This window comes from Prinia subflava, chromosome 7 (genome assembly GCF_021018805.1).
Source record: "Prinia subflava isolate CZ2003 ecotype Zambia chromosome 7, Cam_Psub_1.2, whole genome shotgun sequence".
NCBI lineage: Eukaryota > Metazoa > Chordata > Aves > Passeriformes > Cisticolidae > Prinia > Prinia subflava.
The window spans coordinates 5,079,097-5,149,417 of NC_086253.1; the positions used below are offsets into that span (position 1 = coordinate 5,079,097).

General features: G+C 48.5%; 2 protein-coding genes across 4 annotated transcripts; one reads left to right on the forward strand and one right to left on the reverse strand.

Annotated features, from left to right (window-relative positions):
- Positions 1-787: 787 nt before the first annotated feature.
- On the reverse strand, positions 788-25,832 carry LOC134552636 (uncharacterized). 3 transcript variants are annotated; one of them, XM_063401397.1, is made up of 10 exons: positions 25,693-25,832; positions 23,596-23,709; positions 22,819-22,904; positions 8,092-8,138; positions 7,190-7,282; positions 5,005-5,182; positions 3,606-3,734; positions 2,354-2,483; positions 1,388-1,549; positions 788-906 (listed from the first exon to the last, which is right to left on the reverse strand). In XM_063401397.1, exons 4-9 carry the CDS (start codon positions 8,122-8,124, stop codon positions 1,408-1,410), a joined length of 705 nt encoding a protein of 234 aa, XP_063257467.1. In that variant the 5' UTR covers positions 8,125-8,138; positions 22,819-22,904; positions 23,596-23,709; positions 25,693-25,832; the 3' UTR covers positions 788-906; positions 1,388-1,407. The 3 variants fall into 3 exon arrangements, 2 of the variants coding, with proteins under 2 accessions (XP_063257467.1, XP_063257466.1); XM_063401396.1 differs by lacking the exons at positions 22,819-22,904; positions 23,596-23,709; positions 25,693-25,832 and adding an exon at positions 8,832-9,087; XR_010080906.1 differs by lacking the exons at positions 788-906; positions 1,388-1,549; positions 2,354-2,483; ... (2 more) ...; positions 7,190-7,282; positions 8,092-8,138 and adding exons at positions 19,509-21,586; positions 24,501-24,608 and having other exon boundaries at positions 25,693-25,768.
- On the forward strand, positions 24,638-28,747 carry FOXI3 (forkhead box I3). Its single transcript, XM_063401395.1, has 2 exons — positions 24,638-26,083; positions 27,241-28,747. The coding sequence occupies exons 1-2, from the start codon at positions 25,384-25,386 to the stop codon at positions 27,828-27,830; spliced, it is 1,290 nt and encodes a 429-aa protein (XP_063257465.1). The 5' UTR covers positions 24,638-25,383; the 3' UTR covers positions 27,831-28,747.
- Positions 28,748-70,321: the final 41,574 nt, after the last annotated feature.

Sequence of the window (70,321 nt, forward strand, 5' to 3'; positions counted from 1 at the left end):
GCCAGACATCATTTTGTTAAATCTCACAGAGCTTAGAGGATAAACTCCTTGGGGCAGGGACCAGTGTGCTGCTCTGTCACCAACAGGCCTGGAGATAGCTGATATTACTGTAAAACAAGTTATTTGTTCTCATTATTTTTGACATTTGAGGTGTGTCTGTTAAAAAATGTCTTGCTTAACCCTCAATACTGCAAGGATGTCCTTTCAAAGGAATACCTTTTAGGAGTCGGGGAGAGGTTTCTCCACACCACCTATTCTGGGATAATTTTGGCATCAATTTAGAAGATCCGGTGAGATCCCTAAAACCACAGCAGAAGGGCTGTCAGCCCTTTCCAGGTCTGGATTTGGTGGCTCTCCATTGCCATCTTCAGGCTGGGAGCAGCCTTGATCCTTCCAGAAACCCAGAAATCCCAAACAGAACACGGCAAACTCAATTCCGGTTTACCCAGCTGAAACTGATGGCCAAAACCTGGGAAAAGTTGTTAAATGTAAGGGAGAGGAAGGGGGGTCTGCAAGGCTGGTACTCAGCTACCCTGGATAACAGGGGTATTTCCCTCCCTGTAAGTTCTCAAGGTTTTTGAGAGTAAATGAACACCAAAAATCCTGATTAACACACAGTGCTTCTTGCTGAGAGTCAAAGTTTTATCATCAAGTTTTCCTTAAAGTACATAAATTGAAACCACCCCAGTGATTTTAGCTCTGTAGCCTCATTGTCCCCCCCCCCAAAAAAAACCCTTCTCTGACAAAAACAGGTTCTTGGGAGATTTTAATTTGCACTTAAAGAGGTCTTTGCCAAACCTTTCACATCTGACAGACGTGGTGGTGAGTTTGGTAGAGATAAGGTTTCCAAGGCTTTCAGGGTCTCTGATGAGTAAAATTACACGGGCAGCTTGGAGGGCCAAAGAGCTGTAACCACAAAACAACATAGGTAACACATCTGAAAAGAAACCAGAAAAATGTGGAATGATGTAGGTGTCCTGCTCCAACAGGGCCAGCCCAGGTGAGGCTCCTCAGACCCAGCACTGTCACCCAGTGAGCATCTCCATACCACTCCCCCACCTCACCGATCTCCACAGAGTGCCTGGCCACCATCACGGTAAAAAATGTTCTCCTAATTAGATCTGGTTAGAAAATCACCTTCTAGGAGCTTGGAAAGTCATAGAATCATGGAATGGTTTTGGTTGGAAGGGACATTTGAAGGTCACCTTGTCCAACCCTCCTGCACTGAGCTGGGACAAAGGCTGCTACTGAGAAGAACATTCCAGCAGCCAAGCTGCCAGGTCTCATGGTGGTTTGTACAGGTCCCACTGATGTTTATATTTTTCCCCACTGCCTCAGTCCCTGAAATCCCAGCTCTCAGGGCCAAAATGATGATCCTGGTGCCTACCAGAGCCACCTTAGCACCACTCAGTGAGTGGGCTCCATCCACCGTGGTGTCCATCGGGCGCTCTTCCCAAAGGGCAGCCACTGTGCAGAGATGGGGGAGGACCAGTCCAGCCTCTTCAGGAAGATGTTGTAGCTGTCTCCATACTCAGTAACCCAGCGGCTCCTGCAGACAACGTGGAGAAGGGGGTAAGGAGAGGACCTGCACCCTGTGCTTCGTGCACCAGGACAAGGGGCCTGCCTCCCCTTCCAGAGCCTGTTACCACCCAGCCAGGAATCTGTGCAGGGCAAACAAAAACATTTCAGATGGGATGGAGCAGAGGGGGAACAGCCTGTCTCCATCAGGAACAGGGCAGATGCTGTACCACACATGGCTGCCATCGGGACCCATCTCCCACCTGGACCAGCCAGGCACAGCCTCCACCCCAGGTGTGACTCCAGATTAAAATCTGCAATGCAGAGCTGAAATGGATGTGTGTGAGGGGAAGGTGGGGGGCATGAGGCAGAGGGGAGGAATTGCCTTTCCATTGAGAAATGAGAGCTCAGGAGCAGTTTATGCCTGTTTGGTTCATAGTGTGGGGATGAGTCACGTTGCAAACAGCTCCTGCCCTGGTTGATTTTCGAAAGCCCTTTCCTAGGGGAAGCCTGGGCATGGAAATGATGAGACATGCCTCCTGCCCTAGCCCCATGGGGGTCTTCTTTCCACAGGGATGAGGCTGTCACAGAAGTTGTCTCCCCAGTCCTATCAACCCCACTGCAAAACTTTTCAATAAAAGGCTGATCAGGCTTTATCCTGATCCAGGGAGTGGATTTATCCCCGAGGGAATTTCTTTGGGCTCATTGCATAACATGGACAAGCAGAAATACGCTTGAGAAACACCTTCCAATTCCAAAACCTCCCAGAGTTACTCCTACTCTGTCCCCCACTGCCAGCAGCCACCTTCTCCTCCCTATCCCCCTTCTCCCTTACGTATTGAAGCAGCGATCTTCAGGGAAAATGGGAGCAGGCCTTAAGTCCCCTGTGTAAATTCCACTAAAGATTCCTCTCCGGCCCTTGTAGTCTTGCTGGTAGATAGTTTTCCAGTCAGGGTCAGAGTGGTCTAGTGAAGGAGAGTCCAAATAATTTAAAGAATTTTTTATATCTCTGTCTCCTACATTGCACAGACTGAGTGTTCCCACTTCCCCTGTGCTCCCTCTGCTGTTTGTGCTTCCAGCACTGCTGTTGGAGTTACCACGATGAAGGGATTAACCAAGGGGAAATGCAGGACTGGCTTCCCTGGTGTAGATAAGGTCATTTAGATGAGATTATTCAGCCCTTATTTTCTGGAAGGGAAGCCACACAAGGCAGACCTGGAAATGATATCTTGTGATCTTCCTGTCTGGAAGATACTGACTTTTCACCTGTATAAATTTTCCCATACTGTCTATTTCCTTTTCCATCATGCCACTCATCAGGGACTAAACCAAGGAAGAGATTCATGGCTCACTTAACCCCTAACTGGGGACCATCACATCTGCTGTGATATCATGTCATATCTTCCCCAAAAATCCCTGTGGGAGCTGGTTTGAAGAGGTTTCATCTCCCATTTGACTCTCCAGAGGTGTCTTATCTGTGTGTTAACAGCTTGGTGTGTGTCCTGATCAGGCAGATCTATCTGGGGATAAACACACAGGGAGAACACACAGAGGGGATAAACACACAGGGAGGACACACAGAGAAGAGCCACCCATTGTAGGCAGATTTTCAGGGTATTTTAAGAATGACACATTCCTACGATGAGTCAGTATAAAATACTCTACCATTCCTATAATGGTAGAGTATTTTTGTTGTTTTCACTGAGGCTGGGGTTACAGGTGTCTCACACGTGCATGGCCCTGTCAGGCTGTTAATACAACCCAGCAGCAGGTCTTGTCTTATGACATTATTTCCAGGGAGACCACATCTTGCAGGGCTGTGGCCCATGGGATGGGCTGGAAATTGGGGTGAAAGAAGCACCATTTACAACACTCCAACCTCTTCTAGAAGGTAACTGTTTTTCTCTGCCCTGCTTCTCCCCACCGATGGGCAAATGGTTACGCAGGCTCTGTGAACCCTTCCTGTGTCACTCACTTTCACTTCACCCTCCTCAGTCTCTTCTGGAATTATATTAAAAAACATAAAACCAGGCTGAAGGCCACCAGTCATTCTCACGGGGCAGCAGCCACAGCCTGCATCCACTGACCTCTGATTAAAACAGATGAGCTCTGGGCCTTGGCTTTGTTTTTATCAGCATCATTCAGCCCTTCCAGGTACAAATCCTGCGCCAGTTGCTGGTAGTTGACCAAGACGGATGGAGCTGGCACCAACTTTGCTGAGGCATGGGAGGAGAAGAAGGTGAATTAGCCAGGAATCACCATCGATTACTCACCCAAATCCTACCCTTTGGATAGGGTAAGTCTCAGCTGGCAAAAATCAGGGGAGACCCAGTCAAAGCAGAGCTTTGCTGAGGTGAATCAATTTTGGTTCATGACACAAGTAGGGGAAGGATTTATGTTGGTGCAAAGGACGTGGAAGGAGCCCTCTGTCTCCACATTGCCCTGGAGTGCCAACAGGAGACCTTCTGCAGCAGGTCTGTGTGTGAAAGGGAGAAAAATGTGCTGCTGGGACACACAGGGGCAGAGCAGGAGGGAAAAGCCCACAGGACTTTTGTCACTAGCATAAGGCAGCTTCAGATGGGCTTGGCAAGGTGATCTTTGAGGTGTGAGTGGAGTCCATATGGAGACACATCCATCTGAGCTGCTGGTGCAGACTCTCCTTCTATTGACTGGAGAGAGAAAACCCACCAGGGCTTACTGCACCTCATTGTCAGAGTGGCATTAAGCCACAGGAGATGGCTGTGTCTTTGCTCCTCTCTAATTATGAAAGGATCCAGACATCCCACACTGGGAGAGATCAGCTCAGGGAGCAGAGAGGACATCCCTGGCCATGTCTCCTGTTTGCCTCTGGAGCACTGCTGAGCCATGACCCTCTTCACTCTCAAGCAGGAGCTGAGAGAGAAATCCCCACTGCTTTAGGATGGTGGAGTGTGGCTGAGCGATATTTGGTGACCACTCCTTTTGTTTCCCTGATTTCCATGAGTGTTTTAATCCATGCAAGCAAGCTATTAAATGGTGTGGCCGAGGGCTGGCTACCAGCACCTCTGCTGACAGGTATCCTTAGCAGAAGGTATTTGAACCACCCAAACCCCTCACACCCAACCAGAGTCTTTTTCACTCCCTGTAATTCTGCAGCACGGGGCTGGCTGCATCTCCCTCTATCCCAACAGAGCTGTGAAGATAAAACCCTCAGAGACCCTTGCTGGAAGGGGCTCTTCATGCACTGAGACAACTCTAAACCTCCAGCTCCCTACACCCCTGCTTTGAGCTGCATATTGGTGGTGCCAGGGTGCTGCGCCCACGTGTGGACCCTCGCCAGGCTCAGCCCAGCGCCGAGGCATCCCCAGGATGCTGCCATCCGTGCGTGTCCAGCCAGCAGGAGCAGGGCTGGGGGCTGGCAGGGGCCCAGACAGACAGACAGACAGCCCCTGGGGCAGCTGGGCACAGCCAGCAGCCGCTCGGCAGCAGTGCCAGCACCAGGCTTACCCTCGGCTGCAGCCGGAGCAGCGGGAGCTGGAGGGGGCGGGTGACAACAGGATAGGTCATGCATGGGCTCGGCGAGAACCTCCAGCTTCCCTGCCCCCCATCTCGGTGACAGGTCAGAGGGGTGGCACCCCAGCAGGTAGCACTTGGGCAGGTCTCCAAAAGCAGGGTATGAAGGTTTCTGCAGGAAAAAAAGCCCCGTGTGAATGGAGAGGCAGCAATTGGGAAGGGCACTAAAGCATCGTCAAACGTGCTCACAGCAAAGGCCGGGCTTGGGGTCAGCATCCCTGGGGGTGCAGCGGCCACAGAGCAGCCCTGTGGCTCTCACTGGGGTCCAGAGCCATCACAGCTTCCTCTGTGTGCCCATTTGACAGCCTGGGACTCTGCTGGGCCCGGGGTGGGCAGTGGGAGAGGGAATGGCTCCAGGGCTCATGTCAAGGAAAGGCTAAAGAGGATCTGGTGTGGCTGCTGCCTTCAGCCTCTCCAGCTGCACGCTGCAGCTCCAGATGATTTTAGGGGCTCAGAAAGGGATTCTCCTGCTGTGGGCTCCTTCAGGCTGCTGGCCCAGCAAGGGCCATCCTCACAGGGTTTGTCTATTGCTGTTTTGGATCTCTGTGGGTTTCTGTGTGTCCCTCAGACTCCAGGGCAATCCCCTAATGTTTTTCCATTGCCAGGCTGACAGTAGGGCAGGTGGAGGCTGCAGAGCCACAGGAACTGCCTCTGTCTGGGGGCTTTCCCCACTGAGGACGGCCAGAGCTTCTCCTGAGGTGACTCCAGAGGGACAGGAACCTCCAGGAGACCCTGGTGGGGATGGCTCACCAGCCAGTGCTTCCTTCCTTAACCCAAGGAGTTCCTTTTCCTCCTGGGAGCAGGTTAGTGCCCAAAATTTCACAGATAAAAACATCACAGTTGGTTTACCCTCTTCAACAAGAACTAATCCTATCAGGGCCAAGAGGGAAACCTGAGCCTCCCGAGTACCTCATCATCACCACACTACCCAGTGGGACAGCTTTCTTTGGCAGGCCTTGGGAATTAACAAGGAGCCAAAGGGAACTGCAACCCAAGAGAATCAGGCACAGCTTCCTCCCTTCCTGCCTCCCAAGCTACACCAGCACCTCCAGAGGAACCGTGCAGCCTTCCAAAAATAAAATTTAAATGAAGTAAACAAAGGAAAAGGAGAAAAGAAAAAGAAACTGAGATGCACGGCTTGGAAAGTGCTCTCCAGCAGGCAGGGGTTAAACCTGCAGGGAGAGGAGAGGAGAGGAGAGGAGAGGAGAGGAGAGGAGAGGAGAGGAGAGGAGAGGAGAGGAGAGGAGAGGAGAGGAGAGGAGAGGAGAGGAGAGGAGAGGAGAGGAGAGGAGAGGAGAGGAGAGGAGAGGAGAGGAGAGGAGAGGAGAGGAGAGGAGAGGAGAGGAGAGGAGAGGAGAGGAGAGGAGAGGAGAGGAGAGGAGAGGAGAGGAGAGGAGAGGAGAGGAGAGGAGAGGAGAGGAGAGGAGAGGAGAGGAGAGGACTCCCGAGGCTGCTGCCCGGGCGGGGATGACAGTGGTGCCCCTCTGCCCCGGCGGGCACCCTCACACAATGATTTCTCTGTTGTTGCCCCCCACCACTTTTCCTCCCCAGCCTCAACTTTTTTTTCTTTCCCTCTCTCGTGAGTGTTCGAGCCTGAAGCGCCCCGGCAGCCGGGCGTGCCCCCCGCCACCTCTCCGCAGTGGCCCAGAGCAATCCGCAGCTGTCCCCACCGGGCTGCCACAAGCAATTAAACCAGGGCAGGCGGAGCGAGGCAAATCAGATTAAATAGCTCAGGGGGTCGCTCGCACTGCAAGGAGATTAGAAAAAAACAAGCCCTGCTAACTCATAGGAGTCTTCCCAAGCCCGTGTCAGGGCAAGGAGCCATCCCCGTCCCAAAAGCGATGGGGCTGATGCTGGCGCACCCACGGGGAGAAGCGGAGTCCAAGGCTCCGGCAGCGGTTCAGGCAGCACTCGTTAGTGCCCTGCCTTAATGAGCGTAATTAGCATCGCTCCCCACCGACAGCTTCACCAGAGGGTGCAAGGGGGATTTCCCGCAGCAGGGATGGGGCACAGGGTGATGGGCTGTGCCGGTGGGGAGCAGACAGCACCCACTGCCCGTGCCCCCCCGGCAGGGCTGGGAGCGGAGCTGGCAGTGCCAGGCAGGAGAAGAGCACGGTACCGGGACGTGTGCCTGCAGCGGGGAGTGGTAATCGTCGTGCCAGCAGTAATCCTTTCGGTACACGCTCTTGTACTTGTCCAGCGCGGGGGGCAGCTGCAAGGGAGAGAAGGCAAACGCCAGGAGCCGCTGAGCCTCGGGGGAAGCCTTCAAATGCAGTGACACAAACCCAAAAGGCTCTCTGATAGCTCAGGAGGGGATGAGCTGCTCCTCTGGGCCACCTGGGACCAGCCCAGGGCGATCCCTTGCTCAGCTCAGCCCCAAGCAGGGCGGCTGGGAAGGTCCTACACTCTTTCGGCAATGGTTTCTGGAGCTCTTCGTGTCCAAGGATTTCCCTTGCGATAAACTCGTTCCTCCTGCCTTCCTCAAACTTCCTCTGAGTGCCCAAATGGCCCCAGGCAGAGCACTGACACAGAGCTGCCGAAATACTTTGATCAGCTGCTGGGGTCCGGTGTCACTCAGGTTAAATCAGCACACGCTTCCATCTTCTATTTCAGTAACATTTGCTGTGTGCTTATCACATATTTACAGAGCTGGCTAATGCCAATGCTCATTCTGCAAAGCCATTGGAGAAACTGTGGGGAAAACTCTGCCAGGGGACATAAAGCCAGTGACACCTGCATGAACACCAGAAACCCTCACAGCACCTTAGGGAGGGCTTCATATCCTTGCCACCTTGAGCAAGGATATATTGTATGTTCTCAGTCCTTTTTTTCTTTATTGTATGTTCTCAGTCCTTTTTTTCTAACATTTCACTCTTTTCCCCCCTCTTGGCTTCCCAGACCAGTGTTTGCCCTTGGCCAGGATGCAGAATTCCATTGTCACCAGTTCCTATTATCTTCCCAGACCCAGCCAAACCCATTATTTAAACACCAGTGAGGATGAGAGTCCTGTGTGTACTTCACCTTCCATGGCTTTGCATCCCTCATCATCTCCATGGTGAACCAGGAACCTGGACCAGAAAAATCACTCAGTTAAAAACCAGCAGACCAGATCCTCTCCTCCATCCCACCTCAAGGGATGAGGGAGCTGGAGCTGGATACTGGCAGGAGGAAGGGGATTCAGATGGGGCTGAAATACTCAAATTGGCAGAGTCTGATTTCAAACAACTTCAGCAAAGTGGAATATACCCAAGCAGGATGGACAGAGATGAACACCTCAGGGGATGCAGCCTGTTGGAACCCAGAAGGGATGAGATGGAGGCATCCCAGCACCAGCACCCCCAAAGTCACCCAGAGGGTGAGCAGGTGTGACCCCTCCTGGGACACATCAGTGATGGGATCCAGCAGTGCCTGTGGGGTCACTGTGTTTCCAGGGCCAGGGGAAAACTCCATTGTGACGCCACTGAGCTTCAGAACCCTGGAGGCCTTGGTGGAGGGAGGGGAGCCTCAGGGGCTTGGTGTTGTTTCTTGGAGGCAAAGGCACCCAACAATCATGCTGGGGAGTGCCTACCCACTTTTTCAGCTGCAGCCAGCAATGCTGGGGACACATGGCCAGGAGAGGGACAAAGTCTGCCCTTTGTGAGCTCTTGAGGCACCATCCCCCACCCCAAATCCTGCTAAAGAGGTAAGCAAAAGGTGGGGAAATTGAGGAGAAAAGGACATACTTTGTGAGTGTGCTGAGCAGAAGGAAAGAGCATCATTACCTCCCTGCATGGAAGGATGGGGAACACTGCAAAATTAGGGCAGGCAGGAATCTCCACCAGGACTCAGGGGGTGGCTGAGGACACCTGAACTGTCCCCTTCAGATGCTGCCATTCTCTTCTTCTGATGGGGCAGCAGGGGATGCTCAAATGAAGCCCTCTGTCCCATGAATAAGAGATGAACACCACACCAGATACACAGAGCAGTCTTTAGTCTTTAAAAAACACCAAGCCTTGAGCAGGTTTGGATGCATTTCCTCAAAAGACTAACCTTGCCTAATTTGGGGTGTACACAAGGAGGACATCTCCCTCTGAGCTGATCCTTCCTGACTTCCTGGCTCACTTAGGACAATTCATGTGACCCATGCAGGTACATAGCTGGGGCTGAAATAAATCCAGAAACCTGGGTTTGGTGAGCTGAATCTCATCCAGGAGTCCAATTTCTGTTGCTGCACATGAGCCTAATGCAGCCATAGGTTCAGAAATGAGATTTTCTGCCACTACAGTGATGCAAATAGTAGTAAATGCTGGTGATGAGGCAGGAAGATGAGATCTCAGCTCCAGGAGGAGAACCAGTCACAGGTCTGTGTTCACAGGCACCGTCAGAATGAGCTGAATTCCACAAGTTGTTTCTCACTGCACACTGTTACCAGTGTGCAACTGGAGCCCAAGGATGCTCTTGCCAGGGCTGTGTGCTGCTGACAGCTCTGCACTGGTGTCAGAAAAGAGGAGAAGCCCTTTGTCCTCACTGCCTTTTATGCAAATTAATATTAGAATAAATAACGCAACAAGGAAAGAAACTATTTCCAGAAATGTGAAACTCTCATGTTCTCCTGTGCTTATATTAAAGGGATTACACTCCATTTCCTTCTTAATACAGCTAATGCTCTATGGGAAGCCCTCAGGCCAGGGATTAAAGCACTTATTCAATTAATTAGGAACAAACTTCTGCCTTAAAGTCAAACACACAAATATCAGTAAGCCCTTGAGAGTGTCTTCCTTCCAGGGCAGAGAAAATGGATCCGATTTCTGATGTAAATGAAACCAAGTCTGCAATCTAGAATTACCAGGAATAATAAAAAATAAGAAGAATCACTTTTAAAATATCATTATTCTGTAACACAGCAGAGTAAAGAAAGGATAGTCCCATCACCTTGAACTCAGCATTGGAACCCCCATAATGGGGAGTAAAATCAGGTCCTACAAGGATAATATAAATGAGATACAATTTTAGGATGTAACATTGGTAACCAGCTCCAAGCTGCAGGCACAGCAGTGTTTGGGAATATTTGAAGTTAGGGGTGAAATCTTGGCCCTGGCAAACACAAAAAAAGAAAGTGCTTATTCAGGAGGATCTGAATTTAACCTAAGGTGTCTGATTCATTACTGAGATAGGAGACAATTTCCAAAACCTGGCTCCAAATCCTAATCTTTCTTGATGATAGCTCGATCCTTCCGTCTTCTCGCAGGCAGAGTTCACATGAAATTAAAAGGCATTTTGCCAGAAGAGTTTATGCAGGAGCAGCCCACTATTGCTGTTCAGTTTCCCCTTTCTTCCTCCCAAATATCAAAAGATGGGGCTGATAGTTGCCAGCACAATCCCAATTAGAAGTGGATAGGAACAAAACTCGCAGTTCTCACTTTCCTCTGCCTCCAAGAGAATTTATTTGCCTCCTCTTTGCTAATGCACACATGGAGAAAGCTGTGCCCTGCATGGCTGCTCTCTGTGTAGCTGTCTGCACATCTCTGACACAGAAGATAATGCTGAAGACCAAACAAACACCTGCAGGAGGAAATTACTCTTAAATAACTGGTTTATTTTCACAATATTCCAGGGAGGTGATGGCTCAGATTCCCAGAGTCAGGAGCTTAAACCATTCCCCTGAATGGCAGTGCCCCTGTTTTCAGGGCAATGACAACTCCAAATATCCAGAAAGTTATTCAGAGGGTGCTGGGGCTTTTGGCCTCTCCACATTGTGCTAAATGCATTCACAAAAGCAAAGTACACATCAGCCACGGCCAGGAAGCCAAAGGCAGATATTTATGTGTTTGAGTAGCACCTTGGGAGAATTTGCCCGTGGGCCCAAATGTGATAGCTGAGCTCAGAGCCTTTAAAATCACATAGGAAGAGTTGGAGTCAAGGACTCCACCTATAATATAAAATAATGAGATTTGTGTACCTGACCTGTGCAGATCTTTCCTGGCATCCTGCTGGTCGTTCCCCCTGGGTTCAGAGGTACCTAGGTCCCCCTGGAAAGTCGATCTCAGTGAGACTGCAGTTGCATATAGGACATATGCAGAGATAATTTTCACCTCAGTTTGGCCCTAACTTGCCATTTTTGCTGCCTTTTTCCATCTGTGAAACACAAGAGTCCTCTCTAAGTCTGGACTGCCCTCATGCACGGTGCTGCTCTGGGCACTGGAAGGATTTGGGGGAACCATCTCAGCTATTAAAAATTCCATGCACAAAAACATGGCCAAGGAGGGCAAACCTCCCTGCCAACCCAGCCCTGACAAGTGCTCCTTGGGCCAGGAATAAGATTCATTGCCCCCACGGGGATGTTGAAAGAGGGAAGTGATGGGTAAGCAGGACCCCCAGCCCGTGGAAGAGGCAGGGTGTAATCTGGGAATCTCCATTCGGGTTATCACCACCAGGAGACAAAGTGCAAAGAGGGGACTCTTCCTCAAGGGACGAGTGTTGACAGCCCATTCTGTCAGCAGGAGGTCAGCCACCCATTTGGGTGTAAAAACGTGAACTTTTGTGGCAGTGCAGCAGTCCAGCATGGCACATTTCCCATGGGGTTATTTATTTCATCCTCTCTCCTGATTCTTGATAAATTGGTGGGGCATTTATGACTTCTTGTGAGCAGAAACAAGCAGAATCCTTCAGCCTAAATCTGAGGCCTCTGTTATTCTCTTACAGACACCTAAAGCACTTACAGGACTGAGCCCTCAAAGCCAAAGTCCTTGTTGCACAGACACTCCTCTGTGCAGAAGACAAGGGCAGCTGGTGAACTCAGTCCAGTGGTGTTCCAAATCCTTTGGGCAATTCTGCTGTAAGCTGCTAAAACAATCAATTGTTTGTCGCTGATAATCCCCCAAAAATCATCCATCAGCAGAGGATGGCTGAAATCTCATCAGTGCCTGTGTGATGTGTCCTGTGATATAAATGATGGCATATTTATGCACCTGTGTAAGGCAAATACATATAGGTATTGTCAGAGAGCCTAAATCTGCTCCCTAATGCCGTTGTTTAAACAGCCCTTTAACCACATCACTTTTCTCCTCGTTAGGTTAAGTTGCTGGAGGTGAAAAAGTCCTTCCAAAATGGTTTTCACTCACTCACTCAGTCCAAAGTAAACATGCCTCTGGGACCATTATGTGTATCAGGTATCCCAGGCTTTGTTAAGAGCTTGCCTGCTAGGTAAATTCTGCTTCTCTTTCTCCTTGGAAGAAGTAGGTTAAAACTAGAGACAGTCTCACACGAGTAAAGAAGAGCAGCGTTACTGAGAAATAGGAAAAAATTCAGAGCAGCTCACACAAGTCTGGAGAGTCTTTTGATCTAATATAACTGTGGTTGCAATATGACATTGGCTTGACTTATGCCTGTCACTTGTGATCACATTCATCACAGATCTCATGGTCTGCACTGAACATTTTCACCAGCAGCCAGCAGAGTTACGGAGCTGAGAGCCCAGAGTAACAAGCCTTTGCTAAAAAGAGGAAATGTGCATCTTTAGCACACCATGAAAAGCCTCCAGCTGTATGCCCACAGGCCTGGGGGAGTTCCTGGGCTTTCCTTCAGTGTCACCTTGCATTACAGCCACATCTGCTTCTTAAAGGCAAGCCTGGCAGGACAATGACCACTGGAATCTGCTCATCCAGACCCCATCCACACCTGACTGCAGTGAAGAGAAGCTTTCCCATTGACTGCTCCAAGGTTTAGGCTGGCTCTGCCACTGGGAGAGTCTCTCACTGCAGCCATTAGAGCCGTTCAGCTGATCTAAACCTGTCGGGGAGAATAAAGAAACCACCTGCTTCCAGTGACAGGAAAAGTAAAGTGAGATCAAACAGCAGCAGGAGGAGAGAATTTAAGCAATGCAAGAGGTGGCTGCATGTCATTTCAGAAGTCACCTTTTGGCTTTGATCTGTGCTTAGGAAGCGGGCACCTCCTGGATCAGATGGCCAGTGGAGAAGTGTGCCACCAGAGTCATCCCACCTTGAAGTCTCAAGTGTTTGCTTTCCCCAGGGATCCTCCTTCCACTTCCGTGGCTGTGTAAATCATCTGCCCTAAGATTTCCTTTAGAAAAGCTGAATAATACAGGTTAGGGAGCAGGGAGCAGGGAGCAGGACTTGTGTCCTCCCCTAATGCCAGGATCATTCCCTGTGATTAAGTTGAGCCCACTCTTTTAAAACTGTATTACACATGCACAGGTAGGTTCCCTAGGGATGAGGGACTTGTTATAAAAAGCTGCAATGCAAATAAAAAAGCCCTGTCCCTGAAAAGCTCACAGTCTAAACACATGAGGCACATCAAGACTGACTGGAAGGGTTTTAAAGACGGAGCACTTTGAGACAAAGCAAGTTACAGCTCACACAGAAAATCTGTGGCAAAACTGCAGATAAATCCCACTTTGCTGAATCCTCACTTCTGCTCTTAACAGCTCCTTGGAGCACTGCCTGGGTTTTGCTAACAAAGCATTTCTTTTAGCAGCACACTTTGGGGAAATAAAACGCTGTGCCATATTCATGTGGCAAGAACATGCAGCATCTTTCTGAAGGCCAAGATTCATATCAGGTGTGAATGCAGATATTCGCCAGCCCTGGGCATGCACCAAAATGAACCCTCTGCATTTAGTTTGTTGATGCCTTCAGTGAGTGTTAACAAGTGGAAAAATCACGGGGGAGAGAGAGCCTGGTCTCAGGTTACCCCATAAATTGGTTCAGGCTGCAGAGGGGATTACAGTCCCAGAGCCATCCTAAGCACGGGGATGTCATTACGGCAAAATCAAAGGTGACCGTGGGGCTTGGCAGGCAACTGTCAACAGCCAGGGAAAGAGCCGGCCTGGGAAGGAGCTCCACGTCAGGATGAAATTCAGTCACCTTTATTTTCATTTCAGGTGAGGGGTCAAGCAGAAAAGCTATCCCCAGCGGCCTTTATTTACAGTTTTCAAGGGAGCGGCTGATGAAGCATTTAGAGGAAGAAGGATGAACCTGCTCTCCCCTCACTCACAGAGACCAGCCTGATGACAGACAGGGGATGCTGTAATGGCCCAGGAGCTGGGAAGGAGCCTTTTATGAATGAAATGGCCGTGGTGTTAATGCTCACAAAACTCCCAGTGACTCAAACGGGGCCAGGACTTCAGCTGAAATATTTGCAGGGAGCCTGAGGAAATTATCTTCCCTCTCTGTAGCACAGGAGCTCACTCCCAGCATTGGTAACAACACACAGCCCCATAAGCAGATTTCAAAGCATTTTTTCAACTTTTTTTTTTTTACATTTCTTCTCTCCATCCTCCCTAGGCAACCCACCTGAATTTCTAGAAAACAATTATATTTTTTTTCCTTCTAGACATGTTGAAAATTTGCTATAAAAAGCTTGTGAGGTTTTTATATTTCTCTGGATCTCTTGCTGTTGAATGAATAGAAAAGCTGTAATTGGTTTTCTGTTGCCAAGTCCGAGTATTTACATCCATGTTTGAAAAAATACCAGGGACTGTTGAGTGTTCTGAGCTCACATCCACAGAGCCCAGCCAGCACTCCCAGTAACAGACTGGTCTCAAGGAAACCACCCACTGGAGAAGTTCATAGCCTCTGAGCCATGCCTGGGGATGGGAGAGCTCTGTAAATCCCAAAACATGCCTGGTCCCTGCTAATAACTGGGCAGCAGGGACTCCTGCAGGTCACTGCCTGGGCCCATGGCAGGGTCCTGCTCAGTGCAGAGGTGGAAATACAGCCCCTGAGTATGTCCTGGGCATCCAGTGTTCTCCTCTGCTGCTGTCAGGTACATGGAAGATGATTTGCAAGGGAATTTTAACTCCTCACAGCTTCCAGCTGACCAGCACAGGGAGGAGGGAGTGATGGCATCACACAAAAACCCCACAAGGCACAGCTCCAACTCCTCCATGAACTGTGGGCTGCAGCCAGGCCTCCTGCCGTTCCCAGAAATCCCACCCAGATAATGAAACAGGTAAAAAAGAGAGAAATTTCTCCTTTTCCACTCAGGCACTGGAAACCTTCCTTCACCCTCCCTCCTCTTTACAGACCTAAACCCAACCAGCAGCCAGTTTTGCAAGGGTTAACCAGCATGAAATGAATGTGGAGAGACAGTCCAGGACTGTAATCACTTATTATTTTCAGGTAATGTGCTTTATCTCCGACTAATCTCCTCATCTGGAGAAACACTCAGTGCAGACAAGAGTCACTGGGGTTATCTCTGATGATGGGGCTCCACGGGCTGCTGGCTGCCAGGGACCCAGGAGAGGCCAAGGAGAGGACTTCAATTATGGCCTGAACTATGCTCTGGTAGCTGAAAGGCCATTGTTTAATCTACTAGAAATCATCTATTTTAGCAGATAAAGGGATTACTTGGGTTTTCTTTTCCCCAAGAACAGCATGTTATTCCAACTACTAATGGAACATTTGGTATTTAATTAAAGAAAAAGCACGGGGAGAAGCAACACAGGCATCAACATCACTTCTGGGGAAATTCAAATTGATTGTCACCCTTTGATGCTGCTCAATCACCTCTATCTCACTCACCCTTCCTACAACCCAGATTAAATCATCTGGTTCTCTCCATCCTGAACATTTTTTTTTTTTCCTAAGGGATCCCATCCAAAACTTTGGGACCATGGGATGTGAATTCACCGCTCTGCAGGAATCTCCTGACTTGTAAAGAGCCAGATTATGCTCTCCCTGTCAAGAGGAGAGTGTGGAAATTTGATTTTGCCTCTTCCACATGCTTGGTGTTGGTTGCTGTCTGTCAGGGCTCTGCGTGCCTGGCCCATTAGAGTGACCTGGTGACACAGGTCCCACATTTGGAAACCCAAAGTGGCTTCACCCTCATGGAAGAACAGGAACTGCTGCATGAAAAAATCTTCTCTTTGTGCCTTTTCCCTCCCAGTTCCCTTGGCTTTGCCATCTCCATCTTCAGAGACGTTTGCCCTTTATTTTTTGTCACACAGTCTAATGATCACAAAGGGCAGTTACAAGTTATTCTCAAGTGCTCCTCTGTGCTCAGCAAGTACAGGTTCCCTTTTTTTTATGGCCTCCACCCCTTCCATCCACAGATTGTGCACCCAAAGGGTCTGTGGAGGAATATTTAGAGGCAGATGCAAATGCAGGGCATAAAGGTCCACAACTCTGATGAGAAAATTGTAAACTAACAACAAAAAATCCAAATGAAAAGCAATAAACTCATTTCTGTTAACATCTGAATCTTAATCCTCTTCCCTTTACCAGAATAAGGAGCAGGCTATGTTCAAAGAGATTATCCATCCATGCAGCACTCAGAGCTTCCTCACAGAGATGACTTTTTGCACACCCTCCTGCTGACTGTCCCAGTCCTGGCACACTCCCCTAATCGGTGACACTTCACTGCAAACACCAGCTGCCTTTTTTTGCTTCACCTTCCCAACCATTCATTCCTTTGCACACAAAGCAAGGACAGGGACCAACTGAGCAGCCTGAATTTTTGCTTCCATAATTTTTCTGTATCTTTTCATGGCTGTTTCAGTTGATCTACGCCCTCATGTGCCAGCTACATCCTTCCTCAGATCTCTGGGAGGGATCTGCTGCTGACCTGCGTGGTGAAATGTCTCAGACAAACGGGGCTGTCCATCTTGTCCACCCGGCTGCTGCCTGTCCCTGGAGTTCCATCCTCTCTCCCTTTGCTCCTGGTCGTTTCCTGGCTCATGGCAAGGTTTGATCTGCATCATTCATCACGGGACACAGCAGCCTGGCTCTGCACATCTGATGAGCAGGCACCACCACTGGAGATGGGATCATCTTCAGGTTTTTGATCTTCTGCCTTTGCCCAAAGTCTTTGGTGGCTGTAACTCCGTCCTTCCCTTTCTACAGGCAGCTCCAGAAGTTACTGTGAATTATCAAGCCATCCTGTCTGCTACCAGTTGTTGTGTTGAACCAGTTGTTCAGCTTGTTCTTGACCAGCACTGCTGACCTCACCTCTTCATAATGTTCTTCAGCAGCTCCTTACACATATCATGTAGCCCTAGGACACTCCACACACCTATTGCAACACACAGGGTCAGATGACTCTTTGAAATTGTGCAACTGAAGAGATGAAGTGCTTCTTGATATCTCTGAACTTGCCAGGGATCAGCCTCTTGCACTGGTTATGCTGTACTGTCCCTCTTGCTTTGTGGAAATTAATCTACCTTCTGACTCCTCCAGCAAGGAGCACAGAGAGGAATTTGCCTGGGAATGAGAAAGCACACATTTGGAAGGTCCTTTGTGGGAACTCACCTACTAGGAACCCTTTTCCTTGTTTAAGGGATCTTTTCTTTCCTGATAACATGCAGGTGCCTGGTTGGGCCAGTGACCACACCACAGCCACATCAATCCATTCTCAGCCCCTCAGAAGTCTTCAGTCTCCTGACCTTTAATAGAATTACAGAGTGGTTTGGGTTGGAAGAAACCCTAGAGATCATCCAGTTTCAACACCTCTAGCATGGGCAAGGACATTTTCTACCAGACCTGATTGTTCTCAGTTCCATCCAACCTGGACTTGAACACTTCCAGAGATGAGGCAGGATCTCCAATCAACCTCTGCCCAAGCCTCACCACCCTCACAAAGGATTTCTTCCTAATATCCAATCCAAACCTGCCTTCTGTCAGTCTAAAGCCGTTCCCTCTTGTCCTGTCATGACATGTCCCTGTGGAAAGTCCCTCTCCAGCTTTCTTGTAGGATCCTTCAGCTACTAAAGGCTGCAATAAGGATACCTCAGGGTCTTCTCCAGGCCACACAATTCCAGTTCTCTCATCTTCTTTGCACCTTTGCTAGCAAGATTTTCTTGTCAGCCTGCTTCTGAATCATTATAATCTCCCAAACACTGAGAATCTCCAAATCTCTTGATGGTTCATCTTTAAAATCTCTGGTAATATTCCCCCAATCTCTTCAGCCTGTCCTTCACAGAAAACAGGGAATCTCTTCAACATTAATGCAGAAGACACCAGGGGAAAACCCAGATCTTCATCTTATTTTCCTTGCTAATTTTGGTCTTCCTAAATGCCAATCAGAGCTTTCCAGCTCTTAGACTGTTTTGTTTTTGCACTTGCACTTCTTTTTGCTCATGTAGAGCCTGTAGAGCCCCATGAGAGCCTGCAGGCCCTTGCCACATGTGTCCTGGTCAGTATTGCCTCTGCCAGTTTTTGACATGTGCCAGTCAGTCACAAACGTGAGTCACTGGCACATGAGTGGTTCACTCCCAAGGTCAGGCTTGGGCACGCCTCGACTGGCAGCAAAATCACCTGAAATTCTTCAAAGAAGCCAGGGAGGTTCTTCCTCAGCATAGGTTGTAGGAGTCCACAGAGCTGTGAGCATCAGGGAACCTGCTCCACAGCCCTGAACAGAAAGGCTGACTTCTGTGAGGTGACAAATCTTGAGTTTACCAGGTTTGGGTTTTTTTAAGTGTGATTCCTGCTGATGCGTCTCTTGTGTTTTGCATCACTGCCTTAAAAAAAAAAGGCTTTTTCATGTGGTGTCACTCCCTTGTCTGTCCACCTGATTTTCAAAGGCACACAGGATTATGCTGGAACACCTTTGGCTCATTAGCAGTGAGATTTTACCCAAACTGATTTCAGAGTCCTTTTTCTGCTGGCCAAAGCTTCCATTAGCAGCAATCCTTTTGCTGGACCACTTCCCCTCATCAGACACTGATCAAGCTGGAGACACCAGACAGCCAAGAAGAGTGAACAAACTTCAAAATATTTTTTTACAATAGCCTTTATAGTGTCACTGTGGTCAGCTGTCTGTGTGTGACCAGCTGAATTGAGCCCCTTCTCTCTGTCCTGCCTCAGTTCTGGTTCCTGAATCCTGCTCTGCCTTTGTCCTTTATCCTCAAGCTCCAGCTCTTGCACAGATATTTACAGACTACAACAACCCATAATATTCCCCTCCTGTAAGTAATTAAAGAGAGTTCCTTGAGAAGCTTCAAGGCATAGCTGCACATTGTGTGGTGGTGTCTGCTCACAAACATGGACCCAATTTTAGTTTAAATCCTGTAGGGTATTTCTATTGTATTTAGATGGGTAATAAACAACTTCATCCTTGTTATTTTATCTTGCTACCCATAATTTTATAGGTGACATCACAATTTCATACAGCATCAATATGGAGTTATTATAATTTCTTATTTGTGTGCCTCATTCAGCTCAAAAGCACAAGAAACAACTGATTGTTCTCAGGAACCACAATAACCTTAAAAAAATATTAATTTTTGATACAGTCTCCATCATCTCTTCAATATCAGCTTTTTTTCCTAAATGTGTCCTTTTGCTTTTCCATATCAAAAGACACCCTGCCCATTTGCCCCCACATTCCCAGGCAGAGATAGTTTTGTGTCAGTGAACTGTTCTCTTCCTTATTTAACACTCCATAACCTCAATTTTAGACTCTTACACATTTGGTAGACAATGATCCTTTATTTTCCCCTTTAATTGATGACAGAAACAGAATAATGAACCTATTTCCACCAAATTTCCCTGAGAAGAGACTCAAGGATTCATTTTTCACTGTGAAATTCTGAGATCTTGGTGTAACCAATTGGATCCACTTAATTTGCACCATGGTGATTTTATACCAATTTGTAAAATCCACCTCCAAGATGGAACAAATCAAACACTTTCAGAAATCAGTTACATCACGGGTTACTCCCTCTTGCTTGAGAACAACAGCAAATTAATTTGACAAGGTCTATTTTTCATCTACACACACTCATTGGCATCAGTTTCATTGCCTTCCTTTAAGAAGGAAATTAAGCATTAATTAAGAGATGCACCTATACAGTTCTTGGCTTTAACAATGAAGGGCTGAAAGTCTGAGCATCACTAAATCATTTGCCCAAAGCTTTTAAATAATGAGCCAATATCAGCTTTCTTAGTGCTCTAAAACCCTCCCAGTGTCCCAAAATGAAAAGCCAGCATTAATGGCCCACACAATATGTTCCTGGTTCAGAGAGTTCTAAAACCCTTGGCTGTGAATTACCAGGAGTGGCTGATCATAAAATATTTCATTTATGTGGTTGCTATTTAATATAATCCCTAGTAATTAATGGAGCCCAAAATGCTCTTTCACCAGAACCTGAAACTAACACTCTATCTGATTTTTTTCTGCCCCGGACAAACATGGAAAAGAAATACTAATTTAATACTCCTCCATTTCCTTGTGGTGGTGGTGATGGCAGCCACTGCCTTTATCTACTAATAGTTTTGATTATTTTTACCTTAGCCGACCATAAATTTATGTTTTTCTGTTTCTATTGCTCATTCCAGAGTGGAGGTGGCTTATTCAGATGAATTAGGACCAAAAGATTTTGGCCTTTACCTTACCCTATAGGTGTGATCACTATGGAATAACCAGCCCAGAGCACCAAGCTCTGTTTCAAATATCCCATTACACACAAAAAACATTCTAAAAGCACAGAGATGCTTTATTCCAGCCCAGGCCAATTTCTTGCTTTAGGCAGGAGGGAAGAATCCCCTTGCTTAACATTCTTCCCAAAAAAGATACAACCCAATAGTATCAAGCCAGGCACATATCATTGCCAAGTGAACTTTTTTACTGTTGCAAAAATAAAATGAAGAAGGATTAAATTCATGTGGTCAGAGTGAGGATTTTAGAATACTTTTTACGAATCTTAAAATCTGCATTCCTCCAGGAGGGGCTGGAGGAATACAGGGTGCTGAGAACTTCTGCAAACATGTTTCCAAACCCCTGGAGCGTGTTCTTAATCCAGCCACTAACAGGTGACTTCCTTCTGTCTCCCACCAGGTTCCTTTTCCCCAAAAAAAACACAAAAGTCAGGCTTCTTTGCCAGTTTTGCTAAAATCACTTCTGATGCACAGAGTTACTGAAGCCTGGCCACATCCCTCCATCCCTCAAAACTCTGAAATTCCCACTTGCAACTGTCTCACTCCCAAGGTGTCTATTTAATCCCACTTTTATTAGGAGCACAGCTCCGGGTAGTTTACAGGGGTTACAAACAATGAAGCTTTTATCCAAACTTTGGCTAATCAGTCACTAACAAGCTCTCACTCAGGAAGGGGCTGGGCAGGCCCAGGCTAAAGCTAACCTGAGGGGATAAGAAAAAGGGGAGAAAAAAAAGGGATTGGGAAGAGGGTGTTCTTCTCCAGCCGGATTAGTGCCCCAGTCAGCCACAGAAACACTTGTGCCAGCACAGCAGCCATAAAAAAACAGTGAGAAGTGGACATAGAGCAGACACTGCTCCTTTCAGCCAGGGTGTTTGCTCCCAGCAGCCTAAAGAGCTGCAGCAACTATAGCTTGTGATGAACCATGATTTATTCCTTGCTTTGTGGCCAGGTCCAGGGGCTCCACTACACTCAGCAGCATAGAATTGCACTGAGAAAATATCAGTATAAATAATCCAAAATGTTAACCCTCAGTTTGCAGCCTGCAGAGTTTAGCAGAGACCATGAACTCAAAACCAAACCAAGCCTGTTGTTGGATGGCTGAACATCGTGGGGTGAGGACACCTCCCCAGGAAACATCACAGGGCCTGAAAAATCAAAAAAAAAAGGCTTGAAAACCTCTGATCTTATCATCAGGTAAGCTGGCAAAATTAGATACCCAGAACTTCAGTCCAGGAGATGACCAGATACAGAGAGGGAGGGATATGCATCATTCTCCTTGGGTAAGGGATAAAAATTACTTTAACCTGTGTACACGTACACAGAACACCCTTCCCAAATTCACAGCAGTGAAACATCTACTGCACACCATCAGATATTCTCTGCTAGCCATTTGCAGGACTAATCAGGGGTTGAGGGAAAATAAGAGATGTTCTTGTAGTAATAAGGAGGAATAGGGAGGAATATGCTTGGCTTTAAGGAGGAGAGGGACACTAGATCTTAAATTTAATTTGAGCTGCTCTTAGACAATTCCTTATTGTTCTTGAGGGTAGAGACACTGGAGTACTTTGAAAGACAAGATAATTTTTCCATCTTGCCTCTGAGGAGGAGGAAGTCATTCCCAATTTCACTGATCACTCTGGAGAAAGATATAAAAGAATTTTTACTGAGCAGGTTTTATGTGGACTGTGGAGTTACCACCTTGCCAGCTGTGGGGAAACAGCAGGACAGATTGTAAATGCAGCCCAACCAAAAAAAACCTGCAGAAATGTAAAGCCATTGAGGGGATCCTGGTTTCTCTATCCTCCTGGAAAAGCCAACAGAAGCCAATATTGTGTTCTGTCCCCCAAAACACACCCTGTGCCTAGAGCTCAGCATCCTTGGGAAATGGGGAGAGGCCTGGAGGGTGCAGGTCTCTGTTCCACTGCTGAGCACTCGGGTCTGAAGCATTTTCAGCTCTCTGTGTTCAGCTGCACACACACCTGAGGTCCACACCAGGGAAGTGGAGCCTGTACCTGCATGTTGAGAGGAGCAGGGCTTCAGAGGCACAGCAGTGTCTCCCTGCAGGGGTAGAGTGCTTGCTGTGAGCATGGCAAGGACAGGCACAGCACCTAAGCCAACAGTGGGGACAGCACCAGGCAGGGGTGGGGAGGATCTTGCACTCCTGCAGCACTTGGGAAGCCTTGAAACCCTTTCCAAGGTTTGGCTGGAGAGGTTTGCACTTCATCCCAGCTGGCTGGGGATACAGCTCAGCCCAGCTTGAGGTGCCACAGGCTCCTCTACCCAGCACACCCCACTGCCCACTTACAGAGCCAACAAAGCTGCTGAAACCCAGCCCCAAATGTGCTCCCAGTGATGGACAGTAGCCTCAGATTCTTACCTTGAAACTGATTCCAGGTTTGTGTTTCGTCATCTCTTGCCAGCTCCCCGGTGTGGTTCTGCAAGGCAAAGGTCTCCCCGAGCTCTCTGGAAAAAAGCAGCATTTAGAAAGCAGAGAGGCAGAGTGCTGGATCTCTTCATGCTCTCCTCGTGCCTTGGCAGAAGGGAGCAGCAACAGGTCTGTACTGAGAGCTGATGATGTTTCGAGGCAACACTGCATGCTACTTGCAGGATAAATGCATTAAGAAAATTAAATGTTTTTACAGCCGTCACACCATCAAAGCTTTATTCTCTCCACTCTTTAAATTAAGTGTTGGTTTGCATATCCATGCCATCCCAGCTGTGTAATAACCTCTCTAAAGCTATTTTTGTTTCACATTCCTTACTATTTGGTAAAGCAAGTTGAAGTTTTCTGAGGACACGCGTTTTTATTAGAGCTAATTCAGCATTATTTTCTAACCCGTTTCCTTTGTTGGGGGCAGAGAAATCAGCTAAGGGAAGTTCCAAGGCAGCACCCCATGCCTGTGAGGGAAACTGCCTCGCCATAGCCGGGCTGCTCCTCTAGATGGCTCTGCCTTTGCCCAAAAACATCAAATCCCCGGAGCAAAAACCTCAATTCCGAGCGGTACGGCGACACCACTGACTGCTCCTCTGCCTGCTGCAACCATCGCAGGGATTTCGGCCAAACGGGTGAACACAGATTTGTTGTAATTTTAGAGAATAGTATTTTCGGCTCAGCCCTTCAGACTCAGAGGGAAACTGTTTTTTAAAAGCCTACCTGTTTCTTGTCCTTTCAGTGCCCTTTCTAGCTGTGATTTCCCCGTAAACTGCTTGGTTTGGATGCTGTTGTCCCGTCAGGCTTCAAACCGGCATTTTCCAGCTCGACCCTGCTCTAAAAAAGATGAGGAGCTGTTATAAACCTTAAAGAGAAGGAAGCTGAGAAGAGAAAAAGCACCTTGTGAAAAGTAATGTAAACTTTTCTCCTGCTGTTCCGGGTATCCAAATACACACGGGAAGCTTTCCCCAAGGGATGCAAAATAAAATCAGCAACAGCAACAGGGCCGGCAACAAAATAACAACAAAAAAAGAAAAAAACACGCACGCACACACACAAAAACCCAAGGAAACAAAAAAAAAGCCAACAACCCCCCCAAACATATCTCTTTATGATTAAAGGAGAAAACCTCAAATCCTAATTCTTTAACCCAGTCACTTTTAAGTTATTCTCTGTCAAAAAAAAAAAAAAAAAGAAAAAGAAAAAGTTTTTTCGTTTGTTTTAAAACGAAATTCCAAGTTGAAAATCTTTCGGCTATTATATCCCTGCTGAAATCACACAGGGGAGGAAAATTTAGGAATGGAGTCAGCTCGGGAAAGCCTCACTGGTTTACGCTGCTCTTATAACTGTTTTATGGAAGATATAAAATGTAAAGACTTTTCCCAAACGCTCCTCTCTGCCCCAAATCTTGTCAGACCAAGCCACCCGGTGCTTGCGGAGAGTGCTTTGTGTATACACTAGGAAGGGAAAATTTTGGCATTTTTACCAGCAGAAAACTGAATAACAGCTCCATTTAAGAACGGGGGATGAAATGTACATCTCGTGTATCTGCTATTTAGACAAAGTCTCTAAATCCCCCCGCAGCATTGACAGTATTTTTGTTGTTACACGTGTGTTTTGCCCCATACCAGAAGATTTGCCGGAGCTGGCCCCTGTGTAGATTCCAGGGTCGTTCTGAACACCGAGAGCTTTTTCTCTGCGAATTGATGCGCTTTCAGTCAGGCTGCCCCGGAGCACTAAGGCGAAAATAACTTACTCACTAAATCTCGCCCCGCGCCCATTCCGCCCGCTGCACGAGTGAAAACTCCGATGGTGTTTGTTTGTTTAATTTCGGGCAATTCCTTATCCAAAGCAATTCCTTATCCAAAGCTAATGAACTGCCATCTCAGCCCCGGCTGTTGGGAGACGGGCGAGACAAAACTACACTTGAAGAACAGAGTTTAAGGGAATTCCTCCCTTGGCGTTCCCGTCGGGGAGCCGCAGGGATGCTCATCCCCCTCCGACCTCCGCGGCGGGGCCGAAGGGATCGGGCCCCATCGCATCCCCGAGCATCCCGACAGCTCCGGGGAGGGCGCGGCCGCTGCGGGGGCGCCCGGGCAGCGCCGGGAGAGACCCCCAGATCTGAGAAGGGGGGCACGGGCACAGCACGGGGGGTGGGTCCCGCTCGGGGATGCTGCCCCCGCGCTGCCGGGAGCCAAATCCCTGGCGCCTCCCGCAGCTCCCCCGCCGGTCCCTCCCCCAGGGCCGCTCTCGGGGCCCGGCCTTGCCCCCCTCCGCCTCCCCGGCCGCCGCCGAGCCGCGCTACTGGCTGCTCCGTGCCGCCGCCGCCCGCCCAGCCCCGGCCCCGGCCGCGGGCGGGGAGCCCGGGCGCAGGCAGCGCCTATAAGGGCGCCGCTCCGCAGCCCCCCGGGAGTTTTTGGTCCAGGGCCACCGGGGCCGCGGGGCGGGGGGTGTCGCCGGGAGAGGACGGCAGCGGGGGGGAGCGCCGGCCGCCCTGCATGGCCAGGGATTATGAGCGCCGGTGAGTTGCAGCAGGCGCAGCCCAGAGCCTCGGCGCCGGCGGCCGCCCCCGCGCCCCCGCAGCCCCGCAGCGCCCAGGAAGCCCCCGACATGGCCGTGTACTGCAGCGAGAACTTCAGCGTCTACCCCCAGCCCAGCCTTCACCCGCCCGGCGCCGCCGCCGCCGCCGCCGCGGCCGCCGCCGCCGCTGCCGCCGCCGCCGCCTCCTCGGGGCAGCGGGCGGGCGGGTACGCGCTGGGGGACTACGGAGCTCCGGCCAACGCCGGCTACCTGTGGGGCATGAACAGCCCCGCGCCCTACCTGCAGGGCCCGCCCGGCGCCGCCGCCGCCGCCGCCGCTCCCTTCCTGCCGCCCGCCTCGTACGGCTGCTCCCGGGGCGGGCAGCTGGTGGGCTCGCCCCCGGCGCCCGGCTCGCCGTCGGCGGGCGGCGCGGAGCTGAGCTGGCTGAGCCTGGCCAGCCAGGAGGAGCTGCTGAAGCTGGTGCGGCCGCCCTACTCGTACTCGGCGCTGATCGCCATGGCCATCCAGAGCGCGCCCGAGAGGAAGCTCACCCTCAGCCACATCTACCAGTACGTGGCCGAGAACTTCCCCTTCTACAAACGCAGCAAGGCCGGGTGGCAGAACAGCATCCGCCACAACCTCAGCCTCAACGACTGCTTCCGCAAGGTGCCCCGCGACGAGGACGACCCCGGTGAGGCGCCGCGCCGGGCGGGAGGGATGGCTGGGCGGGGGAGCGGGGGCTGCGGGCACCGGCACCGCCGGGAGAGAGGGGCGGCAGCGTCCCCGTGGCTGGCGGATCCCCTGTCCCCTTCCAGTCGGGCGCTGCCCTGACACCGCGCTCCCCGTCCCCTCGGGGCCAGCGCTATGATGAGACCGCGTTTCTGCATCCCTTATTGTCGGATGCTGTGATGAGATCGCTCTCCCCGTCCCCTCGGGGCCAGAGCAGAGAGGAGACCGCGCTGCCCCGTCCCCTGACCCGGTGTGACCGGGTGTGACCATCCCCTTTGGCCCCGGCCCGGCGCTGCCCTGCGGGAGGTGCAGGCGGGGGCCGGCCCCAGCCCTCTCCCCTTCTCCCCCTCTGCCCCGGGAGCGCCGGTTGTGCAAGGCCCGGCTCCTTCGGCCCGTGATTCACGGTCCCCTCCCTGGCCGCTCTGTCCGGGCCGGCCCGGGGCCCCGCCGGTGCCCGCAGTGGGCGGAGGCGCGCCCGGACAGCGCCGGTCCGGCCCGGCGGGCCCGGGACGTGCCGGGCTGGAGCCTCTCGGGACGTGCTGGGGTCACTGCGCCCGTCCCGGCCGTGGGCAGGAGGCGAGTGGGGACAGCTGGTACCACCTCAGCACTTTGCGCCAAGGCTTGTGCGAGAGGCAGCTTGTCTGCAGCCCCCGCAGCTCGGTGCTGCTGGCCTGCCGTCCCCTCGGTGCGCCGGAGTGTGCCAGCCCGCCTCTCCATCAGCTTTTCTATGAGCCATGGCCCGGGCACTGCCCTGTCACCCACTGCTGAGATGGCTGTAAGTGCCCCAGCTCCTGTGAGGCAGCCAGAGCAAGGGGAGCCCCTCTTCACGTTCTCTTTGGCCAAGCCTGAGGTAGAGGTGCAGATCTGTTTGTGCTTTGGGATGTGGAGGTTCTCCTCTTCTATGGCCTTATGTTCACTTGGGCATCGCAGGAAAGGAGGTGGAAATGTCCTGGAGACAGGTGTTGGATCCATGCACTGGACAACAGAGGGAGGAGGAACAGGTGCAGGAGAGATGTGCCTGTGCCAGCTGGACAAGGCATGGATGCTGCTATCTGTCAGCAGCAGGGCTCGCTGTCACAGAAGCTGACTTTCTTTCTTGTGTCTCCTGTTTTCCACCAGGGAAGGGAAACTACTGGACCTTAGACCCCAACTGTGAGAAGATGTTTGACAACGGGAACTTCCGTCGCAAACGCAAGCGGCGCTCCGAGCCCAGCGCCCCCGCCGCCGCTGCCACGGCCTCCTCTCTGGGGGGCCTGAAGGCTGAGGAAGAGCGACCCCTCCCAGCCACGGGCAAACCCTGTGGAAACAGCCCACCCCCAGAGCTGGACCCCTCGCCCTCTGCCAGGGACCACCCCAAGAGCTCCTCTCCCTCCAGTATCATTTCATCCACCCCCAGCTGCCTCAGCACCTTCTTCAGCGGCATGAGCTCCCTGAGCGGCGGAGGCAGCCGGCTGACGGGGGGTCTCAGCAGTGACCTGCACCACAGGAACTTCTCTGCTGGACAGCTGAGCAGTGGCACTTTCACCCCTTCCAGCAGCTCTTCTCAGGAGGTGCCTTCCCCAGAGCAGCTGCAGCGGGTGGCGGGACCTTCCCCCGCCTACTACAGCTCCTTCCACCCCAGCAGCGGCAGCCAGGGAGCCCAGTACAACCACTACTACAACTTCACAGTCAACAGCCTCATCTACACACGGGATGGGACAGAGGTGTAGGGTGCTGGGGCAGCCAGGCAGCGCTGCAAAGGGATCGGGAGTTGGACCGTGCGCTTTTGCAAACAGCATTTCAACGTGGGCGCTTCCCAGGAGCTCCTCCAGGAAGACTGATCTTCTCACCTTTCGAAATAAGAACACCCCTCGAGCACCAGCAAAAGGCAGATGCAAAGTTTTTTCCCATCCAGGAAAATGTTAGGTGGTGTAGATGGCTTGCCATCTTAAATTCTGCAGGCATGAACTGAATTAATGTTTTCAGAGGTTTTTAACCCTGAATGTAGAACAAGTTTAAAAACCATAGCCATAAAGTGCTATTGGCAAGAGCCAAGGGTAGACATCCAGAGAGTCTTAGAAGAGAACAGGAGAAAATAAATGAAGAGATTTCTTATGAAGTGCCTTGTACAATGTATTAAAAAACTCTTCTGCCAGCAGTTGCCTCTGTAAGCCCTTGCTTGTGCCCTGCTCCTGCAATATGCAATTCACAGGGAAATACCCTGTATGAACACCCACCCAAAACCTCCTCAAACCCACAGAGGGTCTTCCTGTGTCTGGCATATTGTACAGCAGGGCCATGTCTTGTAAAACAGTCTTCTTTCCCTGAGCTTAGTACCAAAGATAACTCTAGCCACGCAGCTTTAGCACAAGAATAAACACTGGGGTATTTTTATACATATTTGTACGTAATGTAACTCTTCTGTACATACATTTCTATGTGGTTTTATATTTGTAAATTATGCTCTGGAGCTGTACTTATTTATAATGTGTTTTAAACTTTGTTAAAGTTTATTTGACTTTGTTTCCCTCCCTCTTTGTTGTTTTATTTGTTTTGAATATTTTGTTGGTTTTGTTATTGTTTTTAGTGTATTACTGAAACTTTTCAGGCTGAACAGCTGTTGGGAATAAAATATTAACAATTGTTAGATATTGGCCTGGTTGTTCGTCAGTATATTTGAAGTATTTTAAAACTCTGTGGGAGACAGGTTTTTCTTTCACATTATTTGGGATAAAAGGTGTAAAAACTTAGGAAAAAATTCATCTGCACAGTAGGGTGGAAAGAAACCTGCTTTGCTCCCAAAGGGGACACATCTGAGTTGGTTTGCAGTTTCTTGGAGTCTTGTGCAGTGTGAGCACTTTTTGTTTGTTTTTCTCAATCTCTGAATCTCGACTGTCCTTTTTCAGCCCGGCTTAGTAAAAATTAAATAAATAAATAAATAGAAAACTTTACTTGCAAACAGTAAAAGAGGCGGGATGGTTCCAGCGGGGTGCCAGCTAGCAGGAGGCTCAGGCCCTTTTGCAAATCAGTTTCTCTAATGGGATTGCACCTGCTTACACTGCCGGCCAGTGGAGAGGTGGGACCAGTGAGCCAGAGGGCCAGGCAGTGCTTCTGGGAATCCTTCCCGATTTCCTGATGCTGGGAAAGGAGAATGCATCATGCAGTAATAAAAATTCAGATTACGCTGAACATCCCCCCATCCCTGCCGTTTCCAGAGCTGTTTCCCGGGGGCTGTGTGCACACAGAGCACAAATATAAGTGTCTTCATGAGGAATGTAGCATCCACAATGAAGTTAAGCATGAAATTGCAGCTGTTTAACACGCAGGCATCTGCCGGGATTTAAGGCCATCCCTGCGGGCTATTCAGAAAACAAAACAGTTGGCAGCGCCTCTGCTCTGGCTACCTGCAGAACATACAGGGCAGTGATGCAAGACAAACCGCTGGCCTGATCCAAAATATAATGGAGCAGTGACGAAACGTCAGATGACTTCCATGTGCTCGGGATCGGGACCAAGGGCTTGCCCCAGCACTGGCCAGCCGCCCTTTGTGCAATGGTGACCAGAGGGTGGGTGGCCACTCCTGCCTCTCCCCCTCCCCCTGGCCCCTTCCCAGCACAGATACCATCTTCCTGGCTTTAGGGGTAATTCCTGCTGATTTTAATTCCGTCTCAGGTGATGCTGTGGCAGCGATAATGGGAGGGAAAGGGCAGAGTAACACTAGGAAAAGGACAAGGTGGTCAGTCTTGTCCTGCTCCAATCCTGCCAGGTGTGGAATAGCTTTATTTGGAGTTTGGGCTGCTGAGTCTGATCTAAGAGCAGTAGAGGGATTCCCAACACCTCTGAAAGATAAAGATCCAGTCCCTAAGTAAGCCAGGAACTGCATATTTGTGTATCTAAGTGACCACTGCAGCCCTTCTCCACTCTGCCAGCCTGCTCTCAGACCTTAGCAAGCGTTGAGCCAATGCAGGACACTCCTGTATGTCCAGCTCATGTTCTTCCACTTAGATTTTTTTAATTCACCCTCTTCCATCAGCTGTGTCTCTGCAGGCATCACCCATAAGTGTTTTAGGATGCAGAATCAATGGCAAATTCATGTTACCACTTCAATCAGCTGCATGTTTCTGCACAGCATCCATAAACTTTTGCTCCTGAGGATCCCAGATCTGACAAATTTGTATTGCAGGGTGGCCTGCACCTGGCAGTGTGTCCTCAGCAATATCCCACGGCTCTCAACAGGGTTTGTGCCACTTCACTTGGCAGGGGCATAGCCAGGACCTGCCAGAGCAGAATCAGATGAGGATTCACCCACAGTGTTCCAGCTCTGGTCCTGAGGGATGGTGGTGGGCTCAAGGGAGGATTTGGCAGGTCTGACTGTCCCCAGGACACCTGTCCAGCCGTAAACACCAAACCCTGCTTCCTCCAGGGAAAGCACATCTTTGCCTGGAACCAGGGAACGCGGCCCCTCCTCCTACACAGGAGCTACCCCCGGTGTGCTCAAGGGACACTTGAGAGGAGATTTCAGCAAATAGGCACCCAGTCTGCAGAGGAGACAGTGAATGAGCTAATAGCAGCCTTTTAGGTCTCCTTTTGCCATTGAAAGAGGCTTCTTTTCAGCAAATCTTGGGAGAGGGAGGGCAAGAGGATTGAGTTTAATGAAAGGCACTCAAAAGCAGCAGGGCTTTTGTCATGGGTTCAGGGATTTACTGAGACGCCCCGATTGAAGGAGGGGGAAGACAAAGGCAATTAGCCTGCTGTCCCACCCTGAGAGTCCCCACTCCCCTATAAATGCCAAGGCCATGCCTGGATTGGGCAGTTCTCCATGACAATGAGCCTCTCCCCAGCCCGGCTCAGGTGATGGCCCAGAAGCCAGCCCGGGGCATAGCCCAGATCCAGGGAAGTCAGCCGAGATCTGTCCTTCCTTAGGAGAAAGGCTCAAATTCAGGCCTTCATCCTCTCTGCTTCGGCAGCTGTGGGGGTCACCCAAAATATGTCCTTCACAGAACTTCTGGCTTTAGGGGAGCAGTGATTTCGTGCAGATTAGCATGGATCCCAGCTGCTGGTCACTAAAGTTTAGCATCATTAGACGTCTCATCTTCTCTTTCTCCACTCTTTTAGTCTTCCTTTAGTTTTCTCTCACTCTTTTTCGTTTTCTCCACTCATTTTAGGCATCTAGAGAGGTTCTTCCCCATCTGTGATACTCCTGTGAAACCGTGGTTGTGCTGATGGCTGCAAATACAACCTCTGCAGCACTCCCAGCACACTCACCTCCTAAAAAAGCATTCCCTGCTTGAAAAGAAGAGGCATTTCGAGAGATGCTTTGGATCAGTAGCACAGATGCTCGGCGGCTCCTACGTGTGGCATTTCTCCAGCGCGGGGTCTTTCAGCTCTGCTCAGTGCTGGCCTTATCGCCCTGCCTGCTGCAGGTCTGCACTTGAGCTGCTCCGCGGCTCAAAGGCTCTGCCAGAACAGCTGGAGCAGCCCAGAACCCTAGAGGAGACCCAGCTCCCATCAACAAAGGCAACTCTGGTGCCAGCAAAGTCAAACCCCCCCAGCCCCGGCGCTGGGAGGGGATTCCGGAGGCAGAACAGAGCCATCCACGCTGGGTTTCATCGCCCGCCAGCTCCTTCACAAGTGGGGCTTCAATTACTGCCACTGGCCATGGATTGTGGTTTGCCTCTCCTCTGAAGGGGGAGCCTTTGATTTGCCCTGTCGCTCACCAAGTCCGTGGAATTTGGCCACAGTCTGTTGTGCCTGTGCAGAAGGTTTATTACCTTTTCTTTTTTTTTTTTTAATGCTGTTTAAGAGTGATTTTTCCCAAATTTTTTTAGGAATAGTTCAAAGGATACAACAGTGTTCTAGGAAACTACCAGTATCCCTGCCCTCACCCTCTCTGTACTTCTAGAGTTGCAAAAATATTCTACATTTCTAGATTTCAAAAAAAAAAAAAAATCATCAGACTTCTTGAGATAAGGCTCTACAAACCCTGCAGATCTCACCTGACTCTGAGTGTGATGTACCCAAATTCTGCCCAGCTCAAACACGGAAGCTGGTCCTGTCAGTCTTGTTCTGATAGCACACAAAATAAGAGGGACAAAGGGTCATTTTGTAGCTTGAGCAAAGAGAGTCAAGATGAGGATCAGGCCTGGCTGATAGTCCATGGATGGCTGACACCTCAGCTAGGAATAGCTGTGCCAGATGGAGACTGCACTCATTGGGAAATTGTTATTTCTCCTTAGCTTTTGGAGAGTAAAAAGACTAGTTTTATTGCCCTGTTAGAAAATCCATTCAAAACTAATTTTAGTTCCCAATTATTTTTTTTTTTATTTTTCTGATTGCTGAGAGATGGAAAACATGGATTTGTCTTTTCTTTTTTGTCGTGTTTGGCAGAAATTTTCACCAAGCTGAATTTCCGCCCCTGATCTCCCCCTCAACATTTTGTATTAAACAGAAGGTTGATGGAATGTTTTTGACCAAAATTACTGAGCGAAATATTCACCTGGGTAAGGTGACGAGAATTTGCCCCTCAAGGAATAACTGAAGTATAATGTGAAACATCAAAGGTGTCATTTTTTTTTTTTACCTTATACCTGAGCTATCTCTGAATCATATCAAATAATCTTCTCGTTTCATAACACCGTACAATGCAGGCTGAAAGCGTATGTGATGTGCTTTGTGTGCTGCTGAATGGATGATTAAACTGTCTAACCCGAGGGATAGTCATCCAGGGCCTGCCCCAAACACAGTGGAGTCAGGGAAAGACTCCCACTGACTTCAGAGGGCTTTGGAGCAGACCCATAATCAGCCAGGCCCTCAGATACTTCAGGTGGTGTCTATGAGACTGCCCCGGGACACGTAAAAGGAGCTAAAGATTGCACCTTTGTGAAATGGAGGATGCAGGCCTGATCCAGGCAATTGGCTGCCCTGGGAGAGCAGAAGCTGTCCCTGCATCCATCCCAGCTCCTTGGATCATTTCTCCTTCCCTGCAGTCTGCTGTGGCTGGGATTTATTGACAAAGCAAAGCTCTCGCTGTGCAGCCGATCCACATTTGCAATAACAGTGACAAATCAGATGAGGACCGATAGGTGCTGATTTTATATCTAATTAAAGTAAATAGCAGAGCTGAGCTGGGCCATTTCCCTCCCAGGCCAGTTCAGAGGGTGGCAGAACCCACACCTCACCCCACCACCTCAGGGCCACCACAAACAGTGATCCTGGAAGACAGAGGGGAAGTGCCTCAACTCCAAAACTGTGCAGGGGGTCAAAGGGCACACGGAGCAGAACCGAGCTTGGCCTTCCTTCAGTAGAGTGAGTGATGCTCAAACAGGGATAAATCACATTCCCCATGTGTGGAAATGACATTCACACTCGTGTAAGGGTTCTTCTAGTCTTGGTAATGGACATCTAATGAAACTGTCAGGCAATAGATTCAAAGCAGACCAGAGGAGGAGGTGCCTTACAGGTGATGGAGATACCCTGAGATCTCCTTGTTTCAGGAGATTGGGTCTCACCCGAAAATAAAAAGCTGGCTAAGTAAGGGCAGACAAGTTGCTCTCTGCAGGTGTGTGAAGAGATAATTTAGGCCAAGTTTTTAGACTCCCCCAGGGCAGTAATTCATGGATATCTGCAGATATGGGACATTTGTCATGTGGGGGTGTGCATCTGGTTACAAATATTACCATGACCACCAGAGATGGAGGTTTCAAAGCAAGACACAGCCCTGATCCATAGGTGAGCACCCTTTCTCATGGGAGAAGAAATCTCCTGCCAGGGAGTTTCTTTGAGGTGGGATAAGAAATTTTGATGAGCTTTTTTACTCTACTTATTTTATATTTGTTCATGCACTGCTGTGATCTGTGCAAGCACCTTCCAGCAATGCAACATGATCAGTGTAGCCTGCTGCTAGAACTGCCCATGAAGTGTAAAGCTTTTGGATTTAGTGACCTGCTGAGCCACTTAGGTGCTCAGAAGTTGATGGGATGAACAGGATTCATCCAAGGGTGCTGAGGAAGATGGCATAAGAGCTCTCCAAGCCTCTCTCCATCATTTATCACCAGTCCTGGCTAACTGGAGAGGTCCCAGCTGGAGGTGCCAATGTGACACAAATCCACAAGAAGGGCTGGAAGGAGGACCCAGGGAATTACAGGCCTGTCAGCCTGACCTCAGTGCCCAGCAAGGTCATGGAATAGATCATCTTGAGTGTGATCACTCAGCACATACAGGACGGGCAGGGGACCAGACCCAGCCAGCAATGCTTTGGAAAGACAGGTCCTGCCTGACCAACCTGATCTCCTATTATGGCCAGGTGACCTGCCTAGTGGGTGAGGGGAAGGCTGTGGATGTGTCTACCTGGGCTTGAGCAAAGCCTTTGACACAATCTCCATGGCACATTCCTGGAAAATCTGGCAGCCCACAGCTTGGTGAGGTGCCCAGGGAGGTGGCAGAGTCACTGTCCCCAGAGGTGTTTAAGGAAAGACTGGATGTGGCACTCAGTGCCATGCTCTGGTTGGCATGGTGGTGCTCAGTCACAGGAGGGGCTCAATGACCTCAAAGGTCTTTTCCAACCTAACTGTTTCTGTGATTGTGTTTTCAGGAAAATGCTGTTTCTTATTTATCCAGTCTACTCTCCTATTCTCCTAGAACACCTTGTTTGTGAAGGGCAGCCTGGCTGGAGATGGCAGGAGGTGAGAGCTGTGGCACACTGAAATTTGCAGCTCCACTGTCCCCAGCACCTGGGGCAGCAGTTTTGAAACTGAGCTCAAATCATGGTTTGGTCAGTACCATCAAAACCATCAAATGTCTCAGTGGCAGAAGCTTGTACAACCTTTGCTGGGCAACAGGACAGCAAGGTGAGATGCCCTGGCCTTGTGCTGCTGAAGCTTCATTAGGGCCCTCATTTGGACCAGAGATCATCTTCAAGTTCAGGGAAACAGATTTACATCGTGGTTAAGACAGTGTGAGTTTGTGGCTTTCACAAGCAAAGTAAAAATAAACCACAATCTCTTCAGTCTCTTCAGACAGAGCTCTCAGCTCATGGGAAATGTGGGGGGAACTTTGTCTGTGCTTGCACATAAACCCATGTGAGCTGATGGGGGGCAGCTGGGCTCTGTAGCTGAGGCAGTGTGTGACTGAACGTGGGCAGAGGTTGTCAAAAGATAATAAGGGCTGTCATACTTCAGTAGAGAAAAAATCTGTGTCTTCCTCGTCTCCAACATTTGTCCCTTATCCTTGGCAGCACGGTGGGGAAGCAGACCTGACAAGAAATCAAGGAGACCCTTCAAGGAATCAGGGAATGTGTTTATTGTAATGGAACAAGAGACAGTATTTATTTTCGCTGTCCCAGGCAGGGAATATGTGAGCAGTAGGAAAACCACAGCAATGAGCATGCCATGAATGTTAAGGTCATTTAGCATAACTCTGAATGCTGTTTTATTCCAGACAGCAGCTGCTTGTCACAGTGTGAAACCTCATTCCCTGCCCTGAAAAGGTGACAATCCAAAGAGACAAGTATGACTGAGGAAGTGTTACAGGCCCTGTTTTACTGCAAGGGTCAAGGAACACCACGGGAAAGTGATTTGTTAAAGGTCACACAGTGCTGTGGCAGAGTGAGGTGTCACATCCACACTTTGCAATGCCTCCATCACTAAACTGTCCCTGCTGAGTCAGCCTGAGACACTCTGGCATGGCTCCAAACTCATCCTCCCTTCGTGCTGTCACAGGAAAGAACAATGAATCCCAGCATTTCTTGCCAAAATCTTATTTGTAGTGGCTTTACACAGAGGCATGGGTGCTGCCTAGGAAATCCTGCAGCATTTAATCTTCCTCTCTCCAAACCCCACAAGTGACCTGCACATCCAGGCACTGGTTCTTTCCCAAGGGATTCTCATAGGATGTAAGACCTGATCTTAACCACAGGACAACTGGAAATGTGCTAAACCTGCCATAAATAATACCAGGAGCTGGGAGCTGCAGTGCCCAGAAACTTGTGATCCCTTTCCACGTGTTACAAATCTGCCCAGGTTTTGCAGTGAGAACATTTCATTTGCACACCACAATATTAGAAGAAAGGCTTAAAATGCCTTATGAGCTGAATCCTGCTCTGGAGATCTGATAATCTAATTACAGCAGTTCAGGTCCCTTCTCTACCCCCAGTGCAAACCTCTTTGCATCCAGGAGTGATACCAATCTGATTCCACCCAGTCTGAGCTCTCTCCAAGCACCAGCCTTGCTTGCACTTGTGCAGCTCCATGAAGGCACTAAGACCATCCATTCTTCCTGTTCCTGAGGGTGGAGGGATATTTTCCCCCCAGTTTCTGGTGGATAAGCTTCTAGACTCTGGTGAGGTGCTTCAGATGCAGGAATGCTGCATTCCTCCTTGCCACTAGCAATGTTTCCATTAGAAGCAAAAGGATGCCCAGAGTTTTTGTGAGGAGGGTGCTGGAAGCAGGAGAAAGGATGAACTGATCTCTTTTCCTGGCCAAGTCACCTTGACTGGATCTTCAGCTGCCAGGAGGTGTTAGCTCAATAAATCTAGGAAAAGATTTGCAGCAGAGGAACTGCCCCAGCTCCCTCCATGTCAGACATGCAGGTGTGACTCAATCCCTGAGCTCTCCTGCCTGTGCACAGCCCATTTCCCCTGCTGCTGGCCACCTCTCTCATGCAGACACCCACCTGCAGACACGTGTGATCCACTGCCTTACCTGCAAGCTGCATCCTGCCCTCCCTGCCCACCTACATGCCTGGCTCTCGGATCCTCACCAAAACTCCCCAGCTCTTTCTAACAGTGGGATTGGTTTCACCAGCTTCAGGTGTTTCCAGCAGAGTGTCAGATGTCTACATCTGAGCTAATCACCCTTTGAACTGGTAGAGAAATTGGGCTGATGCACCTGCTTTTATTTTTTAAATTTTTTTTTTCAGGTTTTCTTCAGGAATGGATTCATTTGGTCCTAGATCCCTACTGCCAATGGAGAGATTTGCTGTAGTTGGCTCAGTTCCCTCTCCACAGTGAAATAAGTGTGGTTGAAGTAATCCAGGGCATGAAGGGCAGGGTAACAGTTGTATTTCACCAGGCCTGGCCCTCCGACCGTGCTGCTGCAAGCTGGGAGAGGTGGAGGGAAGGAGGGGTTAAACAGGATAAGACAAACCCACCAGGAACCCTTCATTCATTTCACTGCCCATGGAAGAGGTCCTTTTTTCCTTTGGCTCCAACACCTACAGGAGCCACTGTGTTTCTGGAATTGTTGAAGGAATGAGGCCAAGTCCCTCTTCTGATGCAAATTCCTTTGGATGCATCCTGCCATTCACAGCATGGACAACTTCATTTTCTCTGAAAGCAGCACAGGGAGCCACGCTGGGCCCAGGGTGACCGAGTGACACCGAGAAATGGAATTCAATGGCTCTGATTGTGAAATGCTGCTCAAGCAGTGAAGAGGAACAGCCCACATGGACCCTCCTAGCCAGTGAGTTGCTCCAGTTGCCTTTCACTGGAGGGATGCAGGCAAATTTGCCCAGTGCAGGTTTTCCACTGGCATTGCTGCTTGGAGTTTGTCAACACCAGCCCAAAGAAGTGAAGGGAAAATCTCCCTTCTTCCTTGCCATGAACTCTGTGTTTTCTTCCACTCTCCTCAAGGTTTTCACTCAAGGGGAAGAAGACCCTCCCAAACTATCCTTTCACCTTGTATTTTCAAAACCTGCCTGGGGTAGAAAAATCAGGACTGGGCTCACCAAATCACATTTGGACTTAAAACCCTTTTGAGTTTACAAAATTTTTCCAAATCTTAACCACATTTCTAGTCCTGACACCCGCATTGAAATGTACTGTGTGTGTTAATTTCAAATTCTTTTCTTTTTCCATAGTATTTTTCAAGTTTTCCTACACTCAGGCAATAAATCCAATTAGGTCAATGGATGTTGGAAGAGAGCCAAATTTAATTTTCAGCTCCAGACATTATTTTCCTTATTTTTCTTTCTTTTTCTTTCTTTTTCTTTCTTTTTTCTTTTTCTTTTTCTTTTTCTTCTTTTTCTTTTTCTTTTTCTTTTTCTTTTTCTTTTTCTTTTTCTTTTTCTTTTTCTTTTTCTTTTTCTTTTTCTTTTTCTTTTTCTTTTTCTTTTTCTTTTTCTTTTTCTTTTTCTTTTTCTTTTTCTTTTTCTTTTTCTTTTTCTTTTTCTTTTTCTTTTTCTTTTTCTTTTTCTTTTTCTTTTCCTTTTTCTTTTCTTCTTTCTCTTTCTCTTTTTTCTTTCTCTTTTTCTTTTTCTTTTTCTTTTTCTTTTTCTTTTTCTTTTTCTTTTTCTTTTTCTTTTTCTTTTTCTTTTTCTTTTTCTTTTTCTTTTTCTTTCTCTTTCTCTTTCTCTTTCTCTTTTTCTTTTTCTTTTTCTTTTTCTTTTTCTTTTTCTTTTTCTTTTTCCTTTTCTTTTTCTTTTTCTTTTTCTTTTTCTTTTTCTTTTTCTTTTTCTTTTTCTTTTTCTTTTTCTTTTTCTTTTTCTTTTTCTTTTTCTTTTTCTTTTTCTTTTTCTTTTTCTTTTTCTTTTTCTTTTTCTTTTTCTTTTTCTTTTTCTTTTTCTTTTTCTTTTTCTTTTCCTTTTCCTTTTTCTTTTTCTCTTCTTTATTTTTCTTTCATTATTTTTATATTTTAATTTTTTTCCTTTCGATGTTTTTGCTTTTTTGGCAGTTTTTCTTTTTTCTTCCTCTTTTTTCTCCTTCATACTTCCCTTCCCTCTCTAACCCTTTACAGAAGTTACACGGGTACCTGGACTCTGCTCCTCTGCACGTTCCCCTTTCTTGTGTAGGCTGAAACTGCTGGAGGTGGAGGTGTGGCAGCGATGTTTGATCTTATTTCACGTTAAAACTCTTCCATCGAGGGCTGCTCCCCCCACGCACACCTTCACCTTGAAGAGCATCCTGCTCTGTCAGTGCTGTGCGGGAGCCAGCAGGCAGGGGAAGGGAATGCCTGCTGGAAGGAGGGCTGGCAGGAGCAGTCCTCCAGCAGGCTGCCATCCCCACAGGGCACCAAATCTGTAGCCTCCCCCAGAATAAAGGTGAATGTGATGGCACTGCCTGTAGAGAGTTCATGCCTCAAAGCAGATTCTGGCTCCAGCTGAGGATGAAACCTCACCAGAGCCAGGATTTTGCCCGTGAAAAAATACACGGGATGCTCCCTCTGAGGAGCATCTTGGAACTGCCTGTGTTGTCTCTATTCCTATGAGGGCAGAATTAGGCATTAAAGAGCTCCTTAATCTGCAGCCTTTTGTCTTCCCAAATGCAAACGAATGGGAGTTGTGCAGTGACTGATTACATAAAGCAGAGAGGCCCTCGCTGTTTTAGGACTACCGAAGATGACTCAGGTGTGAGGAGCATGCACTCCCCGAGCTGGCAGGCAGGCTGCAGGATTGCCACTGCTGCACTCACTGGGCTCTAAGCAAATCCTTCCCCTGTGTCACTGTAGTGCTACAAACACTGAATAGTTTACTCACAAAATGTTTTGAATGTCACTAGATGGAAACAGCATTTCAGGGCTCTTTTCTGCTGCCCATCCATCCCTGTGCCTGCTCATTTATTAGCTCAGTTCTCATCTCCAGGAGCTCACAGGGACACCCAGCCCAACCAGGCATGCTCCCCTGCTGCAGACATCTCCAGGGAAAGCACAACCCTCTCTCAATCAGGCCTCCCACAGGATGTCTGGGCACTTGCTCCATGATGGAGGAGCCAGCAGCTCAGAGGAGGAAAGGCTGGGAGCAGCAAACCTTGGAATGCTCTTTACATGGCATGTCTGTGCTGGGGACAGATCATGGAGTCACAGAATGGTTTGGGTTAGAAGGGACCTTGAGGATCATCCAGTTACAGCCCCTGCCATAGACAGGGACACCTTCCTCTAGCCCAGGTTGATCAGAACCCCATCCAGCCTGGCCTGAAGCACTTCCAGGGATGGAGCAGCCACAGCTTCTCTGGGCAACCCATTCCCAGTGTGTCTCACCACACTCACAGTAAAGAATTTCAGATTTTAAGAAGAAGAGAAGTAAAAGCCCCTGCCTGTGGAGGGTCACTTTGTGGGCAGCATCCATAGCAGGGAGAGCAGGAAGGGTCATGTCTGTTCCCAAGGCAAGAAGGTCACCCAGTCCCATCTGACCACAGGTGTGGTAGCTGGAGAAACCAGTCCTAGGTCTGGTCCCTGCAGTGCCTTCAAGCTTTCCTTTGAATAGGGTCCCAGTGGAGGTCTCTTCTGTGATGTTTCATGGGCCACGGGTCCATGGTTCATTGGCCAGTGGAGGAACCAAATTTTGGTTCCTGTGGCCACAGGTACCACCACCACCCTTGGTGAACACCCAGAGATCTGTGCTTCCTCAGACCCTCCTTCACCAGCAGGTTGGACTGGGGTACTTGCACATGGAAAGACATGGACAGCTGTGACAAAAAATCATCAAACTCCATTTAAAAAGATCAGGGAGTGAGTGAGACACACAGAGAGTGATTCAGTGTGAATAGCATGACAGACAAGCCAGAAACATGACCAACACCTAGAGGTGTGAAGTCAAAGGACAGGGATGAAATACAGAGGATTGTGTTAGTAGCTATGACATTAAATACAGTCATCTGAAGTAGAATGGTTGCTCCCCAGCTCCTCCATTGCCACTATCAATGATAATTTTAAAGACAGTATTTCCTAGAGACACAAAATGGCCCACTGGGAGAACACTGAAGGTTTCTGAGGAAGAATGGTTTCTGTACCTGCTCCTACCTCTCCTAATCATTTGGCATTTGACACCACCTCAGTGACAAACAGCCTGCCATGTGTCACCAGCTTTCTGAGGGTCTGTGGCTGTTTCACTCTCCTCTGCTGCACCCACACTGAGCACAGGAGTCCTTTCTCCAGCAAATTGGGATGTCTGGTAAAGCCTGGTAATGTGCTTTGTGATTATCAATCCATTTGTCTCACCAAGTGCTTTTCTGGCTTTATCAGGGCTCTTCAGACTATGGGGAAGGACAATTTTCCCCTCTGCATTAAAGGGGTAAATTCTTGAGGGAGCAAGAAGGACTTGCATTGAAATTACTGTCGGGGACCAGGTAGGTGGTGTCTTCATCAACATCCAGCACCTCAGGGTCCTTCCTGAATGGAGGGCCCAGAGCTGGATACAGCAGAGTCTGACCTCCCCAGTGTCCAGCACAAGGGGACAGTCACTGCCCTGCTCCTGCTGCCACACCATTGCTGAGACAGCCCAGGTGGCACTGACCTCCTTGGGAAAGATTGGCCACCACTGTCACCAGCACCCCCAGGGCCTTTTCCTCTGGGCCACTCTCCACTAACTCAGCCCCTGGCCTGGAGTCCTGCAGGGGTTGTTGTGGCCAAAGTGCAGACCCAGCACTTGCCCTTGTTGAACCTCACACTGCTGGCCTTGGTCTGTCCATCCAGCCTGCCCAGATCCCCTGCAGGGCCTTCCTGCCCTGCTGCAGACCAACACTCCCACCCAGCTTGGTGTCCTCTCCAAACTGACTGAGGGCACCCCCCTCCCCTCATCCAGATTAGCAATAAAGAGATTAAGCAGAACTGGCCCCAGAACTGTTCCCCTGGAGAACACCAGCTGTGACACTGCTCCAGATGGATGTGGCTCCAGTCCCCACTGCCCCCTGGGCCTGGGCACCCAGCCGGTTTTTCACCCAGCAAACTGCACCCATCCAAGCCATGAGCAGCCAGTTTCTCCAGGAAAACATGATGGGAAATGGTGTCAAAGGCTTTCCTGGAGTCCAGGTACACAACATTCACAGCCTTTCCTCATCCTTACCATGTCACCTTGTCAGAGAAGGACTTCAGGTTATTCAAGCAGGACCTGTCTTTCACAAGACTGCTAGAGGAGTCACTGCTACCTCCAGATTCTATCTCAATTTAACTGAAATTCATCTTGGACATTTCTTTTTGGTGGGTTACCTCGACAGTCACTCTGTCCCATTCATATTAGGCGTACTCCTAACTGTGGAATATCCCAGTCAGCTGTGGCTCTGAGGTCATGGCAAGGTGACAGTGCAGTGCCATCAGCATCCCAAATGTCCTGTGGCTGGATAACACCTGGCCACTATCAGCTCCCACAGGGACATGTGACATAACCTGGACATAACCTGGACATGCGCCGTGGTGGCTGGGTACCCACATCTTCCCCTGCTCCCATGTCCTGCCACCATAAACACAGATAATCCCCAGCTCATGCTCAATCAGTTCTTCTGAAACCACTTCATGGGCTTGAATTTAAGCTCTGCTTTATGACCGAGGGAGCACAATCCTCGCAAAGCCCCAGTAATCATAATACGTGGAGGCAGAATTGATACATGTGGGCTTTTTCTATCACTCAATTAAATGGTTAGTTTATGCAACATGCCGTCCTTTTGAATCAAAGCTGGGTCACTGTTAGGCTGAGGTAACATTAATTATTTTTCCGCTTGTCGGATCCCATGAAAAGGATGTGAAAATGGCCTGTTTATGAAAGAGTGCGGGCAAAGGCTGTGAGCTGATTATGTCAAACATATTCAAAGCTTCCTCTGCAAAAGGGATTGTGATCAACAAAGCATAGCCCACACCTGCACCCATTTCACAATGAAAGTTGTTAGGACCATGAACCTATTGGGGGAACAGAGAAGTTGCATTAACCCTTTTGGGGAACGGGATCCTCCACTGTAGGATTCACACAGAAAAAATTGCTTTTCTTATGCCCTCAAGTGGATCTCAAGAACATTACCCCAGGAGCAAAACCAGTCTTTCCCACCTAACTTTTTCCATGCATTGTCTTTTTTAGGATGGATGGAGCCGTCAGTTTGATGAGCTTCCTCCTGCTCTTTGCTGAGTTCCAAAGGGAGTTGCAAAGGAGAGCTGTCTGTGCTGAAAGAGCAGAAAAGCAGTGCAAGCTCAGTCCCAAAAGTTCTGTTCAGGGCAATGCTGGCACCCTCAGGGCAAGTGCCTATCGCAGGGATCTCACTGCTGGAGTCAGGCCACCTCCTTAATAAAAAATGTATCTGCCTGGGAGGCAGGAAGAGAGAGAGGTGTGCTCTCAGGGAAAGCTGAACTGCATCCCAGCTGCAGGGTAGTTAACATACCCCATTTTTTTTACTCTACCCCATTTTCTTGCAGCCCTGTTGGTTTTCCTACTGCTGGATAAGATGGTCTGAATTCAGCAGTGAGCCTGGCTGGAGCAGGAGGTTGGACCAGAGTTGTGTCCTGTGGTCCCCACCAGGCCAGGTGATGCTGTGATAGGTAAAGCTGTGTCCTCATGAATTCTCTTGAGATTCATGAGACTCAGGGCAATCCTGCATGTGCTGCTCTGTGGGGAAGATGGGACAAAGCAGTGTGCCAGCATCTCTCTCTACATTCTACATTCTACATTCTACATTCTACATTCTACATTCTACATTCTACATTCTACATTCTACATTCTACATTCTACATTCTACATTCTTAATATCTGTTCTCCCTTTTCTCATTTGGGTGGCAATAGAAAAGAGATTTACAGCAAGTGTGACGTCCCTGACAGGCGGTGGTGAACCCTGGCCAGGTCACAGTGCAAGCTCTAAAGGCAAAGTGGGTGCATTCACCTGGCATTTTCCTGCAGCACCCCAGGAATTGTGCAGGAAAGAGCTCAACATTCAGAATCCTGATATCAGGCCAGAAATACTTTTTTTTTTTAGAGCTGCCAGAAGGTCACAGTCCCACCCGTGTGGGAATTTTCAGCCCATCTTGTTGGCTGGTACAGATGGGCCCTCCATGAGCAGATGAGCTCTATGACTCCTCTGAAGCCATCTGAAGTCAGCCACAGCACACAAGATCCACCCCAGGATAAAGATGGTACTAAAAATTCAAGTTTCTGTTCATGCCTCCTGTGGTTCAGCAGATTTTCCTGGCTCTGTCCTCTAAATCCTTGCTGGCTCCTGTGCCAGCTCAGTATTGTCTTATGGTAAGACCTGGGACAATCCCTTAATTCAGCAAAACTTCTACTGATTAATGTAAGAATTCTGCCTTAATAAGGATGCCATAGACTAATTGCATTTGTTCTAATTAATGCTCCTGAGGGGAGATCTAGAAATGCCCTGCTAAGCATCACATAATATAAAACCAGATTAAGGAAAAGCTCCATCTGACTCTTATCAAGTTTGAAGTTTTTCCTGATGCATTGCACGATGATAAAGAAAATATTCCTCTTGTAGGTGTTGAGGCAGATTTTCCAGAACTATTTTTCCACATATGCTCATGTAAAATAATGTGGAAATAATTCTACCCTGAGTGCAGAGCAAAAGTAATTACACAATAAACCTCTAAAACTCTCATGTTTTAACATTTTCAGGTTGGATTTTGGAGTCTTTAAAGATGAAATGCTCTAAAAAACATTGGCTAAATGCTCTTTGGTTAGGCTCTAGTCTTATCTCTGGGCCATGGGAAGTGGAAATGAGTAAGAAAGCAAGGCAGGTTGCAAAGAGGTGTCAGTGACTCAGGCAAGAAGGTGAGGAGGTAATTTTTCATTAAGAAGTGTTCTCAAAGATACTTTAACCTTGTTTGGAAACAAACAATCAAACAAAACCTCCAAATACATAATCTAGCAATCCTCATAATTAGCATGGAGCAAGGAAAAGTGAGTTTGGTAAACAAAAACTCAGCTAAGAAACTATTCTTGATTAATATGAACAGCGGTTGTTGGAATAATTGTTTTATTTAAAAATCCTTCTTTTTTTCTTTTGACAATTTAAATCCCTTGCCTCAGGAGTTTAAAATAGCTTCAAATATTTAAAAGGAGCAGAGGGTGAGAGCACTTTAGTTTAACAAATGCTACAAGCTCTTTTGAGAGCATAATGAAAGATGTTATAAATGCTGGAGAATAGTCACTATTTGATTGTAATTATGTAGAAATACACCAGATCTCTCAATAGTATTTTTGAGGGTCATTACACAAATCACACTATGGCTTTCTGCACAATAGTTGGTTCAATCATGAATACACCCCTTTAGAAACCAGAATTTCCCACTTGCAGGATATTCTCATTTCAATTATTTATTCCTAAAACTTTATTGAAAAGCTAAAATGCCATAATTTCCCTGGAAATTATACCCTGCAAAATGTTAATAAATTGAAAGTGTCAGCATGTGGACATATTTTCAATACTTCTTTTTTTTCCAAAATCTTAGTGTTTTAATTCACTAAATTATACTCTAAGCCAAAACTTTTGATTTTGAATTTTTTTCCCCTTAGGAAAAAAAAAATTAAAATGCTTTTTAAACTAATAACTACTCATGAAAATTTTGTGGTAAAGAAATGGCAAGATAAGACCAAACCAGCTTTTAAAAGAGCTTAAATATTTGTGGGAAAATGTAAACACGAGCCCTGTCTGAAGAAAAGTTTGTGTTTTCAGGATGTGACATTTAAAAGCAGTCCCCTCCTCTGGCTGAGAGCAGCTGCTAATGCCAGTGGCCCTTGGCAGCCCCCGCAGCTCCTGTCCCTCCAGTCTCTCCTGCAGTGGGACTTTGCCAGCTCCAGGCACGGTGGAATTGTGCTGGTGCTGTGTGCCTGGGATGGACACCAGTGCAACGTGGCCAGCAAGGCCTCCTGAGCAGTCCCTGCTACACCTGGAGACTCATTTCTTCCCCAAAATTATTTCTGCTCCTGGAGGACAGACCAAGGGGCAGCGTGCTCAGGGGACAAAGAGGTGACACTCATCTCACCACAGGCAGGTGTCTGCCCAGCCTCGTGCTCCATCTGAGCCAGCCCCAGGCTCCCCTTCTCATCAGGGGACAGAAACTGGATTTCTCAGAGCCTCTTTGATTCAAGATCTGCATCTGACTTTGATGAAACAAGCCTGACTTGGCAGCTCAGGAGCAGACACCTTCCATACAGATATCTGCAACTAGGCGAGGTGAGTCCTGACTATCTATCCACAACTGATTTGGCTATTCCTCTTCCTTTTGCTTGAAAAACCACTGGAACACCTGACAGGCAGGAGTTCTCCTCCAGGAGCAGGAGAGCTCCTCAGGCACTGCCCATAACATTTACCCACTGGGACATCTGGGACATCAGCACCATGAGCTGCCTTTCCTCAACAATTTTCTCTTTCATCATGGAACGAAAGTGAGGACTCAAACCCTGTAACAGCACAGATATAGGAGCTACAGCGTGTATATAACTCCAGCTAAATTCTATAGGGGCCCCTAATATACCTTTTTATGTCTTTGGCATATGTGCCCTGAATTATTGATCCCCATGTTCACATCACACCCTTGTGGAACAGCAGGGACCCCTCACAGCCTGGTTCAGAGGGTCCAGTGTCACTCCACAGGTGATGCCCACAAACCCTGTCCTCAGTCTGGGAATAGGAAACTGGCATTCTGACACAAGTGCAAAGCAGGAATGAACTGTTATTGTCATCTTAGATTTTTCAGCAGCCAAGATAACACCAGCACGTCTGAGGGAAGGAGAGGATGGACAGCGATTTGTAACCTCTCTCTTCATCACTGGTGATGGTTTTTCATGATATGTGGTTTGTTGTTTGTTTTTGTTTTTGTTTTTGTTTCCACTGGAGCTGAGTTCCAAACATGTAGTGAATAGACTCAAAAGCTGTTTGCTTACTTTTGGATTTTCATCTGGAGGTGTAACCTCTCTACCTCTTTGTATTTCTCCTTTTTCAACATCTTTCTCCAGCATCTCCAGTGGCAGATGCAGTTTCTTCTCAAAGGAAATGCCAGCAGGACATTTTCCCTCTCCTCCAAGGGCTTGACTCATAATTATACATGGAAAGATACACAAGAGATTATAAGAGGAGTAACAGGCAGCCAAAACCAAACTGATTTATGTGCAGTGTGTGACATATGGCAACATGAGACAAGATCTCTGGCTTATGGGCACTCTGGCAAGACACGAGGTGCCTCCACCACCTTGTGTTTGCAGAGCTCCCATTTCTGCTGCTCTGTGCTGGTTTTTTTCACTTCATCTTCAGGCCTTCAATGAGAGGATCCCAATCTTCCTTGGCCAGTTCTGACTCAGGCACATGCACAGGTGAGAGCCACAGGGACAAAGCATCTCCAGGAACATTTTTATCCCATTTTCCCAGACCCTAAATGCAGGTAGTGATATCCCATTTATCTGCCTCAGAAGGGAGTGTGAGGGCAAGTTAGTGTTTAAGGAACCATGTAGCTGCTGGTTATTTTTTCTATTGTCATGAAAGTCAGAAGACAGAGCAGGCAGTCTGGCTCAGATCACCACTTTGCCAACAGGACCAAGAGCAAGAGTTTGGGAAAGGATTATCAGGATAAATCAAGACACTTATCTTCACCTTTACCTTTACATAGCCTTCACTTGTTTCCCACTAAGCTGAAATAATAGCAAAGGATTGACTATTTCCTTAATTGCCTTTCCTCTCTTTATCCCTCTTTCCCTGGAAATGAGTCACCATGTGAGACAGGGAAGTCAGGAGGTGTTCGCTATCAGTGGAAAAGCAGCTCTCAGTCAAAGGCAGAGGGACAAACCTGCTTCAACCTCCAACCAGGAAGGCTGTGGAAATTTCCATGGGGCTGGTGCTTGTGGGTCCCACCAGTCTTGCCTGCAAACCCTTTACCTTTGATTCCAAGGTCTCCTCACAATGGACTTTTTAATGCATCATTCTGCCTTTGATGACTACTGCCAGATTATTTTTCTTATCTGACTTAGGAAAGATCTGACAGGATCAGTTAGCTAGCTCCAGGGTAGGTTCTTTGAAAAGCAATGATTTAACAGGGCTTTCTTTTACCTCCTCTTGGGGTTCTCCAAACTTTCTGGTTTATCCAGCTCTCTGATGCTCAGCACTGCCCTCAGGGGTGCCTGGACAGGCTCTGTCGAGGTGCTGGCACATCCTGACCCCTGGCTGTAATTCCTCCCTCAGTAGGGCCATGAGGCTGTAGAGAGCATCTCTGAACACAGCCCCAGGACCAGGGGAAGCCTCTTTGGGCAGCATGGAGGTCCAGAGTGCTGGGAGCTAGCAAGGGGTAAGCACTGAGTTAACCTGCACTAAAAGTGGCTGCCAGAGAGCTCTGGCTGTGCATTCCTCTCCCCTTTTGGCCCCTGCACAGCCCTCTGCCAGGGTGGAGGGAGAAACCATCCCCTCTCAGCTGGAGCTGGCCGCTAAAAACACTCAGTGCTCAGCTGGCTCTGGGGCTGCAGGTTTTGCTGGGATGGGACATCAGCAGCCATCCCAGACAGCTGGACCCTGTCAGGACAATCCCAGGGCCACCAGGTCCCAGCAAACACCGGGCAGCTGGCTCTGCTGGGAGGGAGAGGCCACCTGGAGCTGTGCATGGTGAGAGGAGGAGCTGGAGGAGCCGTGGCACTGTCGGACACGGAGCAGCTCACGGAGGGGCCGCATGCTTGAGCAGAGCCGAGCAATTCACAGTCAGAGCTATCAAAGCAATGACCCAGCTCCTGTAACACGCTGTCTGAAACCGTGCTCAGAAACGAGAACACGAAATTTTAATGCTCCGTTGTATTGGTACAGACAGGCCAACAATGATGTTTTACATCTCCACGTCACCTTCCACACCAGAGAATCCCATTGGGAAGGTTTGGAGCGAGTTCAGGGAACTTTAGGGGCTAATGGCATTATGTAAAATGTCCATACAGGCACACAGCAGCTCAGTGAAGTATAATTCTGGTCTCCTTCCAAAGCTGGAAAATTTTTAATGGGAGAAGATAATAATTTCTGACACTGGGGACACACGGAGGATTTTGGATTTACCAAATTTGCTGCCTATGCCTAAGCCAAGGTTCTCACTGCAGCCCTGTTGAGTAAAGGGCAGGCAGAGACATCCCATCCCCATCCAAAGCAGTGGAAGGAGATGGACAAGACCAGTGTCTGTAAGAAGGTGGAGAGACCCTCCAGTGTTAGGATGCCCAGAAAACCCTTTATGGAAAAAGGGAGCCCAGGCAGGAGGGAGGAAAAGGAGCTGTGGGGAGAGGGAGGAGGCTGTGGGAACAGCACAGGGCTCGCAGCAATGGGGCTTCATTTGTCCAGATTGGAGCTGGTGATACAGCAAAGCTCTTTCTCTGTTCATTTATTGTTATTCCGACAGATAGAGCGTTTCTTTGGTTGCCATACAGAATGAATTTCAGATGTGATGCCAGAGGATATTCAATATGAGATCTAAACAGCGCTGTGTGTAAGTTCATAGTGCTGTCTGTGCTGGAACATGTTGCAAGGCTTTGAATCTTGCTCTGTGTTGGTGCCATCAGATACTCCTTAATGCAATCAAGTGTGACACGCCCAGCTAAAGAAAAGGTGTGACACCCTCGCTGTGAAGCTAACAGAAAACTCGCCAGAAGGGAACAAAATCCCATTTGGCAAAGCCTCAATCAGCCCGGGGGAAATTCAGCATTGAGAGTGTGTAAGTGCTCCCAGTGCCCTGCGCAGGGGGTATGGAGGGAATTCTCAGAGCAGAGAGGGAAAGGAGGCGTTGGCAGCAAAGTGCTTTAGATAACATTGCTCCTGATCTTGCCTGAGATTCACCCTCTGCTCCGAGGCTGGGAACAGCTCTCCTGGATTCACCTGTCTGGATATAAAGAACCTCCTGCCTCCGGCTCTGCACTGCCTCCCTTCCTGCCTGGGGAATTGCACTGTAATCCTCACTCCTTAAAACGTTTCCTTCACACAATTTATTTGGGAAAGCTTAATGAGGCAATATGAGCCATGTGCAGTCCTCACACCCGGTGCAAATGTAGCTGAGCTGGATTCCACATCTGTGGCAGCCACCACATCCTCTGCCACTGCAAGACAGAGGAACCCTAAGGTGTTTCAGAATGTGTGCACCCATCGAAGTTTCTCCTCATGCAGGTCTCTGTCCCCCTCTGTGTGTCTGGCTGTTGCTGGAGGGAAAATCTTCTGTAGATTAAAGATGGAAATCTACTCATGCAAAAGTTAGGGTGTTCAGAACTCCCTAAATCCAGATTACCTCAGTTTTCTTCCCCTCCATTTCCTCCATACTGTCCATCCCAGAATAGGATGTAGCACATGGCCAGCAAAAGCCTTGAGCTGTGCAGATGGAGCAGGGTGCCTTTAGCAGATTCTTCATCAGACAGCAAGATGGGAGTTGTGTATTAAAAGGTAATTGCTTTTGCACAGTTTCCTGTAATTTTAATTTTAAAGCGTGCAAAAAATAGACTAGATACCTGTGGTATATTTTTTTGTTCATACTCATCTTCCTAGTGATAATTCAGTATGCAGAACGTGAAAAACTAGAGAAGAGACTCTGAAACCTGCCCAGAGAATGTCAGCCTACAGCCAGCATTCTGCAGTAGTGTGCTGATCTTCACAGAGGTCCAGCACCTTCTGTCATTCACTTCCAGGGGGATGCTCATGGTCACTTTTCACAGCTGGCCCCATAAAATTAACTCAAGAGTTGTGATGGTGTCAGATTTGAACAGCTTGCAGCACACTACATTTTTTTAAGAGAACCACAGAATTATTTAATCCATCGTGGTGGAGAATGGGATTCCTGACATCTGTTTTTGCTTTCAGATGTGCGGGATATTTGTCTTGCCATCAGTATGGACTTCTCCATTCAGATCAAGCATCATTCCTGTCACTTTATCCCTCAGCCTTTTTATGGGAGTGATCCTGCAAAATGACAGCTGCCACTGAAGCTGGCACTGAGAGGGATGGCCACAGGAAAGATGGGGGGGGTGTCATGAACAATGTGAGTGTCCCCGTGAGTGACCAGACTGTTTGACACCTTTCACTGCAAGAGCAGCTCTGCATGCCCCACAGCTGCCTTCCCCACCTGCAGCCACTTCTTTTTATCAGGCAAATGAGGGTTTCACCCTGGTTTTCTGATGGTTCACCATTATGGGAACTTTCACACCCAGAGCAATTTTGTGGTCAGAGCACTGGGCTAATAAGCAGAAAATTAAGTTAAGTCGTGGCTTTGGAATAGATACCTACACACCCATGAGCCAGCTCCCCATCTAGAAAATGAACATATTCTTAATTTCTTCCCTATTTATTGTCTTCTCTGCTTACTCCAGAAGATCTCTGTCAGGATGGTCTTTAGGTAGAGTAATTGAGAGGAGGACTCTGAATTTGGTCAGCCCCTGTGGCCACTGCTGTGCTTCTTCCCTCCCTCTGCACCAGCCCTCAGCCCAGCAGGTGAGTTCCTCTACAATATGATGACAAAAATGAAGTATTCCTTAAGACAAGGTCTGAAGGCCCATCAGCATTTTGGTTTTGGGAGGTGACTGCCTACATTGCTGCTTCTGCTGTGACACAGAGCTTCTGACCAGCCCAGAAATATACTTCTGTTTCATTTGCTGATTATTAAAATGTATTGGATTGCTAAAAATGAAAAGACACGTTCAGTGCTGGGCACAAGGAAGGGACAAGGGGTCAGCCATGGTGATGATCTGGAGTGTGAAAGCCTCTATGTATAAAAGAGGAAGTTTTTTCTGTACAAGACAGGATCTCGTGTATACTCAATGCACACAAAAGACAGTCAATGGCTCACCTCGAGAAACAAAACCTTCCTGTCCTCAAAACTTCTCTGAGACAGTAAATGGACTCTGCCTGTAATTTTATTAAATACTCCAGGTACTATTTCACATGCAACTTGACATATGTTGAGTTACTCTGCCCATCCTGTTCCTCACAGTATTGTTAATGATTCAGTACAAAATGTACATGATTAGTACAATGAAAATGAACAGGGAGGGCAAAGGAGAATATAAATGCAGGTAACAATTAACTGTGGGTGAAGAACCATTATGATCACTGTTCAATGACCTGCAGACACCACAATCTGTTCAATAACTGATTATTCCCCTCTTCAGCTGATCCCTCTTCAGGTCCCCTGCTGGTTTTTGCAGCTTTTACAAATAACAGAGTAATAAATCTCAACTCTAAGAGGTGGAACCTGAAGTCACTCACCTATGTGCCTTTCCTGTCTGCTGGTGGGAGCTCCAATTACAAGTCTGAGTTCAAGCCCAGAGGAATGAGGAGTTGATAGTAAAAAAAAAATATCCATATCAATCTTAACCTACAAGGAAAGACAGAACCAAGGGAGATTGCCTAGAATAAGGAAGAGAGGACAGAGTGGAAATGGCCTATTGCCTTTGAATATGTAAAAAGTTGCAGTGGAAAAGAAGGGAATGGTCTGTTCTCCATGTCCATGGAGCAGCACAAGCAGTAATGATGTCTGAATTCTTTGTAACTATTAGGAAACTTTTCCAGCAGCTGGTCAGGATGCAGTGAGGTGGTTTTGCTGGGCAGATTGGGGTGCCTGCAGTACTGGACACATTCAGAAAGTCTACCCAGTTTACAGAACAGACTTCATGTGTGGAGACAGAATTTTTTAAGTCCCTTGCAGACCAGTTATGATGCCAAAAACTGATGCATTGGTTAGATGAATGGACTTTGAATATCTCTGCAACTTTTTCCCCTGTAATTTTAAAATTGAAGATGGCAGAATTCATGCCCTGGATTGACAACTGTAATCAGACAAGGGGAAAAAAAAAGAGCAGTAATAGGATTACCTGAGCATCACAGTTTGCCAGACCAGGATATAAAAGACAAAAATCATAAATCATGATAGGAACTCAAAAGTTACTGAATCTGAAGGGGAGCCAAAGCCCTCCATTTAGTCCTTGTCTCATCAAACTGGTGAGCAAGAATGTAATCATGCAATTCAGCAAGCCTTCAGCATGTGTGTGCACTTGGTATGTACTCAAATATGAATTTATGTGTTTGTACACTTTAGTTTTCAGACTTATTTTAGTGATGGTAATGGTGTAATAGTGAATGCAGAGTGGAATCCCTGTTTTCCAAAAAATATTTGTTCTCATTCAAAAGCAAAAGTTTATTTAGCCATCCTTACAGTGATGGAGGTTCCATTCAGAACAGATATGTAAACACATTTTAATAGTAAAACTCATCCCTGAATTTTTAACTATACACATTTTCAATTGTGACCATGTTAAGATTAGAGACAAAATGTTATTTCTTATGATTTTTGAGATACTGGCAAATGTAATTAATCATTTACTTGTCTACATTTTCTACATTTCTGATTACACTAAGTTAAAACTGCATGACCTATTCAGGTATAATCATGAATTGCATATTTTTAAGACCTTGCATAGACAAGGAAGTGTGAAGATCAGTGATCACCAGCTACAAAAAATCACAGGTCTTTTGAAGCTGTGAGCATTAAAATGTCACAGGCTGCTGAGTGACAGTATATGAAAATTTACAGCCACAACACACACTTGATGATAATTTTTTATCAAAATAATACTCGCTTGGTATTGATGTCTGTGAGTTATTTATTTTTCATGTGCACAGGTAGATTTCAGAAGTCCAGATATTACCATGTTGTTAGGAAGTTCCCATTGTTCTACTGCTATTACATTTATTATCACTAATGCTACTTGAGGACATGGGGGCCAACCAATAATGGGTTTCTGTTGTCCTTAATGAAGGACATTTCCTGAGCAAGAGGCAGAATTTGCTCCATGTCAAAAATTGTTATATATTAGAGGACCGTGGCAGCAGTAACTGCTTGTGATCATATCCCCTGAGTAGGTAACACTGCACTGAGCTTTGTACAGTGAACTTGTAAACATTCCTGGGGAGGGGGATTCCTCTTGGGAGTCGGCTTTGTAACAGAGAACATTGCTAACCTTGGCTTGGTTGGGAATTTACACTATTTCCAATCCTCCTTCCTGCAGTCCCCTTGCCAAGGTGCAAGTGCTTTCTGCTAAAATAATTCAATCCACGAATTGCATTCGCTTGTACCTGCACCAGAAATTCCTCAGCATCCTTCAGATGTCAGCTGACAGCATTCCTTGCTTCCTCTCATGGACTTGGTCAGCACCTGGTAAGCTGGACACAGCTTTTTCTCATCTTTCCCCTAGCACAGCCTTTGCAAGGACTTTGCACACACAGACTGTTCTCAGCACTGCATGTCTGAGGTCCCAAATACCCTGAAGCCTCCCAGTCCCTGGGAGCTGCTCTGTGTGAGTTAAGTTGATTTTGGCACACCTCAAAATTGGCTTTGTGATTTAAGACCTTGAACACCAACTCCAGACTTCTAAACTGGAAAATTGTGCCTTGGCTGCTCTTCTCTGCTATGTCCCAGGTGTGGGGCAGACACAACTCAGTGGAGTTACACCAGTGCCATTGGCAGAGCAAAGAGGAAACACCAGGATAGAGTAAAGCCCTTGGATGTGACTTCTGCAGGATGGTGACATCCCGTGTGCCTGGGCTGTCCTGTTATCCTGGGAAGCAGAGCCTGGATGCCAGATGTTGGCCCAAGTTCAGGTGCACACAGGCCTGTGGAGCCCTGGTCACTACCAGCACAGCCACCACAGCCCTGGGAGGGCTGTCAGAGGGAAACACAGAGCTCGGGGGCAACGGAGCTCCCCAGAAACCTGAAATGAAGGACAAGTGTAAGGACTGAGCCCCGCGATTACTATTCTTTTGCTAATGTGCTTCGCGCTGCTCTCTTTATAAATTACTGAATTATCCTTAGGAACAAAAGGTATTAGGGTCCTGCAAGCTTCTCTCAGTTTGTGGTAGGACTAATTCATTAATGTGGCTCCAACAGGAATGTGTGCAATGTTCTTTCTAATTGGACATGACTGGTCAAGAATGACTTGGCCTCCATCCAGATCACACTGTCACTTATGCTGTATAATAAGCTACTACTACTGGCCCATGAATCAATTTTTAAACAATCTCCAGTAATGAACTTGGACGGCCCATTGTTGTTGACAAAGAAATGCACAGTCCTGCTATTGTCAAGGGGCTCAATTATGGGTTCTTGCTGATAAAATAGAGGAGGGAGGAAAAAGGGGGGGCGGTCTACGGACAGTAGTGACAGACTGAAAGAAGTGTTTCATCTCTGGGGTCCTTACAGAGGATGACAAGCCAAAAGGTCAGTTTCATAGAGGTTTAACTTGAAATGTCTGAGGACAAAAAAGGCATCTAGAATCATTAGGAAATGTGAAGTTTGACTCGCACCATTGGAAATCCTTAATATATTATTTTAACTGTAGAACTGACAAACTCTCTGCCCGCTGGGTGGGAAAGAGAGGTTAAGGAAAGTAAGAGCTTTATATTTCTCCAGTGGGGGGGAATAAAAAGGTTAATTTTAGTAACTCTGGGAAGAGTCTGTGAGGAAACTGTCAATGTTTCGGCCCATTTACCATTGTCCCGAGCCAGCGGAGTCAACGCGGTCAGCGGCAGAGGCTGCTGCCGGCGCTGGCTGCTGGGCGCCGGGCTCCCGGTGCTTTCCCCTCAGATAACCTCACCAGTCACCGAAATGTCAGGGCTCTGCCCAGTTCCCCCTGCCTGAACCTGCCTCATCAGCACGGCAGGGCTGCCTCGGCGCTGCACACTTTGTTCAGAGTTACTCGCACGTTACCGGGATTCCCTGAGCCCGGCAGCGTAAAGAGGAGGAATAGCTCTGCAGTGGCTCTTAGCAGCTGGGCCTGGCATGGAAGAAGAAGTGCTTGAAATACTCTTCCTTAGCTGATCAACACCTTACAAAGCATGTTCCTTGTCATGCCCATATGGGGCCACAGTTACCAACTCTTTTTTTTTTTTTTTTAAAGATTTAAAAAGACCATGCAAAGTCAGGGAGTTGATACCAGGTTTCTTCCAGCAGCAGAGGACACTGCTGTGATCCCACAGAAGAGTGCCCACCCAAGCTAAAAAAAACAAACAAACAAGCAAGGTGAAGATTTCCAAGTGAATGTGTCCACTGAGCCCATGAGAAACAACTTTCTTTCCTGGTGATTTCATCACAAAGATGGAGGAGAAGGGCACAGGAGGGCCTGCACTAGGCAATTCCACGGTGTATTTCCCAGGAGGATGAGTCACTTCTCCATCTGGATAAGACACCTTGTCTCCATTCCCCAGGCACAAAGCAGGACAACCTGGGTGCTTTTGAAAGGCCAGCCTCAAGCAAGACCAGCACGTGGGATGCAATGAGGAGGGGTCCAGCAGGGAAGTGGGGAATTAAGCACACGTGGAAACTTTACTGGAGCAGGCGTGAATCTGGACATGCAAGGCTGATGCCTGCTCAGAGGTGGAGTCTGAGCCACACCTGCTGTTGGGAAGGCTGCTGGGGCTTGTGCAGCAGATGGGCTCTTCTCACAGGATAGTCCTTCCAAAGCCCTTCTGCAGAAAGGGGAGGGAAGGTGCTGAGGACACCATGCTTGGCACACCCCAACACCAGCTTGAGTCAGGGAGAGGTGCTCCAGAACCACACGAGGCAGCACACAGGGACCTGGTGGAGCACGTTGTGCAGGGACTTCATGAAGCAGCAGAGGACAGCCCCACATGGAAGCATGTAGGTTGGCATTGCTGGCTTTTTGTTATTGCTCAGACCACCAGCATACAGGAAAAATTCAGCTGGGACAAATCTGGGGAGGCTGTCAGCACAGGAAGGTGCTGGGTGGTGGGCAGCAGGGCCTTAGCTAAGACAAGCTGCCACTGTTGGAATATGTCCTTAGAACAGGACCCTGTGTGGTGGCACTCCTTCTCTGAACTGCTGAAATAGCCAGCTTGCAGGTGACTCCCAAATTTCTCAAGGAAAGAAAGGAAAGCTTCCCATCCCCATGCTCCCAACTGGTTTCTCTCTAGAACATGCCCTCCTGTGAATGTACCCAGACCTGTGGGGCTAATGGTTTGTGATTCACCAGGCAGGAATGCATCTCTACACCCAAAAACTGGGCTCTGGTTTTTCCATTGCTCGCTGGGATAGAGAAACAAGCAAAAGGAAGGGACGTGAGCCCAAGAAGAGAGAAAAGGGCTTTGGGGTGAAGAATCACAGGCATGAGGGATGATGAGGACTGGCTTTCCACCCGGCACATTGACCCAAAGCTCATTTCAGTCAGCAGAGAGCTGACGACAGCCCTTGTGCCTACAGACAGAATTTTGAGACATCATCATGCCCTGAGCAGGTCATACTGCAGCAATCCTGGTCCATGGGACAGAGCCAGATGTCCCAGCAGAGGTAATTCCCACATCAGCCAAGGTCTCTGTAGGGGCTGAGGGGAGAGGAGAAAGGTCTTGGGAGCTGGAGCTATTTGGGCCCTGGCTGAAAACCCTCTCCTCACAGAGCCAGAGACTGCAGGGGCCGTTCTCGGTGCCTGTCTCAAGTCTGGGCGACCCCGTCTGTTCCCATTAGGAGGCCCAGGCGGTAAATTGGGCCCTGAATATATAATTAAGCAAAGGGCACCATCCTGAAGCCAAGGTTCACACTGATTTGTTGTGGCTGGGGTGGGAACAGCCCTTTGCAAATCAGTCGCAGGATGTTGCTCCTAGTCAGCTGGAAACTTGGTAGCTCAACTCCATAAAAGCTGGATCTAACGCTTCAGCTCCCCAGCTGGTTTCAGCATCCTGACCAGCACGCAATCCTGTGGCTTGCTTTTCTGCACGACAGTCTGGAAACCTTCCTTGAGAGCCTCTTGTTTGCTGGCTGCCAGGATTTGCCATGCAGATTCTTGCCAAGGGGATAATATAAACAAAGCATAATGTCAAGTTTCCCACACAAGTAAGATGATCTATTAGCACTGCACTTTGTACTAATTATTGCACAGTGGGTGGGGGCTTGTGAAAGGAGATTTATGCATTCAGCTAGCCTCACTTTTATTATTTGTAAGTACTTTTTGGCAAGGAATGAGCGAGATATGTATTTTATTGTTACGCTGTTGCAAACATCCTAATCTTCCGCACTCATTAAAACCTCATAACAAATAGTAAGGATGATATATTGCAGCCACAACGAGCACCTCATTCATCCCCAGGTCGGGGGAGGGGGGCAAGACACAGGAGAGGGAGGACAGGGCGAATGGGAATTTGGTTTTTTGGGCCATGGTCATATTTGCATCATTTGGAGAGCCCAGGTACCCAAAGGGAGGAAATACAGGATGGATGAGGAAAGGCTGCTAGGATACCAGAGTGGATGGGGAGCTCCGAGGTATCAGTGTGGAAGAACCATGCTGCTGCCTCAAAGTGTGAGCCAACACTCCCAGAAAGCAAAAGCCCATTTGTGCCCTTCCTGGCATGAAGCAGTTAAGTTGTATATCTGCTCTGGGAAGTCACAACACCACCCAGGAGCAGCCAGGCTTGCAAGACTTGTGTCCCTGCATCAGGTCCTAGCATAAGGAATAGTCTGGGGCACCTTGGGAAGGCATCTCAGAGTATTTCTGCACTGCCTGGACCAGCAAAAAGGGCCCCAGAATTTGCACAGTGCCCCAGGTTGTCCTTGGGAAATTCACTGTTGCATGCTGTACCCATGGGGTTGGTGTTGGGTGAAAGCCAAACTTTGTTGTTTGAGGGAAGAAAAGTTCAGTGGAAATTTTGTCACAGGTTAAAGAGCTCTGATAGCACTTCCAAGCCTCACAATGGTTTATAGGGCATTTTTTTACTGCAAACCCCCAGGTGAAGGTCAGAAAAGATGACCTGGAGTCACAGATGTGTTCTTGGCACCTTGGAAAAGATTGCAGGGAGAGATGAATGGAAAAGTGGCAGGAAATCCAGTGAGACACAGTCCCACCTGCTCCAGCCCAGATCTGCACACCACAGCTGCCAGAGCCATCCCCACCCTGTCCCTTGCTCACCTGGGTGAGATGAGAGCTGAGGAGCTCTGTTCAGAGCTGGTGGGGCTTCTCAGCATTTCCTACCCAACCAGAGCCACACTTACTCCTATTGAGTGCTCTGTAGGGGTTGGGTTAAGAGAAGGACTTCCATCCTCTTCATCCATCACTTGTCCCACCCAAAATATCATATTTTATATAATGTTATTCAGGCTGGTCATGAGCCCAAGGCTGCTGCCAGCCCAGGACCTTTGCCTGGTTAAAGCCTCTTCAGGTGTCCTTTCTCTCTTCCCCTGCTTCTTCCCAAATACCACTCTTGTTCTGTCTCTTTGTGTCCCTAAGTTACACCACTGAACTGACTTCTGGTCACAAGGGAGGGGAGTGTGACCCAGAGGCCACCTCTGACTGTCAGCACCCTGGGGCAGGGCCAGTGTGGAGAACAATCAAGCAGAAATTCTTGGACACTCTTGTTTCCAGCACAGCTTTGGAGTGGCCACGTGTGTCAGGCAGAGAGCTCAACCCTTCTCTAGGTACCTCCAGAAAGGGACTGAAAATAATGTTCACTATTTATCCTTCCAATCTCAAAACTCTTGGCATCATCTTCCTTCTTCGGTTTCAGGTAAATAAATTTTGGTACTGGTCAAAAATGACAACGCACAAGTTTTGAAATATTTGGGAATGGCTCCTGCATTTTCTTCCCCAAGTTTGTATGAGTTTTCAAGCTCTTATTGGCTTATCCCAAGGATATTACTAGAGGAAAGGAAAAAAAAAAGACAGGTAAGATGGAAAGGGAGAGAAATGGTTGAATTTAGGACATCATAGATATTGGCTGGACCTTCAGCCTATAGAAATTTTTGAAGTATAGAACACTTCACAGAGACACTTTTTGGAGGTTTTGTTTGATTTTTTTTAAGATGCTCCTCCTAATCCTGAAGGTTTAATTCCCCCCTTCCTTTAGCTGAGCTCTATTACTGCAATGGCATCATACTCCCAGGAGACCAGGAGGGTGTGTCCCCACATGGGAACAGAATAATCACACACCTTGGCCTTTGCCCTCCCGTGGATATAGGAGGTGGATATAGAGTGTCCTGCTCTGCTCCACCATCTGGAAGCATGGGCAGATTGTTCATTACAGAGTCATGACATGGCTGATAAAAATGCAGGGGATTAGGCCCCTATCTGTGTTGGATGCTCAGCTGGAAGAGCAGCACTGGGTGGAGAGGCTGGTTTCCAATCTTGCCATCAGCATCTCCAATAAAAGATGTTCTGGAGACAGTTTCTGGAGAAAACCTGGCATCTCTCTGGAGTAGGAAGTGGAAGTCAAAAGGAAAAACCTTGTCCCTGAGACAGGAAAAATGGGGATTAAGGAAGTTGTCAGCATTAAGTAACTCATCCCTCAGGCTTAAGTTGCCAAAACAGAGATCAAGAAATACACCCAGCAAGGAAGGGCTTGCTACGGTCTTGGGAGCCACTGGTATGAACCCAAATTGCTCCATTTAGGATCAATTGTTCCCAAATGCAGGCACACACTACTGAATGAGCGATTGCTGAGGCTGCTGCTGCAGCTGCTGGTAGCAGGGGACCATCCACAACTCTGCCTCACCACCTCACTGTGATGTGAAACTCCAGCTGAGCAACTTCACTCCTCCCCATTACCAGCAGCCTCTCCAGCAGCTAAACCCTGCCTCATGCCTGCCCAGCCACACTTGCTCATCCTTATTTGACTTTTTCATCTTTTCAGACCTTATCCTGATAATAAATTTGAGCCAGAACTGGGAAATTCCCTCCTTCAGCTGGTGCCTGCTGTAATCTGGTATTATTTTTGTTCTCACCTTCCTCCCCATTCATCTCCATCGCAATGCAGACTGTTATCCCATCCCTTCTCCCATCTCCCCCAGCATGCTGCACTCAATCTCCCTCTGCACGGGCTCACCCTGAACAAACCTCTTTTGTCGGGCCACCCCACACAACAAGAAAATTAGCATAATTTGGGCATGCTGAGGCCATCACAGCAGCTACAAGCCATGATTACAGTGCATGTGGTTAGCACAGCCTGCAACATCAAACAGCATGTTTACAACAGATGTAATCCCCAGTGGTACAACAGGTGTATAACAGTCAATACCAGCATTGTAGCCATCAAATAACTCCGTGGCACGTTCACATTGATCCGGTATTAATCCATCCCCCTCGGGGGTTTGGGTTGTGATTTATGGGACTCACTGGGAGGTTTCGGCACCTCTTTGGCACAGCACCAAACTGCAGGCAGGGATCAGTGTACAATTTACCTTTGCAGTGAGAGGTTTTTGGATCCGTGCCCTTAGCAAGCCAGGTTTGACAATGGCACTTTGAAAAGGAGGGCTTGTCGGAGCACGCAGGGGCACGTTTCTCTCAAAGGGTGATTCATGCGCTGCAGCTCCAGCCACTGTCCTGGTTTTACATGCTCCAGTGATGATGAATTAAAGCAGCAACAGGAGCACAGCCCACATCAGCTCTCACAGGCTCCTGCCTGCCCTGTGAATTTCCTCTGCATCCCTTTATACACCAGCTCAATCCGTTTACCTTAGCGAGCAGGAATACAGGAGAGCACGGGATGAAAGCATACCAAGGGAAGGGAGCTTCGGAATCAAAGGAAAATCCCAAGGTAGCACATCCAAAAACAATGGAAATACTTTTCCACCCAGTCTCTGGTTAAATTGTTACACTTGAGACCAAAAAAATGGGTGAAATTCAAGAGAATGAGGACTGTTCAGAGAGATAACAGAACATCTGCAGCCACCTAAGACACAGGGTGCTCACCTGGGGCAGGAGTAGGAGCCTGGCTCATGTCTCTGCTCCTGCCTAACAGGAGTCACCCCACCTTTGACTACTAAAGGTCCTCATTTAGAAACTCATCATACACCTAATTTTAGTTTGCACCTCTACAGGCAGTTTTCAGGCAAAGCACCAGCAATCAATTATGCACAGATATTAATTTAGGAGCCTTCTTTTAATAATGAGGGCAAAATGCTCTGCTGAAGAAGCGTGGAAAGGAAGCTGGTGTTGTGCGTGCTGCAATCCAATAAACGAGCTTCGCTTGCAGTGGTGGCAAGCTGGTAACTTTCATGAGTATTAAATGCAATTAAAGAAACAAACACTCTCCATCATTCCCCAGAGTGAGAGATATTATCAGCTGTGGCTTTGTATTTTTACATAATCACAGTTTAAAGGAACATTTTTCCATATGTGGAAATTCCCTGTTTTCTTCTCCAAACGCTAACAAAATCCTTGCCTCTGGCTGGCTCCGCTCTCTTCATGGCTCTCTGTTATGGCACTCCTGCTTGCCCCAAGGCCCCGGGGAGAAGAGCTGGGTCCAAAACAAGTGCCAGAGGTGAACGTGCTGGAGATCCAGTCCTACACCCAAACAGCACACGTTCCTCTGCTCGGGGTGCTTTTGAAAATTCCCCTCTTGCCGGCGTTGAGAAGGTTTTTGTGATCTCACAGCCCTCCTCTCTCAGGCTTCCCACTGCAGCGACGTGATCGAGCAGCACGTCCCACCCATCAGCACGTGCCCATCACCAGAAACCTCCCGGGGTGAGTAGAATGAAGGGCACAGCCAGCCTGGGAAGCTCCTCCTGTACCACTGGGGGACACCTTGGGGTCTGGATAATGACAATGGCTTTCTCCTCTGGGGTTTGAGCTCAACCTCACTGCAGTGGTCACACATTTGTCTTTGGCTCCATGAGCTCAGCTGCTCTGCAGTGGTTTCATCCTCTTCACTCTTCAACCCGATGGCCAAATAATTTTCTCCCTTGCTGGGAAGTGGGGCCAGGTACAGCAGGCATAAGGGAAGCTGATGCCATGGGTGCGTTGCTCAGGGCGTCCATGTCTTGCACAAAATGTTTGTGTGCCCAGCCTGTCTCACACACTCAGCTAGGAGCATCCACACACGGTTGTCCATGTGTCCATCTGTACTCCATTTCTGTCCAGCCATAGTCACTATTCCCCACAGGCAAGGCAGATGTGCTCCTCCCACATCTTCAAACCACTGGCCCCAGCACCTTCTACACTGGGCAGTGATTTCTGGCTGGCTCTCATGGCCTTTGCTGGATTTGTTTGTTTGTTTGTTTGTTTGCTTGCTGCACGGACTGTTTGTGTGCTGTTTGCCTGCTGAGCTTTTCTCTGCCTGCACTCAGTCCATGGGCTGGCCTGTTCTGCTCTTGGATGGCATCTCACTCCCTTGCCAATCTGCAGAAGCTCCCTGGTTCTCCTGGCAAATCCCCAGCATGACCAGAACCATTCCTAGGTGCTGAGCTGAGGGTCTTGGGGCATCCTGAGCTCCCCCACCGCCTCACTGAAGCTCCAGCAGAGTTCCTCTAAAAGCTGTAAATTTGATGACCAAACCTGGAAACAACAAAGGTCTGCTTTTCCAGTGGCAGCAGGAAAAAGTCTAATGGCATCAGTACATTCAGTGGGTTATAGTTATGTACTAATGGATGTTGTGTAAAGAGTCATAGGATGGTTCGGGTTGTAAGGGACCAAAATTATCACATAATCCCAAGCCCCTGCCATAGGCAGGGATACCACCCACCAGATCAGGTTGCTCAGGGCCCCATCCAACCTGGCCTTGAACATTTCCAGGGATGGGCATCCACAGTTTTCTGAGCAGGAGACCTAAAACCACATGGAAATCATCCAGGAATGTCTATCAAAGTTGAGTCCATCTCAGGAGACACCTGGGACCAGACCTTGAAACCTGTATCCACTGAATGATCCAAAAGGCTCATCTCAAGACATGGGACACAAGCCATGTGTCCAGGATCACTAAATAAAACAGGACAAGAGTGAGGAACTGTCCCACCATCCCTCTGCCAAGCCATGCTGTTAAATTAAATTCCTTGGGGAGGGGTTAAGCTCTGTGGTTGTACTGACCAGACCCATGCTGTGCTTTCACACTCTCCTGCATGCACATTCCCAATTTTGCGTGAGACAGACAAGAAGACACCAAGGCTTTGAAGTTTGTCTCAGACCAAGGCAGTTATTGCTGTTTTCCATCTGGCAAGACTTTGAGGATCTATGGCTCTTTCCAAATATGTTTTCTGGGAATGTTATCATATTAGAAACCATTTAGACATAAAACGTCACTGCTCATGGGAAAATCTTGTTAACACAGAGCCACCAGCGGAAGCTCTTCTTAAAAATTCCTCTGTGCTTGATAAAGGCTTTCCTTATCTAAACAGTGGTTTGGTGTCCTCCCCCTGTAGGCTGGTGTTGTGTCACAGAGTCGGGGAAGCCTCTTCCTCGAAGGCAGAAGAGGAAAGTCTAGATGAGCTGCCTTTCATGCCATTGTTTTGGTGGCTGGAGCCCGTAGGGCTCATGTTCATTATCACTGCCAGGGGAACAGCCTGGGCTGCTCTAAGCCAAAGTGCTGCTCTGGTACTGGACCCTGTGGCCATGCACTCACCCATGTCCTGGAGGCAGCATCAGCCCCTCTAAGGTCATCCAAATTCTTCCCCACCCTCCTTCCTCTTTCACTCCTCTTCTTCCTCTACCAGAATCAAACCAACCCGGAAACTGATCATCTCTGATGCTCACACTCATTCAGCCACATAGGGCTGCACATAGCTGCTATTTGATTTTATTTCTAATCTCTTGCCATTTTTTGACCAAATCCCTTTAGGCCTCTTTTAAATAGCTCAGGGACCGTGAAGGGCTATCCCCCAGCTTTGTTTCTCCTTGTGCTCTGCCTTTTTCAAGCACCCTTAAATCCTTGCAATTTTTACCCTTTCTGCTCTTGTTCACCACTGCCTACAGCAAAAGGTTGTCTCTTCTGGACTCTTATGGACACCTTTGCAGAGCAAGGATCTCACTGATGAACGTAATGCTGCATTACGTGTAGCTGCAGGAGCTCTAGCAAGGATGTCCATTTTCCTGAGCAGCTCCCAGCTTTCCATGTAGGATGGAAATTTCAGGGCTTGCAGGCTGTGAGGTGAGCTTGTTCCACCCTGAGAAGGGAAATGCCACTGAGGACAAGAAGAATCACCAGAACTTGGTGTCCAAGGTTTCCTAAACCAATGTTGGCTTATTCAGGATAAGGGCCCATACGAGGATATCTGGATCTCAGGCTCAAGCCTGGAGCTGGAGACCTGGTAGCTTCCAAAAGAAATAATTTTATAGAGTAGGAGAGGGAGAGTCCTATGGCTTTTAGGCTCCTGGCTTGCAGCAGAGAGGCTGAAAGCCCAGAGGTAGGTTCACCTCTCCACCCTCAGCCTGCATGCCTAGGCCTCTGCTTCTGGTCCTTGAAGCTTGCTGAAGGCCAGACCTTCCTCGCAGAGGGAGCACCTCAGGATAGGCAGCCCAGCATGTTCCTGCAGTGCTCCACGTGCGGTGTCCTGCGGCTGCGGCCGCTGTGATCCTGAGCTGGGGCTGGAGGCACCAAATTAGCCTCAATTCCCTGTGTGCACCTGCAGTGTCCAGCCTGGCAGGGACCTGCAGGGACGGAGTCTGAGATCCTCACCCAACCTGCCCCACACGAACCACTGCTGAGGAGCCTCAGAGCCTGCACGAGGCAACTCCAGCTTGCCCATGGCTTGGGAATACCTGCTGTGTTTTCTAAGCCTTTCTCAGTCCTCCTCTTCCTCGGTCTTGCCAAGCTGCAAGGTGAGTCCTTGCAAAACCTGAAGGATTCACTGCAAAGCACTGCTTGGATTTTTGATTCTGCAGCTCAGAGCCCTGGAAAGAGCCCTGCAGCCACTTAGCTCGTGATGAGGACTGATACCAAACACTGCTTCCTCTTACTGCAAGCGAGTAAAAATAAACAACACCCTACTGTACCCACCTCTATCCAAGAAAGCACCGTAACCGGTATTTATAGATAAACAGAGATACATTGCCTGCTGGGGTCTGCTGCAATGAATGTAGACCTGAAGATTGAAAATCCAATTGTGTTTATAAATCAGCTGTGACATGCCAGTGTCATGTCATCAGCAGAAGGCAAAGGGCATGTTTACTACAAGCAAAGGCACACGCTACAGTCATATGCATAAGCAAGTTTCTGTGCAGACAGGTTGTTTTTTGCATAGTGGTTTTTTGATTTTTACATGACTTAAGGATAATGCTCTAGGAGGCTTCTTTTTTTTCTTAGTGCAGTTTTTTTTTATGGTAACATTGTTTTTTCCCCTTTTGTGATTGACTGGAGGTTTTGTTAGGTTTTGTTTTTTTTAATGTTCTGAAGAATGTTTGTGCTTTTTTTGGCACCTTATTACAGACCTCAAAAAACCTGACTAAAACCCTGGCTGCTTCTAAAGCTCCTGCCAAAGGAATTCATGCTTCTCTAAATTTGCTGTTCACATTTCTCGTTCCAACTGATATTTTTAATAATAAATATGGTTACTAAGAATAACTGTTTACCACCTCTGTCAGCTCCAGTCTTTTATTTGGACTCAGATCTCACCCTTGGGTTACCTGCTAGTCTTGAACAAAACTCAGCACTGTGTATAGACTCTGTGGGGACCCTCCTAACAAGTTTTCTGGTGTCCTTAGGACATACAGCAATCAGCCAGCCTGAAAGGTGGCACATCACAGCCTCCTACCCATCTGAGATCTCGTAGGTGCCATGATTTACATGACTAAACCCAGGCTTTCCCAGTCCCCAATCCCCAATCCCTCTCCATGGATCATTTGATTTTCCCTGATGTCTCTTGTCTCCAGCTCCACAGCCAGGTTTCCACATCCATCCTCTTCTGACATGCTAGCCAAGGGGTTTTAGCTGCTTTTTTTCCCTTTTTTTTCTTTTTTTTTATCCTCTAGACCAGGTCCTCTTATTAGATATGCCCTTTTCACTGACCCTGAATTATTGCTACCCATGGTCTTAGAAGAACAGTGCTGTTTGTTAGTCTAAGAGCACATGTGACTACCCTCTTCCTGGCCAACACCAGAGGTTGCACTAGAGATTTTTCAGGCCAAAAACCAGGCATTTCAGCAAAAGCTACAGGCTCTGAATACGATCCATGAGGTCAGAAGAGGACAAAGGAATCCTCGTCTGTTTGGGGACCTGCCGGAAGACACTAATCACAAAGACGTGCACAAATTTATTCCAGAGCATGCGAGAGCTTCCCCGGGCAGAATCCAACCTCTGCCGGTGGCAAACATCCCATTCCCGCTGCAGCAGGGCTGGCAGCAGGAGCCGGGATTTTAATGCCCGGGGTTTTCTCTACAGCCCGTCTGCAGGGAGCGGTGCCTGGCCGAGCCTGCCTGGCGGCGGCGAGCGGGACATTAATGGGGAAGGGCATCCCGGTCCATAGGGGTCTGGGCTGGAGGAAGGTTCCCAGCTCGGCGGCTCTTTAGGGTTTGCAACAATTTGCAGATTAGTGTTGGCACTTCCAAGGCTGGGCTGGCAGCGAGACCTTTAACCAAGACAGACAGATTCCCTGCTGTGGCACTGTTCAGCGGGCTTAAATGGAATAACGACGTCTCTCCAGCTTGGGTGATATTGGGTCAATCTTTTTCTGTTTCACTGTGTTTCCACCCCCCTCCACACCCCCATCCCCGTCCCCATCCTCCCCCCGCTGCAGGTCACGGCCAGCCCGGGCTGTCGGGAGGGCAGAGCTCTGTTGCTCCTCTGCCTTTGTGCTTTGGGAGCTTGGGGAGGGGGGGGGAATAATTTTTATAACTCTTTTTACCAACACAAGCAGAGCTAATAGTAAAAGGCAATCAAATCTTCTGCTCCAAGGCATAAGCTGGTTGCCTGCAGGGTCAGGGAGGAATTTTGCCCTCCCTTCTCTCCTGGGTTTAGAGTTTACTCAGCATCAGCGCAGCTTGCGCCTCACCCCAAAGAAACTCTCTTGTTCTTGTAATTCTTCCTTATTTTTGCTAAGAAAAATGACAGAGGGAATGATAAGGGCTTATGGAGTCCCCAGGGAATCTTCCCCTTTACCACTCACAGCAGGTAGGGTCAGGGGAGCTGCTCATGGCTTTGCTGGACCTTGGGGTAAAGCATCAGGTTGCCTTTCCTCTAGGGGTTTTTGACTGCCTCCCTCTGATGTGTGCTCCCTCCATGGCACAGTGGGAGTTTTCTGCCTTTAAGTCCTTTCTTTTCAGCTCCAAATCCCTATGGGTCCTGCCTCCACTCAGACTAAACATTCATGTGTGCCTGCCGGCTGGAAACCTTAGGGTGGGAGATACCCGCACCACCATCCCAGCCTGACCCTCTTCCCTGGGGAACAGCTCGCCTTAGCTTGGGTCAAGGCACTCCAGCAAGACACAGGGCAAAAATGCAAGCAGGCACAAGCAGAGAAAGAGCGGTTGGGGAGGCAGGAGTTCAGAGGTACGCCGGCTGTCCTCGGGTAACAAACTCCGGGCCACCCACATCAGAGCACCAGCCTCAGCTCCCTCCCAGCAGAAATGACCAGGGGCAAATCTCAAAGGCAGCGCCAAAGCGCAACACACACACACACACACACTCACACACCCCCCTATCGGCACGGCCTCGCAGGGGAAGGGCCGGCACCGAAGGCATCGCGCCCTCTTCTCCCAAATCCCCAGGATGCTGGTGCCAGGGAGGATGAAGATGTGGAGCTGCTTCATTCAGGCCCCCTCCTGTCTCTCAGCACCCCCTTTTACCCCCCAGACCCAAGGAGGAGTGAGCCCACTGCAGCTGCCTCCCACAAGAAAGAAAACACACAAGAAAAAAGGGGATGGAAAATTTCTTTCTTTCTTTTTTTTCTTTTTTTTTTTTTTTCTCTTCTGTTGTGTTCTGAAACCAATAATTAAATTTAAAAAATAACCCCACAACAATTAATGCAAATTAAGTGTGAGGTCTATGCTACTGGCAGAAGTTTGATTTGAAAAGAGCAAAGCAAGCAGTTCTGGTTGGGAGCTCTGATAGTTTGTCTGGTACAGACGGTCAGAGAGGCAGAGTGAGGGAAGGAGAGAGGGAAAGTGGATGAGAAGACATGGCTAATGTGATGTGTGAGTCACAGATTGCATGAGACCCTCTGCAGTGGCCTGTGGGCTACAGCAGAACTTTTATCCTCTCAGATTGCACCAGAGGAGCATTTGGATGGCTGTGGCTAAAAAGCACTGGCTCCACTCCACTGTCTCCAGCATGCTCAAAACCTTGCCCAAAATAAGGCAAATCAGAGAGCTCTCAGACCAAGAGGGGCTGGGAGAAATGCTCATGAGGGTGAATGCACCATCCATCCCTGTTGAGCATCTTTTTGAGATATTGTCTTCTCCCGGGTGACAATCCCACTCTCCCTTCCCAATCCTGCCCGTCTGCCCTCCTACCGTCCTCGGGAAAGTTTGGTGCCTTTTAGGTCCCAGCCCAGTAACAAGGGTCCTGCCAGCACAGAGCTGTGCCCTGCCATGCTGCAGCCTCCAGCCCATCCCTGTGGCGTGGGGGCACTCCCGTGTCCCTCGGGGCACAGCTGTGTCTCCCTCAAGAGACAGTCAGAGGGGTTTGCACTGCCAGCCCCCAAAATTCATCATTCATTCTAAGTCTGGACACTAGACCATTTCCCAGGGGATAAACCGCACAGTCTGTCCCTGAGGACAGCCTTTTAAAAGAATCTTAAATTGTTCTTATTTCTCATTTAACTGGCTCTCTTTGTCCCTCCCAAATCCTGTCCTGTCTGGGGAGCTGCAGGATTGAAAAGTGCCCTTTTCCCTCCTGGCTGACGCCCTTGAGTGTTTTTCACTGGACATTCACAGAACCACTGCATCCAGCATCCCAAATCTTGGGATTTCAGCTCTTCGGAGCGACCCTAAAGAAGTGACCGGGTGTATTTGGGCTGCTGGGGCAGCAGTCTGCCAGCTGCTCTCCCCCACACCCCCCTGCCCTCCGCAGCCCCCTCCCCGTGTCCCCCACCCACGGCCCTTGGCCCAGGGCTGGCGGGGCTGCGCCTCGAGAGACACATCAAAGTCTCCCCTGGAATGTGTGTGGCTCTGCCGCTGCGAGAGAGATACGGAGCCAGGGATCATGAAAGAGATACTGCGATGCTTATCGCCCCATCAAATCAAGGGGAAGCTGGGCGTCAGGCTTGCCAACAATACCTGTTATTGTTCCTCCCCTGTGCGGCACTTTATTAAGCGCTATAATCATTTTAATATTCATGCATCTCCGCAGCCATTCCACCTCCCCCCCCCTCCCCTTCTCCTCCTCTGTGCTTTTCAACATATTCCACATTGGAAAGTGCCTTTCTTGCATTTCCTGGGAACGGGCTTTCCCTCCGGGCAGCAGGTGTTCCAGTCCGCAGCACCCAGGAACGTCCCTCTCCGCACCGGGAAAAGGGGATTTTCTCGTGGTCGTTTGCTGTGCTTTCCCTGCTCCTCCTTCCATCCACCACCGCCCCCTTTTCCTGCAAGTGAAAGCTAATTAAGCACCACTCTGCAGGAATGATGGCATTGTTTCACTCTCAGTGGGAGAGGGAATCTTGAAGTCCTTGTCCACCCCACACTGGTGGGGTGTGTGCTGCCAGGAAATCCCCTCCATCTCCAGGTGGCTCAGGAGCAGTCCGAGGGTGTCCCTGCATGGATGCTGTAAGGCAGATGTGTTAAACTGGTTGTGCACAGGTTGGTTTGTACCAGCCAGCCTTGGGATGAGCACAACAGGAAGGTCCCTTTGCCCATCCTTCACAGGCTCTCCAGGCTTCACTCCTCAGCACAAGAA

Excerpts from the sequence above, each read along its gene's own strand:
- FOXI3 (XM_063401395.1), top strand. The coding sequence starts at position 25,384 with ATGAGCGCCGGTGAGTTGCAGCAGGCGCAGCCCAGAGCCTCGGCGCCG. Across the intron at positions 26,084-27,240 it reads CCGCGACGAGGACGACCCCG|GGAAGGGAAACTACTGGACC; the intron begins GTGAGGCGCCGC and ends GTTTTCCACCAG.
- LOC134552636 (XM_063401396.1), bottom strand. Across the intron at positions 7,283-8,091 it reads GGGATGCAAAGCCATGGAAG|CTGCCCCCCGCGCTGGACAA; the intron begins GTGAAGTACACA and ends TCTCCCTTGCAG. Across the intron at positions 3,735-5,004 it reads TGCTCCGGCTGCAGCCGAGG|CAAAGTTGGTGCCAGCTCCA; the intron begins GTAAGCCTGGTG and ends CCCATGCCTCAG.